We start from the raw sequence: 72,089 nt of genomic DNA, 5'->3' as shown, positions 1-72,089 counted from the left end.
CGAAAAAGAAGTGGATCGTTAGCTCAGGTTGTTAGCCAGTTGAAACAGTCATTCTCTTAGCTGAGACCCTCAATTAGGCGTAGAAGCGACAAAAAAAATCACCGAAATGTTTCTTTTTTGCCATTAGCTAAGAATCCTAATTTTGCACCAAATAATATCAGTATTTTGTCCGAAAAACCGCAACAAGTAGTCCAAACAGGAAGTGTCACGCCGCGTTGAGTTCGGAACAAAATTTCGACTCGATTGGCATTCAAAACTGGGTAATTTAGTTTTTGAAAATTTTTAGCAAAAAAAAAAAATTAATGTAACCCCTTATAAAAAATGCCCATAAATGTATGTCTCCAAAATGCACCCGAAAATGAAGTGGATCTTAGCTCAGGTTGTTAGCCAGTTGAAACAGTCATTCTTTTAGCTGAGACCCTCAATTAGGCCTAGCAGCGACAAAAAAATTACCGAAATATTTATTTTTTGCCATTAGCTAAGAATCCTAATTTTGCACCAAATAATATCAGTATTTTGTCCGAAACACCGCAACAAGTAGTCCAAACAGGAAGTGTCACGCCTAGTTGAGTTCGGAACAAAATTTCGACTCGATTGGCATTAAAAACTGGGTAATTTAGTTTTTGAAAATTTTTAGCAAAAAAAAAAAATTAATGTAACCCCTTATAAAAAATGCCCATAAATGTATGTCTCCAAAATGCACCCGAAAATGAAGTGGATCTTAGCTCAGGTTGTTAGCCAGTTGAAACAGTCATTCTTTTAGCTGAGACCCTCAATTAGGCCTAGCAGCGACAAAAAAATTACCGAAATATTTATTTTTTGCCATTAGCTAAGAATCCAAATTTTGCACCAAATAATATCAGTATTTTGTCCGAAACACCGCAACAAGTAGTCCAAACAGGAAGTGTCACGCCGCGTTGAGTTCGGAACAAAATTTCGACTCGATTGGCATTCAAAACTGAGTAATTTAGTTTTTGACAATTTTTAGCAAAAAAAAGTGATGTAACCCCTTAGAAAAAATGCCCATAAATGTATGTCTCCAAAAGGCACCCGAAAATGAAGTGAATCGTTAGCTCAGGTTGTTAGCCAGTTGAAACAGTCATTCTTTAAGTTGAGACCCTCAATTAGGCGTAGCAGCGACAAAAAAATCACCGAAATGTTTATTTTTTGCCATTAGCTAAGAATCCTAATTTTGCACCAAATAATATCAGTATTTTGTCCGAAACACCGCAACAAGTAGTCCAAACAGGAAGTGTCACGCCGCGTTGAGTTCGGAACAAAATTTCGACTCGATTGGCATTAAAAACTGGGTAATTTAGTTTTTGACAATTTTTAGAAAAAAAAATTAATGTAACCCCTCTTTAAAAAATGCAAAAAATGTTCCTAAATGTAAGTCTCAAAAATGCACCCGAAAATGACGTGTATCGCTAGCTCAGGTTGTTAGCCAGTTGAAACAGTTATTCTTTTAGCTGAGACCCTCAATTAGGTAGCAGCGACAAAAAAATTACCGAAATATTTATTTTTTGCCATTAGCTAAGAATCCAAATTTTGCACCAAATAATATCAGTATTTTGTCCGAAACACCGCAACAAGTAGTCCAAACAGGAAGTGTCACGCCGCGTTGAGTTCGGAACAAAATTTCGACTCGATTGGCATTCAAAACTGAGTAATTTAGTTTTTGACAATTTTTAGCAAAAAAAAAAAAATTAATGTAACCCCTTATAAAAAATGCCCATAAATGTATGTCTCCAAAATGCACACGAAAATGACGTGTATCGCTAGCTCAGGTTGTTAGCCAGTTGAAACAGTTATTCTTTTAGCTGAGACCCTCAATTAGGTAGCAGCGACAAAAAAATCACCGAAATATTTATTTTTTGCCATTAGCTAAGAATCCTAATTTTGCACCAAATAATATCAGTATTTTGTCCGAAACACCGCAACAAGTAGTCCAAACAAGAAAAGTCACGCCGCGTTGAGTTCGGAACAAAATTTCGACTCGATTGGCATTCAAAACTGGGTAATTAAGTTTTTGACAATTTTTAGAAAAAAAAATTAATGTAACCCCTCTTTAAAAAATGCAAAAAATGTTCCTAAATGTAAGTCTCAAAAATGCACCCGAAAATGACGTGTATCGCTAGCTCAGGTTGTTAGCCAGTTGAAACAGTTATTCTTTTAGCTGAGACCCTCAATTAGGTAGCAGCGACAAAAAAATCACCGAAATATTTATTTTTTGCCATTAGCTAAGAATCCTAATTTTGCACCAAATAATATCAGTATTTTGTCCGAAACACCGCAACAAATAGTCCAAACAAGAAGTGTCAAGCCGCGTTGAGTTCGGAACAAAATTTCGACTCGATTGGCATTTAAAACTGGGTAATTTAGTTTTTGACAATTTTTAGCAAAAATAAAATTTATGTAACTAACCCCTTATAAAAAATGGCCATAAATGTATGTCTCCAAAATGCACCCGAAAAAGAAGTGGATCGTTAGCTCAGGTTGTTAGCCAGTTGAAACAGTCATTCTTTTAGCTGAGACCCTCAGTTAGGTAGCAGCGACAAAAAAAATCACCGAAATATTTATTTTTTGCCATTAGCTAAGAATCCTAATTTTGCACCAAATAATATCAGTATTTTGTCCGAAACACCGCAACAAACAGGAAGTGTCACGCCGCGTTGAGTTCGGAACAAAATTTCGACTCGATTGTCATTCAAAACTGGGTAATTTAGTTTTTGACAATTTTTAGCAAAAAAAAAAAAAATTAATGTAACCCCTTATAAAAAATGCCCATAAATGTATGTCTCCAAAATGCACCCGAAAAAGAAGTGGATCGTTAGCTCAGGTTGTTAGCCAGTTGAAACAGTCATTCTTTTAGCTGAGACCCTCAATTAGGCCTAGCAGCGACAAAAAAATCACCGAAATATTTATTATTTGCCATTAGCTAAGAATCCAAATTTTGCACCAAATAATATCAGTATTTTGTCCGAAACACCGCAACAAGTAGTCCAAACAGGAAGTGTCACGCCGCGTTGAGTTCGGAACAAAATTTCGACTCGATTGGCATTCAAAACTGAGTAATTTAGTTTTTGACAATTTTTAGCAAAAAAAAAAAAATTAATGTAACCCCTTATAAAAAATGCCCATAAATGTATGTCTCCAAAATGCACCCGAAAATGACGTGGATCGTTAGCTCAGGTTGTTAGCCAGTTGAAAAACAGTCATTCTTTAAGTTGAGACCCTCAATTAGGCGTAGCAGCGACAAAAAAATCGCCGAAATATTTATTTTTTGCCATTAGCTAAGAATCCTAATTTTGCACCAAATAATATCAGTATTTTGTCCGAAACACCGCAACAAGTAGTCCAAACAGGAAGTGTCACGCCGCGTTGAGTTCGGAACAAAATTTCGACTCGATTGGCATTCAAAACTGGGTAATTAAATTTGACAATTTTTAGCAAAAAAAAAAAAAATTTATGTAACCCCTTTAAAAAATGCAAATAATGCCCCTAAATGTATGTCTCCAAAATGCACCCGAAAATGAAGTGGATCGTTAGCTCAGGTTGTTAGCCAGTTGAAACAGTCATTCTTTTAGCTGAGACCCTCAATTAGGCCTAGCAGCGACAAAACAAAATATCAGAAATATTTATTTTTTGCCATTAGCTAAGAATCCTAATTTTGCACCAATTAATATCAGTATTTTGTCCGAAACACCTCAACAAGTAGTCCAAACAAGAAGTGTTACGCCGCGTTGAGTTCGGAACAAAATTTCGACTCGATTGGCATCTAAAACTGGGTATTTTAGTTTTTGACAATTTTTAGCAAAAATAAAATTTATGTAACCCCTCTTTAAAAAATGCAAAAAATTCTCCTAAATGTAAGTCTCAAAAATGCACCAGAAAATGATGTGGATCGTTAGCTCAGGTTGTTAGCCAGTTGAAACAGTCATTGTTTTAGCTGAGACCCTCAATTAGGCCTAGCAGCAACAAAAAAAATCACCGAAATATTTATTTTTTGCCATTAGCTAAGAATCCTAATTTTGCACCAAATAATATCAGTATTTTGTCCGAAACACCGCAACAAGTAGTCCAAACAGGAAGTGTTACGCCGCGTTGAGTTCGGAACAACATTTCGACTCGATTGGCATTCAAAACTGGGTAATTAAGTTTTTGACAATTTTTAGCAAAAAAAAAAATTAATGTAACCCCTCTTTAAAAAATGCAAAAAATTCTCCTAAATGTAAGTCTCAAAAATGCACCCGAGAATAAAGTGGATCGTTAGCTCAGGTTGTTAGCCAGTTGAAACAGTCATTCTTTTAGCTGAGACCCTCAATTAGGCCTAGCAGCGACAAAAAAATCACCGAAATATTTATTTTTTGCCATTAGCTAAGAATCCAAATTTTGCACCAAATAATATCAGTATTTTGTCCGAAACAACGCAACAAACAGGAAGTGTCACGCCGCGTTGAGTTCGGAACAAAATTTCGACTCGATTGGCATTCAAAACTGGGTAATTAAGTTTTTGACAATTTTTAGCAAAAAAAAAATTAATGTAACCCCTCTTTAAAAAATGCAAAAAATTCTCCTAAATGTAAGTCTCAAAAATGCACCCGAGAATAAAGTGGATCGTTAGCTCAGGTTGCTAGCCAGTTGAAACAGTCATTCTTTTAGCTGAGACCCTCAATTAGGCGTAGCAGCGACAAAAAAATCGCCGAAATATTTATTTTTTGCCATTAGCTAAGAATCCTAATTTTGCACCAAATAATATCAGTATTTTGTATTTTTTGCCATTAGCTAAGAATCCTAATTTTGCACCAAATAATATCAGTATTTTGTCCGAAACACCGCAACAAGTAGTCCAAACAGGAAGTGTCACGCCGCGTTGAGTTCGGAACAAAATTTCGACTCGATTGGCATTCAAAACTGGGTAATTAAGTTTTTGACAATTTTTAGCAAAAAAAAAATTAATGTAACCCCTCTTTAAAAAATGCAAAAAATTCTCCTAGATGTAAGTCTCAAAAATGCACCCGAAAATGATGTGGATCGTTAGCTCAGGTTGTTAGCCAGTTGAAACAGTCATTCTTTTAGCTGAGACCCTCAATTAGGCCTAGCAGCGACAAAAAAATCACCGAAATATTTATTTTTTGCCATTAGCTAAGAATCCAAATTTTGCACTAAATAATATCAGTATTTTGTCCGAAACAACGCAACAAACAGGAAGTGTCACGCCGCGTTGAGTTCGGAACAAAATTTCGACTCGATTGGCATTCAAAACTGGGTAATTAAATTTGACAATTTTTAGCAAAAAAAAAAAAAATGTATGTAACCCCTTTAAAAAATGCAAAAAATGCCCCTAAATCAGTGGTCGGCACACACATACCATCACAAGTTTGCCTTGCATTAGTGTGAGTGTAAAAAACACGAAGTTGGCGCGCAGCGCTCTGATGCCTGACGTTTCTCTGTTTTGCAATGAAATTCTCTGCCGCAGCAGCAAAAAAGTGCGCCGAGGCTGAGAAAAAAAGAACCGAAGACCCATGCCGAAGTCATACGAACAACTACGTTATACGTGAGCGAGCAGAGGATGGGCAGAACACTTCCCTATGCTCACTAGATAGGCCGCTGCCGACCCCTGCCCTAAATGTATGTCTCAAAAATGCACCCGAAAATGAAGTGGATCGTTAGCTCAGGTTGTTAGCCAGTTGAAACAGTCATTCTTTTAGCTGAGACCCTCAATTAGGCCTAGCAGCGACAAAACAAAATATCAGAAATATTTATTTTTTGCCATTAGCTAAGAATCCTAATTTTGCACCAATTAATATCAGTATTTTGTCCGAAACACCTCAACAAATAGTCCAAACAAAAAGTGTCACGCCGCCTTGAGTTCGGAACAAAATTTCGACTCGATGGTCATTCAAAACTGGGTAAAACATTTTGACAATTTTTAGCAAAAAAAAAAATTAATGTAACCCCTCTTTAAAAAAGCAAAAAATTCTCCTAAATGTAAGTCTCAAAAATGCACCCGAAAATGATGTGGATCGTTAGCTCAGGTTGTTAGCCAGTTGAAACAGTCATTCTTTTAGCTGAGACCCTCAATTAGGCCTAGCAGCGACAAAAAAAATCACCGAAATGTTTATTTTTTGCCATTAGCTAAGAATCCTAATTTTGCACCAAATAATATCAGTATTTTGTCCGAAAAACCGCAACAAGTAGTCCAAACAGGAAGTGTTACGCCGCGTTGAGTTCGGAACAAAATTTCGACACGATTGGCATTCAAAACTGGGTAATTAACATTTTGACAATTTTTAGCAAAAAAAAAAAATAATGTTACCCCTTAAAAAAATGCCCATATATGTATGTCTTCAAAATGCACCCGAAAATGAAGTGGATCGTTAGCTCAGGTTGTTAGCCAGTTGAAACAGTCATTCTTTTAGCTGAGACCCTCAATTAGGCGTAGCAGCGACAAAAAAATCACCGAAATATTTATTTTTTGCCATAAGCTAAGAATCCTAATTTTGCACCAAATAATATCAGTATTTTGTCCGAAACACCGCAACAAATAGTCCAAACAGGAAGTTTCACGCCGCGTTGAGTTCGGAACAAAATTTCGACTCGATTGGCATTAAAAACTGGGTAATTAACATTTTGACAATTTTTAGCAAAAAAAAAAAATTAATGCAACCCCTTAAAAAAAATGCCCATAAAAGTAGGTCTCCAAAATGCACCCGAAAATGAAGTGGATCGTGAGCTCAGGTTGTTAGCCAGTTGAAACAGTCATTCTTTTAGCTGAGACCCTCAATTAGGCGTAGAAGCGACAAAAAAAATCACCGAAATTTTTATTTTTTGCCATTAGCTAAGAATCCTAATTTTGCACCAAATAATATCAGTATTTTGTCCGAAAAACCGCAACAAGTAGTCCAAACAGGAAGTGTTACGCCGCGTTGAGTTCGGAACAAAATTTCGACACGATTGGCATTCAAAACTGGGTAATTAACATTTTGACAATTTTTAGCAAAAAAAAAAAATAATGTTACCCCTTAAAAAAATGCCCATAAATGTATGTCTCCAAAATGCACCCGAAAATGAAGTGGATCGTTAGCTCAGGTTGTTAGCCAGTTGAAACAGTCATTCTTTTAGCTGAGACCCTCAATTAGGCGTATAAGCGACAAAAAAATCACCGAAATATTTATGTTTTGCCATTAGCTAAGAATCCTAATTTTGCACCAAAAAATATCAGTATTTTGTCCGAAGCACCGCAACAAATAGTCCAAACAAGAAGTTTCACGCCGCGTTGAGTTCGGAACAAAATTTCGACTCGATTGGCATTCAAAACTGGGTAATTAAGTTTTTGACAATTTTTAGGAAAAAAAAAATTAATGTAACCCCTCTTTAAAAAATGCAAAAAATTCTCCTAGATGTAAGTCTCAAAAATGCACCCGAAAATGATGTGGATCGTTAGCTCAGGTTGTTAGCCAGTTGAAACAGTCATTCTTTTAGCTGAGACCCTCAATTAGGCGTAGCAGCGACAAAAAAAATCACCGAAATATTTATTTTTTGCCATTAGCTAAGAATCCTAATTTTGCACCAAATAATATCAGTATTTTGTCCGAAACACCGCAACAAGTAGTCCAAACAGGAAGTGTCACGACGCGTTGAGTTCGGAACAAAATTTCGACTCGATTGGTATTCAAAACTGAGTAATTAAATTTTTGACAATTTTAAGCAAAAAAAAAAAAATTTATGTAACCCCTTTAAAAAATGCAAAAAATGCCCCTAAATGTATGTCTCAAAAATGCACCCGAAAATGAAGTGGATCGTTAGCTCAGGTTGTTAGCCAGTTGAAACAGTCATTCTTTTAGCTGAGACCCTCAATTAGGCCTAGCAGCGACAAAAAAAAATCACAGAAATATTTATTTTTTGCCATTAGCTAAGAATCCTAATTTTGCACCAATTAATATCAGTATTTTGTCCGAAACACCTCAACAAGTAGTCCAAACAAGAAGTGTTACGCCGCGTTGAGTTCGGAACAAAATTTCGACTCGATTGGCATTTAAAACTGGGTAATTTAGTTTTTGACAATTTTTAGCAAAAATAAAATTTATGTAACTAACCCCTTATAAAAAATGCCCATAAATGTATGTCTCCAAAATGCACCCGAAAAAGAAGTGGATCGTTAGCTCAGGTTGTTAGCCAGTTGAAACAGTCATTCTTTTAGCTGAGACCCTCAATTAGGCCTAGCAGCGACAAAAAAAAAAATCACAGAAATATTTATTTTTTGCCATTAGCTAAGAATCCTAATTTTGCACCAATTAATATCAGTATTTTGTCCGAAACACCTCACCAAGTAGTCCAAACAAGAAGTGTTACGCCGCGTTGAGTTCGGAACAAAATTTCGACTCGATTGGCATTTAAAACTGGGTAATTTAGTTTTTGACAATTTTTAGCAAAAATAAAATTTATGTAACTAACCCCTTATAAAAAATGCCCATATGTCTCCAAAATGCACCCGAAAAAGAAGTGGATCGTTAGCTCAGGTTGTTAGCCAGTTGAAACAGTCATTCTTTTAGCTGAGACCCTCAATTAGGCCTAGCAGCGACAAAAAAAATCACCGAAATATTTATTTTTTGCCATTAGCTAAGAATCCTAATTTTGCACCAAATAATATCAGTATTTTGTCCGAAACACCGCAACAAATAGTCCAAACAAAAAGTGTCACGCCGCCTTGAGTTCGGAACAAAATTTCGACTCGATGGTCATTCAAAACTGGGTAAAACATTTTGACAATTTTTAGCAAAAAAAAAATTAATGTAACCCCTCTTTAAAAAATGCAAAAAATTCTCCTAAATGTACATAAGTCTCAAAAATGCACCCGAAAATGATGTGGATCGTTAGCTCAGGTTGTAAGCCAGTTGAAACAGTCATTCTTTTAGCTGAGACCCTCAATTAGGCGTAGCAGCGACAAAAAAATCACCGAAATATTTATTTTTTGCCATAAGCTAAGAATCCTAATTTTGCACCAAATAATATCAGTATTTTGTCCGAAACACCGCAACAAATAGTCCAAACAGGAAGTTTCACGCCGCGTTGAGTTCGGAACAAAATTTCGACTCGATTGGCATTAAAAACTGGGTAATTTAGATTTTGACAACTTTTAGTAAAAAAAAAAATTAATGTAACCCCTTATAAAAAATGCCCATAAATGTATGTCTCCAAAATGCACCCGAAAATGAAGTGGATCGTTAGCTCAGGTTGTTAGCCAGTTGAAACAGTCATTCTTTTAGCTGAGACCCTCAATTAGGCGTAGAAGCGACAAAAAAAAATCACCGAAATGTTTATTTTTTGCCATTAGCTAAGAATCCTAATTTTGCACCAAATAATATCAGTATTTTGTCCGAAACACCGCAACAAATAGTCCAAACAGGAAGTTTCACGCCGCGTTGAGTTCGGAACAAAATTTCGACTCGATTGGCATTCAAAACTGAGTAATTTAGTTTTTGACAATTTTTAGCAAAAAAAAAAATTAATGCAACCCCTTATAAAAAATGCCCATAAATGTAGGTCTCCAAAATGCACCCGAAAATGAAGTGGATCGTGAGCTCAGGTTGTTAGCCAGTTGAAACAGTCATTCTTTTAGCTGAGACCCTCAATTAGGCGTAGAAGCGACAAAAAAAAATCACCGAAATGTTTATTTTTTGCCATTAGCTAAGAATCCTAATTTTGCACCAAATAATATCAGTATTTTGTCCGAAAAACCGCAACAAGTAGTCCAAACAGGAAGTGTTACGCCGCGTTGAGTTCGGAACAAAATTTCGACACGATTGGCATTCAAAACTGGGTAATTAACATTTTGACAATTTTTAGCAAAAAAAAAAAATAATGTTACCCCTTAAAAAAATGCCCATAAATGTATGTCTTCAAAATGCACCCGAAAATGAAGTGGATCGTTAGCTCAGGTTGTTAGCCAGTTGAAACAGTCATTCTTTTAGCTGAGACCCTCAATTAGGCGTAGAAGCGACAAAAAAATCACCGAAATATTTATGTTTTGCCATTAGCTAAGAATACTAATTTTGCACCAAAAAATATCAGTATTTTGTCCGAAGCACCGCAACAAATAGTCCAAACAAGAAGTTTCACGCCGCGTTGAGTTCGGAACAAAATTTCGACTCGATTGGCGTTCAAAACTGGGTAATAAAGTTTTTGACAATTTTTAGCAAAAAAAAAAATTAATGTAACCCCTCTTTAAAAAATGCAAAAAATTCTCCTAAATGTAAGTCTCAAAAATGCACCCGAAAATGATGTGGATCGTTAGCTCAGGTTGTTAGCCAGTTGAAACAGTCATTCTTTTAGCTGAGACCCTCAATTAGGCGTATAAGCGACAAAAAAATCACCGAAATATTTATGTTTTGCCATTAGCTAAGAATCCTAATTTTGCACCAAATAATATCAGTATTTTGTCCGAAACACCGCAACAAGTAGTCCAAATATTGTATTGTGCATGAAAATTTATTAATTATTAGTTTGGAATAAAAAAAAAGATTATTAGTAAGTGCATGGTATTTAAACAGTATTTGTTATTTTCTTTAAACTAAACATTCCCTTTTTTCGCCAAGAGAGCGTCGAGAGAGAGAGAGGGGGAGGGAGAGTGAGTGTAAGAGAGGAGGGGGAGGGGGAGGGAGTGAGAGAGTATGGTGATGATGGTTTGGGAGGGTGATGGAGAGAGAGGGGAGGGAGAGAGAGAGAAGGGTGAGTGTGAGAGGAGGGTGGGAGGGAGAGAGAGAGGAGGGTGAGTGAGAGAGGAGGGTGGGAGAGAGAGAGGAGGGTGGGAGAGAGAGAGGAGGGTGGGAGAGAGAGAGGAGGGTGGGAGAGAGAGAGGAGGGTGGGAGAGAGAGAGGAGGGTGGGAGAGAGAGAGGAGGGAGAGAGAGAAGGGTGAGAGAGAGGAGGAAGAGAGAGAGGAGGGAGAGAGAGAGGAGGGAGAGAGAGAGGAGGGAGAGAGAGAGGAGGGAGAGAGAGAAGAGGGAGAGAGAGAGAGGAGGGTGAGAGAGAGGATGGTGGGAGAGAGAGAGAGGAGTGAGCGATTTCAAGTCAGAGCGTGGTGTGAGCACAGACAGAGGGGAAAAATACGTTACACTTTCGTTGAATACTTTGCACTAATATGTATGTATGTACAATGTACATTGTATATATGTAAAGCAGCTTAACAACGCCCCGCAAAAAAATGATAGAAGAGAGAATAGGCGGAAATTACGTTACATTTTCGTTGAATACAGCGTACATATAAAAGGCAGCTGAATAACGGACCGCAAAAAGAATGGAGGCGAAAGAAAGAAAAGTAATGGTACAGATGCGCGAAAGAGCACGGGTAACTTGTCGGGATGGCGCCAAAAATGGTTGCGGGTAATTTGTCTACTGCCCTGCTTTGAATGTGTACATATACATATGTTCACATGCATGCATGGGTCAATTTGACTCTCTGGCCATGCCTTCGTGGTGTGTGTGTGTGTGTGTGTGTGTGTGTGTGTTTGCACGCTAGGTCTAATTTGGTGGTTGTTTTTTGGTCTTTGTTTACGTTTTGTTGCTGGTGTTGTTTGTCAGAGTATAAAATGCCGAAAGCCTATCCAAACGACCCTTTATTGATGTTGTATGTAAAATGTACATTGTACATATGTACAAATGTACATTGTACATTTTTTTTGGAGAAGAGCCTAATGTAAAGCAGAGGGACAGAGAAGGAAATATTTGTTTACATTTATTACTACTCGAAAAACAGAGAGAGAGAGGTGGGGAAATATTAGTTAACAATTAGTACCACTCGAGAAAAAGACAATATTTAAATACATTATTTAAACTTACAAATTTTACCAAATTATCTAGGCCTCCTAAATGAACCGGAAAATTATGTCGGTCGTATGCTAATGTTGTTAACTAGTCAAAACAGACACTCTTTTAACTGAGTATCTCAATTAAGACCAATAAACCCCAAAAAAAAAAACCGAAAAATTCCAGTTTTTGCCTTTAGTTATGAATTCTAGTTTTGCACCAAATATCAGTATTTTTCCGAAGCAACGCAAGAAATGATCCAAATAAAGAGTGTCATACTGCGTTGAGTTTGACATAAAATTTCCAATCAATTGGCATTCAAAACTGAAAACTTTAGTTTTTAGCTGAGACCCTCAATTAGGCGTAGCACCGACAAAAAAATCGCCGAAATATTTATTTTTGGCCATTAGATAGGAATCCTAATTTTGTACCAAATAATATCAGTATATTCTCAGAAACAACTCAACAAATAGTCCAAACAAGGAGTGTCACGCCGCGTTGAGTTCGGAACAAAATTTCGACTCGATTGGCATTCAAAACTAGGTAATTTAGTTTTCGACAAATTTTAGAAAAAAAAAAAATCATGATGTAACCCCTCATAAAAAATGCCCATAAATGTAAGTCTCCTAAATGTGCCCGAAAATGAAGTAGATCGTTAGCTCAGGTTATTAGCCAGTTGAAACAGTCATTCTTTTAGCTGAGACCCTCAATTAGGTAGCAGCGACCAAAAAAATCAACGAAATATTTATTTTTTGCTATTAGCTAAGAATCCTAATTTTGCACCAAATAATATCAGTAATACCGCAACAAATAGTCCAAGCAAGAAGTGTCACGCCGCGTTGAGTTCGGAACAAAATTTCGACTCGATTGGCATTCAAAACTGGGTAATTTAGTTTTTGACAATTTTTAGCAAAAAAACAAAAAAAGGGGATATAACCCCTTTAAAAAATGCCCATAAATGTAAGTCTCCAAAATGCACCCGAAAATGAAGTGGATCGTTAGCCAGTTGAGGCAGTCATTATTTTAGCTAAGATCCTCAATTAGGCGTAGCAGCGACAAATAAATCACCGAAATATTTATGTTTTTGGCATTAGCTAAGAATTCTAATTTTGCGCCAAATAATCAGTATTTTGTCAAAAAAAAAACTGCAACAAGTAGTCCAAACGAATACTGACACGCCGCGTTCAGTTTGAAACCAAAATTTCAAATAGATTGGCATTCAAAACAAAAAATTTTAGTTTTTGACAATTTTTGGCAAAAAAAAAAATATGATTTAACCCCTTATAGAAATGCAAAAAATGCCCATAAATTTATGTGTACTAAATGTACCCGAAAATGAAGTGGATCGGTAGCTCAGGTTGTTAGCCTGTTAAAACGGTCATTCTTTAGCTGAGTCCCTCAATTGTTTTACCCTATTGTTTTATATTTTTGTTGTAAACCCGATGCGAAAAACCCAGCATGAGAATTGTTTGTAATTATAAATTGGATCAGCAATATCTGTAGCTTAACTTGATAGTTGGTTATTTTAGGCCATATGGTGGCAGGCAGCTAGACAGCTGAATACGAATTTGGTTAGAAATTATTTATTTGTACATGAAGCCATGTTGGTTTGGTGGGGGGCTAGGATATATGTATATAAGTATATTGCGACATCCTTTTATATTGTCAGCACTTAAAAAAAAAAAATTCATTTGGAAAAAATTGCTGTATTTTTTTTCCTGTCGCTTTTGTTTTTGGGTTTCGTAAATAGGTATGTAATTAAAGCCGGTGTGACCGGCCAAATGTATATGGATGTTTGTCTATTTATAAAAAACGAATTGTCTTTTGACAAAATTGCCTGTTTCTTTGAATTATACAGGTACACTTATCTTTTTTTTAGGTCACTTAGTTTTTTAATTGTTTTTAATTGCAAACTTTTGGCTAGTGTGCCTGTGAGGCCGGTGCGTATGTATGTATTTATTTATTAAAACAATTATTGTTTGTCCGTTTGTTTCATTTGTTTGTGTGTTGATTTGTAGTTTTAAACTGTTTTTGTTTTTTTCACTTAAATATTAATGAATTTTTAATTTGCTGTGCACTCACCGGAGTTAATTTTAATCCTTGTGTGTTTGTGTTGTAATCCTTTTGTGTTTCGTTAAGCTGGAAATAAATACATATACATATATAAGAAGTTAGATATAATTACAATAAGTTGTACATGTTACGTGTTGTATGTAAAAAAAAAATTGGCCAACTTACCTTATAGTATAAATTATTCGTCCGCTAACGTTCGTCTCCATCAAGCAGTCCGCTTCTAATGAGCTCTGCTCAAGCAGAGTTTGCTCAATAAGAGAATTTGAGAGCGAAAAAATGATGGCCGCGACGCCCTTACGGAATGCTTCTAAATGCACTGCGCCAAAAATAACTAGAATGAGTTTTGTGCATGTATGTATTTTTGCATATATATGTTTGAACATTTAGTAAAAAAGCGAATACAAATTTATTAATTTGTTAATAATGAATTACGAATAGTACTAAATAATATATATATAAGTAATTAGAAATAAATAAGTTAAAAGTAATGAGATGTAAATAAATAATATTGTATTGTACATGAAAATTTATTAATTATTAGTTGGGAATAAAAAGATTATTAGTAAATGCATGGTTCTTAAACAGAATTTCTTCGATTTAGTTTATTACGATATTTTCTTTAAATTAAACATTCCCTTTTTTCGCCAAGTGAGCGAGCCGTTCGCTTTGGCTGATACAGAGAGGGGAGAGAGAGAGAGAGAGAGTGAGCGAGAGAGAGAGTGAGAGAGAGAGAGAGAGAGGAGTGAGCAATTTCAAGTCAGAGGAAAAATGCGTTACACTTTCGTTGAATATGTATGTACGTACAATGTGCATTTTACATATGTAAATATGTGCAGCTTAACAACGCCCCGCAAAAGGATGAGAGAGAAAGAAGAGAGAATATAGGGAAAAAACGTTACATTTTCGTTGAATACTGCGTACATACATACATACATATGAATGGCAGCTGAATAACGGACCGCAAAAAGAATGGAGGCGAAAGAAAGAAAAGTAATGGTACAGATGCGCGAAAGAGCACGGGTAACTTGTCGGGATGGCGCCAAAAATGGTTGCGGGTAATTTGTCTACTGCCCTGCTTTGAATGTGTACATATACATATGTTCACATGCATGCATGGGTCAATTTGACTCTCTGGCCATGCCTTCGTGGTGTGTGTGTGTGTGTGTGTGTGTGTGTGTGTTTGCACGCTAGGTCTAATTTGGTGGTTGTTTTTTGGTCTTTGTTTACGTTTTGTTGCTGGTGTTGTTTGTCAGAGTATAAAATGCCGAAAGCCTATCCAAACGACCCTTTATTGATGTTGTATGTAAAATGTACATTGTACATATGTACAAATGTACATTGTACATTTTTTTTGGAGAAGAGCCTAATGTAAAGCAGAGGGACAGAGAAGGAAATATTTGTTTACATTTATTACTACTCGAAAAACAGAGAGAGAGAGGTGGGGAAATATTAGTTAACAATTAGTACCACTCGAGAAAAAGACAATATTTAAATACATTATTTAAACTTACAAATTTTACCAAATTATCTAGGCCTCCTAAATGAACCGGAAAATTATGTCGGTCGTATGCTAATGTTGTTAACTAGTCAAAACAGACACTCTTTTAACTGAGTATCTCAATTAAGACCAATAAACCCCAAAAAAAAAACCGAAAAATTCCAGTTTTTGCCTTTAGTTATGAATTCTAGTTTTGCACCAAATATCAGTATTTTTCCGAAGCAACGCAAGAAATGATCCAAATAAAGAGTGTCATACTGCGTTGAGTTTGACATAAAATTTCCAATCAATTGGCATTCAAAACTGAAAACTTTAGTTTTTAGCTGAGACCCTCAATTAGGCGTAGCACCGACAAAAAAATCGCCGAAATATTTATTTTTGGCCATTAGATAGGAATCCTAATTTTGTACCAAATAATATCAGTATATTCTCAGAAACAACTCAACAAATAGTCCAAACAAGGAGTGTCACGCCGCGTTGAGTTCGGAACAAAATTTCGACTCGATTGGCATTCAAAACTAGGTAATTTAGTTTTCGACAATTTTTAGAAAAAAAAAAAATCATGATGTAACCCCTCATAAAAAATGCCCATAAATGTAAGTCTCCTAAATGTGCCCGAAAATGAAGTAGATCGTTAGCTCAGGTTATTAGCCAGTTGAAACAGTCATTCTTTTAGCTGAGACCCTCAATTAGGTAGCAGCGACCAAAAAAATCAACGAAATATTTATTTTTTGCTATTAGCTAAGAATCCTAATTTTGCACCAAATAATATCAGTAATACCGCAACAAATAGTCCAAGCAAGAAGTGTCACGCCGCGTTGAGTTCGGAACAAAATTTCGACTCGATTGGCATTCAAAACTGGGTAATTTAGTTTTTGACAATTTTTAGCAAAAAAACAAAAAAAGGGGATATAACCCCTTTAAAAAATGCCCATAAATGTAAGTCTCCAAAATGCACCCGAAAATGAAGTGGATCGTTAGCCAGTTGAGGCAGTCATTATTTTAGCTAAGATCCTCAATTAGGCGTAGCAGCGACAAATAAATCACCGAAATATTTATGTTTTTGGCATTAGCTAAGAATTCTAATTTTGCGCCAAATAATCAGTATTTTGTCAAAAAAAAAACTGCAACAAGTAGTCCAAACGAATACTGACACGCCGCGTTCAGTTTGAAACCAAAATTTCAAATAGATTGGCATTCAAAACAAAAAATTTTAGTTTTTGACAATTTTTGGCAAAAAAAAAAATATGATTTAACCCCTTATAGAAATGCAAAAAATGCCCATAAATTTATGTGTACTAAATGTACCCGAAAATGAAGTGGATCGGTAGCTCAGGTTGTTAGCCTGTTAAAACGGTCATTCTTTAGCTGAGTCCCTCAATTGTTTTACCCTATTGTTTTATATTTTTGTTGTAAACCCGATGCGAAAAACCCAGCATGAGAATTGTTTGTAATTATAAATTGGATCAGCAATATCTGTAGCTTAACTTGATAGTTGGTTATTTTAGGCCATATGGTGGCAGGCAGCTAGACAGCTGAATACGAATTTGGTTAGAAATTATTTATTTGTACATGAAGCCATGTTGGTTTGGTGGGGGGCTAGGATATATGTATATAAGTATATTGCGACATCCTTTTATATTGTCAGCACTTAAAAAAAAAAAATTCATTTGGAAAAAATTGCTGTATTTTTTTTCCTGTCGCTTTTGTTTTTGGGTTTCGTAAATAGGTATGTAATTAAAGCCGGTGTGACCGGCCAAATGTATATGGATGTTTGTCTATTTATAAAAAACGAATTGTCTTTTGACAAAATTGCCTGTTTCTTTGAATTATACAGGTACACTTATCTTTTTTTTAGGTCACTTAGTTTTTTAATTGTTTTTAATTGCAAACTTTTGGCTAGTGTGCCTGTGAGGCCGGTGCGTATGTATGTATTTATTTATTAAAACAATTATTGTTTGTCCGTTTGTTTCATTTGTTTGTGTGTTGATTTGTAGTTTTAAACTGTTTTTGTTTTTTTCACTTAAATATTAATGAATTTTTAATTTGCTGTGCACTCACCGGAGTTAATTTTAATCCTTGTGTGTTTGTGTTGTAATCCTTTTGTGTTTCGTTAAGCTGGAAATAAATACATATACATATATAAGAAGTTAGATATAATTACAATAAGTTGTACATGTTACGTGTTGTATGTAAAAAAAAAATTGGCCAACTTACCTTATAGTATAAATTATTCGTCCGCTAACGTTCGTCTCCATCAAGCAGTCCGCTTCTAATGAGCTCTGCTCAAGCAGAGTTTGCTCAATAAGAGAATTTGAGAGCGAAAAAATGATGGCCGCGACGCCCTTACGGAATGCTTCTAAATGCACTGCGCCAAAAATAACTAGAATGAGTTTTGTGCATGTATGTATTTTTGCATATATATGTTTGAACATTTAGTAAAAAAGCGAATACAAATTTATTAATTTGTTAATAATGAATTACGAATAGTACTAAATAATATATATATAAGTAATTAGAAATAAATAAGTTAAAAGTAATGAGATGTAAATAAATAATATTGTATTGTACATGAAAATTTATTAATTATTAGTTGGGAATAAAAAGATTATTAGTAAATGCATGGTTCTTAAACAGAATTTCTTCGATTTAGTTTATTACGATATTTTCTTTAAATTAAACATTCCCTTTTTTCGCCAAGTGAGCGAGCCGTTCGCTTTGGCTGATACAGAGAGGGGAGAGAGAGAGAGAGAGAGTGAGCGAGAGAGAGAGTGAGAGAGAGAGAGAGAGAGGAGTGAGCAATTTCAAGTCAGAGGAAAAATGCGTTACACTTTCGTTGAATATGTATGTACGTACAATGTGCATTTTACATATGTAAATATGTGCAGCTTAACAACGCCCCGCAAAAAGATGAGAGAGAAAGAAGAGAGAATATAGGGAAAAAACGTTACATTTTCGTTGAATACTGCGTACATACATACATACATATGAATGGCAGCTGAATAACGGACCGCAAAAAGAATGGAGGCGAAAGAAAGAAAAGTAATGGTACAGATGCGCGAAAGAGCACGGGTAACTTGTCGGGATGGCGCCAAAAATGGTTGCGGGTAATTTGTCTACTGCCCTGCTTTGAATGTGTACATATACATATGTTCACATGCATGCATGGGTCAATTTGACTCTCTGGCCATGCCTTCGTGGTGTGTGTGTGTGTGTGTGTGTGTGTGTGTTTGCACGCTAGGTCTAATTTGGTGGTTGTTTTTTGGTCTTTGTTTACGTTTTGTTGCTGGTGTTGTTTGTCAGAGTATAAAATGCCGAAAGCCTATCCAAACGACCCTTTATTGATGTTGTATGTAAAATGTACATTGTACATATGTACAAATGTACATTGTACATTTTTTTTGGAGAAGAGCCTAATGTAAAGCAGAGGGACAGAGAAGGAAATATTTGTTTACATTTATTACTACTCGAAAAACAGAGAGAGAGAGGTGGGGAAATATTAGTTAACAATTAGTACCACTCGAGAAAAAGACAATATTTAAATACATTATTTAAACTTACAAATTTTACCAAATTATCTAGGCCTCCTAAATGAACCGGAAAATTATGTCGGTCGTATGCTAATGTTGTTAACTAGTCAAAACAGACACTCTTTTAACTGAGTATCTCAATTAAGACCAATAAACCCCAAAAAAAAAACCGAAAAATTCCAGTTTTTGCCTTTAGTTATGAATTCTAGTTTTGCACCAAATATCAGTATTTTTCCGAAGCAACGCAAGAAATGATCCAAATAAAGAGTGTCATACTGCGTTGAGTTTGACATAAAATTTCCAATCAATTGGCATTCAAAACTGAAAACTTTAGTTTTTAGCTGAGACCCTCAATTAGGCGTAGCACCGACAAAAAAATCGCCGAAATATTTATTTTTGGCCATTAGATAGGAATCCTAATTTTGTACCAAATAATATCAGTATATTCTCAGAAACAACTCAACAAATAGTCCAAACAAGGAGTGTCACGCCGCGTTGAGTTCGGAACAAAATTTCGACTCGATTGGCATTCAAAACTAGGTAATTTAGTTTTCGACAATTTTTAGAAAAAAAAAAAATCATGATGTAACCCCTCATAAAAAATGCCCATAAATGTAAGTCTCCTAAATGTGCCCGAAAATGAAGTAGATCGTTAGCTCAGGTTATTAGCCAGTTGAAACAGTCATTCTTTTAGCTGAGACCCTCAATTAGGTAGCAGCGACCAAAAAAATCAACGAAATATTTATTTTTTGCTATTAGCTAAGAATCCTAATTTTGCACCAAATAATATCAGTAATACCGCAACAAATAGTCCAAGCAAGAAGTGTCACGCCGCGTTGAGTTCGGAACAAAATTTCGACTCGATTGGCATTCAAAACTGGGTAATTTAGTTTTTGACAATTTTTAGCAAAAAAACAAAAAAAGGGGATATAACCCCTTTAAAAAATGCCCATAAATGTAAGTCTCCAAAATGCACCCGAAAATGAAGTGGATCGTTAGCCAGTTGAGGCAGTCATTATTTTAGCTAAGATCCTCAATTAGGCGTAGCAGCGACAAATAAATCACCGAAATATTTATGTTTTTGGCATTAGCTAAGAATTCTAATTTTGCGCCAAATAATCAGTATTTTGTCAAAAAAAAAACTGCAACAAGTAGTCCAAACGAATACTGACACGCCGCGTTCAGTTTGAAACCAAAATTTCAAATAGATTGGCATTCAAAACAAAAAATTTTAGTTTTTGACAATTTTTGGCAAAAAAAAAAATATGATTTAACCCCTTATAGAAATGCAAAAAATGCCCATAAATTTATGTGTACTAAATGTACCCGAAAATGAAGTGGATCGGTAGCTCAGGTTGTTAGCCTGTTAAAACGGTCATTCTTTAGCTGAGTCCCTCAATTGTTTTACCCTATTGTTTTATATTTTTGTTGTAAACCCGATGCGAAAAACCCAGCATGAGAATTGTTTGTAATTATAAATTGGATCAGCAATATCTGTAGCTTAACTTGATAGTTGGTTATTTTAGGCCATATGGTGGCAGGCAGCTAGACAGCTGAATACGAATTTGGTTAGAAATTATTTATTTGTACATGAAGCCATGTTGGTTTGGTGGGGGGCTAGGATATATGTATATAAGTATATTGCGACATCCTTTTATATTGTCAGCACTTAAAAAAAAAAAATTCATTTGGAAAAAATTGCTGTATTTTTTTTCCTGTCGCTTTTGTTTTTGGGTTTCGTAAATAGGTATGTAATTAAAGCCGGTGTGACCGGCCAAATGTATATGGATGTTTGTCTATTTATAAAAAACGAATTGTCTTTTGACAAAATTGCCTGTTTCTTTGAATTATACAGGTACACTTATCTTTTTTTTAGGTCACTTAGTTTTTTAATTGTTTTTAATTGCAAACTTTTGGCTAGTGTGCCTGTGAGGCCGGTGCGTATGTATGTATTTATTTATTAAAACAATTATTGTTTGTCCGTTTGTTTCATTTGTTTGTGTGTTGATTTGTAGTTTTAAACTGTTTTTGTTTTTTTCACTTAAATATTAATGAATTTTTAATTTGCTGTGCACTCACCGGAGTTAATTTTAATCCTTGTGTGTTTGTGTTGTAATCCTTTTGTGTTTCGTTAAGCTGGAAATAAATACATATACATATATAAGAAGTTAGATATAATTACAATAAGTTGTACATGTTACGTGTTGTATGTAAAAAAAAAATTGGCCAACTTACCTTATAGTATAAATTATTCGTCCGCTAACGTTCGTCTCCATCAAGCAGTCCGCTTCTAATGAGCTCTGCTCAAGCAGAGTTTGCTCAATAAGAGAATTTGAGAGCGAAAAAATGATGGCCGCGACGCCCTTACGGAATGCTTCTAAATGCACTGCGCCAAAAATAACTAGAATGAGTTTTGTGCATGTATGTATTTTTGCATATATATGTTTGAACATTTAGTAAAAAAGCGAATACAAATTTATTAATTTATTAATAATGAAATACGAATAGTACTAAATAATATATATATAAGTAATTAGAAATAAATAAGTTAAAAGTAATGAGAAGTAAATAAATAATATTGTATTGTACATGCAATGTATTAATTATTAGTTTGGAATAAAAAGAAGATTATTAGTAAATACTTAAACAGTATTTCTTAGATTTAGATTATTACGATATTTTCTTTAAATTAAACATTTCCTTTTTTTCGCCGAGTGAGCGAGCCGTTCGCTTCGGCTGATACAGAGAGGGAAGAGAGAGAGAGAGAGGAGTGAGCAATTTCAAGTCAGAGAGTGGAGTGAACACAGAAAGAGGAAAAATGGGTTACACTTTCGTTGAATATGTATGTATGTACAATGTACATTTTACATATGTAAATATGTACAGCTTAACAACGCCCCGCAAAAAGATGAGAGAGAAAGAAGAGAATATGGGGGAAAAACGTTACATTTTCGTTGAATACTGCGTACATACATACATACATATGAATGGCAGCTGAATAACGGACCGCAAAAAGAATAGACAAGAAAAAAAAAAAGAAAAGTAATGGTACTGATGCGCGACAAAGCACAGGTAACTTGTCGGAATGGCGCCAATTAATTAATTGTTAACTATTCTGCCAATTATTTTAGTCTCCTAAATCTACCCGCAAATGATTTGGATCGTAAGCTGAGGTTCAAGCAGTCATTATTTTAGCTGAGACCCAATTTAGCCAAGTTACGACCAAAAAATCAACGGAAAAATTTCTCTTGCCATAAGTTATGAACCAAAATATTGCACTATTTTATGGATTGTGTTTAATTTTAATTTAAACCATCCGTTTATTTGGTTTAAATATGTATGCACTTTTACATATTTGTCCACTCACCTGATTTTAATGTAAATCCTTGTGTTTTGGTCTCAATTCGTGTTTACTTCGGTCAGCTGTAAAGAAATAGATTTAGTAAATTAAATATAAGTACATATAATACAATAAATAAGATATACATGCTGAATGCTATATGTAAAAATATTGTCCAACTTACATTTTTGAATAAATCAGTCGTCCACGCATCCGTTCTCTTTGAGTAGTCCGCTTCGATTGAGCACTACTCACACAGTGGTCAATAAGAGAATAAGAGAGAAAGAGAGAGAGCACATTGAATGCTTACAAGTGCACTGCAACCAAAAATACCTTGTATGAATGTTGTATTATAATTTGATGATTATTGCTTTTGGGTAGATATATATATATATAAACATATATTTAGTAAATAGGCAATATATAATGATTAATTCATTAATGAAAAATAAATAGAACAAACTAATACCAAGTTAGTAATAAATAGTTTTGTATTGTACATTAACAAAAATTAATATTTAGTATTAAAAAAGAGGAAACATTTGGAAAACGCATGACATTTAAACATAATGTATTTCTTAGATTTAGATTATTTTATTTTCTTTAAATTAAACATTCCCTATTTTTCTCCAAGTGACCGAGCCGTCCGCATCGACCGCGAGAGTGGAGTGAGGAGTTTAAAGTCAGAGAGTGAAGTGGGCACACAGAGAGAAAGGAAAGAACACGTTACATTTCCGTTGAATACTGCGCATTATTAATAATTAAAATTAATTGTTCAAAGTATCAAATAAATCATTTTATATTGTAAATAAATAATAATTAATACTTAATTAAAAATATAATAAAATGATTAGCATTGCACGGTATTTCAAAAAGTTTTTCTTCGAGTTGCATTATTACTTTTTAATTTTATTTAATTTAATAATCACATTTTTTCTTCAAGTGAGCTTCCACAGACACAGAGGGAGAGAGAGTGGAATTTAAAGTCAAAGAGTGAAATAAACACAAAGTGAAGAAAAAATACGTTATATTGAATACGGCGCATGAATATGTGTACATATATAAAGCATCTGAATAACGGCCCGCAAAAAGAATGGATAAGTACGCATATATGTACATACGTGCCGATTTGATTTTCTGGCCGTGCCTTCGTGGTTGTGTGTGTTTGTGCGCTGTCTAATTTGGTGGTGGTTTATGGGTTTTTTTACGTTTTGTTGCTAGTGGGGGTTCAGATTTTAAAATGCCGCCAATCAAAGGCCAGATAACCAATCCAAACGACCCGTTATGGTTGTTGTATGTATGTATTGTATGGAATATAAATGTGATGAAATAATGATAGGAACGTACATACATACATATGTAACTAAATGGGCGAAATTGCGTTTGCATTTGCTGGGGAATATTTGTATTTGTGATTTGTCTTTGTCTGCATTTTAATTTCATTTGAAGACATGTACCTACATGTCAATGTACATATACATATGTTTTCAACGCCGTAGCTCAAGTTTATTGTATGTAAGAACCTGGCCGTTTGTCTATACTCCTGGTGCGCTTCGTCACTACGTGGATTGCCGTCCACAGTAATTACTGAATTTCTTAAATCTACCTGAATCGACCGACATCATGTTAGCTTAGGTCGTAAGCTGATCAATGCATTTAATGTTTGTGCTGAGACACTATTTAAACTAATTACGACCAAAAAACAGTCATCAATTTTAGTATTTGACGATTTTTGACCAAAATAACGTGATATGAAATATGTTAAAATTGGCCAATTATTAAAGTCCCCTAAATCTACCAGAAGTTGATTTGAAGCGTCAGCTGAGGATGCAAGCTGATAAAAATTATTTTCATTATTTTAGCTGAGACCTAATTTAACCAACTTTCGACAAAAAAAATCAACGGAAAAATTCTTGTTCTTGCAATTAGTTATGAATCCAAAAATACACTAAATAATATCAGTATTTTGTCCGAGGCAACTCAACAAATGGTCCAAATGAGGAGTGTCATACCGCGATGAGTTCGTAATAAAATTTCCAATCGATTGGCATTTAAACCTGACAACGTTAATTTTTGTCAATTTTTGGCAAAAAAAAAAAAAAAACACGACTTAACCCTTATGAAATATGTAAAAATCGGACAAATATTCAAGTCTTCTAAATTTACCCGAAAATGATTCGGATCGTTAACAGAGGTTGTTTGCTGGTAAAAGCACTCATAATTTCAGCTAGGGCCCAATTTAGCCAACTTTCGACATAAAATAGCAACGGAAAAATTCTTGTTCTTGCAATTAGTTATGAACCCAAATTTGGTCTAAATAGTATAAGTATTTTGTTTGAGGCAACTCAAAAAATGGTCCGAATGAGGAACGTCATACCGCGATGAGTTCGTAATAAAATTTCCAATCGGTTGGCATTCAAACTTGAAAACGTTAATTTTTGTCAATTTTTGGAAAAAAAAACACGACTTAACCTTATGAAATATGTAAAAATCGGACATATATTTATGTCTTCTAAATTTACCCGAAAATGATTCGGATCGTTAGCTGAGGTTATTTGCTGGTAAAAACACTCCTACTTTCAACTAAGACCCAATTTAGCCAACTTTCGACATAAAATATCAACGGAAAAATTCCCGTTCTTGCCGTTAGTTATGAATCCAAAAATGCACCAAATAATATCAGTATTTTGTCCAAGGCAACTCAACAAATGGTCCAAATGAGGAGTGTCATACCGCGATGAGTTCGTAATAAAATTTCCAATCGATTGGCATTCAAACCTGAAAACGTTAATTTTTGTCAATTTTTCGGAAAAAAAACACGACTTAACCCTTATGAAATATGTAAATATCGGACAAATATTTAAGTCTTCTAAATTTACTTGAAAATGATTCGGATCGTTAGCTGAGGTTATTTGCTGGTAAAAACACTCCTACTTTCAGCTAAGACCCAATTTAGCCAACTTTCGACATAAAATATCAACGGGAAAATTCCCGTTCTTGCCATTAGTTATGAATCCAAAAATGCACTAAATAATATCAGTATTTTGTCCGAGGCAACTCAACAAATGGTCCAAATGAGGAGTGTCATACCGCGATGAGTTCGTAATAAAATTTCCAAGCGATTGGCATTCAAACCTAAAAACGTTAATTTTTGTACATTTTTCGAAAAAAAACACGATTTAACCCTTATGAAATATGTAAAAATCGGACAAATATTTAAGTCTTCTAAATTTACCCGAAAATGATTCGGGTCGTTAGCTCAGGTTGTTAGCCAGTCATTCTTTAAGTTGAGACCCTCAATTAGGCCTAGCAGCGACAAAAAAATCACCGAAATATTTATGATTTGCCATTAGCTAAGAATCCTAATTTTGCACCAAATAATATCAGTATTTTGTCCGAAACACCGCAACAAATAGTCCAAAAAAGAAGTGTCACGCCGCGTTGAGTTCGAAAACAAAATTTCAAATAGGTTGGCATTCAAAACAAAAAAATTTAGTATTTGACAATTTTTGGCAAAAAAAAAAATTTATGATTTAACCCCTTATAGAAATGCAAAAAATGCCCATAAATTGATGTGTCCTAAATGTACCCGAAGATGAAGTGGATCGGTAGCTGAGTCATTCTTTAGCTGAGTCCCTCAATTGTTTTACACTTGTTATATGCCAAATAAAATATATTTTTGTTTTACACTTGTTATATGCCAAATAAAATATATTTTTGTTTTAAACCCGATGCGAAAAACCCAGCATAAGAATTGTTTGTAATTATAAATTGGATCAGCAATATCTGTAGCTTAACTTTATAGTTGGTTATTTTAGGCCATATGGTGGCAGCTAGACAGCTGAAAACGAATTTGGTTAAGAAAAAAAAAAAAAATTTGGAAAAAATTGATGTATTTTTTTTTTCTGTCGCTTTTGTTTTTGGGTTTTGTAAATAGGTATGTAATTTAAGCCGGTGTGACCGGCCAAATGTATATGGATGTTTGTTTATTTATAAAAAACGAATTGTCTTTTGACAAGATTGCCTGTTTCTTAGAATTATACAGGTACACTTCTCTTTTTTTTAGTTCACTTAGTTTTTTAATTGTTTTTAATTGCAAAAATTTGGCTAGTATGCCTGTGAGGCCGGTGCGTATGTATGTATTTATTTATTAAAGCAATTATTGTTTGTCCGTTTGTTTCGTTTGTGTGTCGACTTGTAGTTTTAAACTGTTTTTGTTTTTTTCACTTAAATATGAATGAATTTTTAATTTGCTGTGCACTCACCGGAGTTAATTTTAATCCTTGCGTGTTTGTGTTGGAATCCTTTTGTGTTTCGTTAAGCTGGAAATAAATACATATACATATATAAGAAGTTAGATATAATTACAATAAGTTGTACATGTTACGTGTTGTATGTAAAAAAAAAATTGGCCAACTTACCTTATAGTATAAATTATTCGTCCGCTAACGTTCGTCTCCATCAAGCAGTCCGCTTCTAATGAGCTCTGCTCAAGCAGAGTTTGCTCAATAAGAGAATTAGAGAGCGAAAAAAATGACGGCCGCGACGCCCTTACGGAATGCTTCTAATTGCACTGCGCCAAAAATAACTAGAATGAGTTTTGTGCAAATGTATTTTTGCATGTATATGTTTGAACATTTAGTAAAAAAAGCGAATACAAATTTATTAATTTATTAATAATGAAATACGAATAGTACTAAATAATATATATATAAGTAATTAGAAATAAATAAGTTAAAAGTAATGAGAAGTAAATAAATAATATTGTATTGTACATGCAATGTATTAATTATTAGTTTGGAATAAAAAGAAGATTATTAGTAAATACTTAAACAGTATTTCTTAGATTTAGATTATTACGATATTTTCTTTAAATTAAACATTTCCTTTTTTTCGCCGAGTGAGCGAGCCGTTCGCTTCGGCTGATACAGAGAGGGAAGAGAGAGAGAGAGAGGAGTGAGCAATTTCAAGTCAGAGAGTGGAGTGAACACAGAAAGAGGAAAAATGGGTTACACTTTCGTTGAATATGTATGTATGTACAATGTACATTTTACATATGTAAATATGTACAGCTTAACAACGCCCCGCAAAAAGATGAGAGAGAAAGAAGAGAATATGGGGGAAAAACGTTACATTTTCGTTGAATACTGCGTACATACATACATACATATGAATGGCAGCTGAATAACGGACCGCAAAAAGAATAGACAAGAAAAAAAAAAAGAAAAGTAATGGTACTGATGCGCGACAAAGCACAGGTAACTTGTCGGAATGGCGCCAATTAATTAATTGTTAACTATTCTGCCAATTATTTTAGTCTCCTAAATCTACCCGCAAATGATTTGGATCGTAAGCTGAGGTTCAAGCAGTCATTATTTTAGCTGAGACCCAATTTAGCCAAGTTACGACCAAAAAATCAACGGAAAAATTTCTCTTGCCATAAGTTATGAACCAAAATATTGCACTATTTTATGGATTGTGTTTAATTTTAATTTAAACCATCCGTTTATTTGGTTTAAATATGTATGCACTTTTACATATTTGTCCACTCACCTGATTTTAATGTAAATCCTTGTGTTTTGGTCTCAATTCGTGTTTACTTCGGTCAGCTGTAAAGAAATAGATTTAGTAAATTAAATATAAGTACATATAATACAATAAATAAGATATACATGCTGAATGCTATATGTAAAAATATTGTCCAACTTACATTTTTGAATAAATCAGTCGTCCACGCATCCGTTCTCTTTGAGTAGTCCGCTTCGATTGAGCACTACTCACACAGTGGTCAATAAGAGAATAAGAGAGAAAGAGAGAGAGCACATTGAATGCTTACAAGTGCACTGCAACCAAAAATACCTTGTATGAATGTTGTATTATAATTTGATGATTATTGCTTTTGGGTAGATATATATATATATAAACATATATTTAGTAAATAGGCAATATATAATGATTAATTCATTAATGAAAAATAAATAGAACAAACTAATACCAAGTTAGTAATAAATAGTTTTGTATTGTACATGAACAAAAATTAATATTTAATATTAAAAAAGAGGAAACATTTTGGAAAACGCATGACATTTAAACATAATGTATTTCTTAGATTTATGTTATTTTATTTTCTTTAAATTAAACATTCCCTATTTTTCTCCAAGTGACCGAGCCGTCCGCATCGACCGCGAGAGTGGAGTGAGGAGTTTAAAGTCAGAGAGTGAAGTGGGCACACAGAGAGAAAGGAAAGAACACGTTACATTTCCGTTGAATACTGCGCATTATTAATAATTAAAATTAATTGTTCAAAGTATCAAATAAATCATTTTATATTGTAAATAAATAATAATTAATACTTAATTAAAAATATAATAAAATGATTAGCATTGCACGGTATTTCAAAATGTTTTTCTTCGAGTTGCATTATTACTTTTTAATTTTATTTAATTTAATAATCACATTTTTTCTTCAAGTGAGCTTCCACAGACACAGAGGGAGAGAGAGTGGAATTTAAAGTCAAAGAGTGACATAAACACAAAGTGAAGAAAAAATACGTTATATTGAATACGGCGCATGAATATGTGTACATATATAAAGCATCTGAATAACGGCCCGCAAAAAGAATGGATAAGTACGCATATATGTACATACGTGCCGATTTGATTTTCTGGCCGTGCCTTCGTGGTTGTGTGTGTTTGTGCGCTGTCTAATTTGGTGGTGGTTTATGGGTTTTTTTACGTTTTGTTGCTAGTGGGGGTTCAGATTTTAAAATGCCGCCAATCAAAGGCCAGATAACCAATCCAAACGACCCGTTATGGTTGTTGTATGTATGTATTGTATGGAATATAAATGTGATGAAATAATGATAGGAACGTACATACATACATACAGTGGCGAAAAAAATAATAGCACCACTTCAATACATTTTCTTCTGGGTAACATAAAATTGTTTTCAGTGTTTGTTTTTTTCAACACAACATTTTTTTGTACTCTTTAGTATTCTTTCTAACCAAAAAGTATGTTACCCTGTTTTTAAATCCTTCCTATAAATTTATTTTTAAGTGTTTTATTAAAAAAGCCCAAAAAATGGAGAAAAATAAAATAGCACCACTTCCACATTTATTAACAAAAACCCCATATTTTGCCGAATAGCCTTTAAACAAAGCACGGGTCAATTCGATTTATCTATAACTTAAATATTTTGAACGTAAAAATTTTGATAATACCATTGAAATGGGGCGTGGAAGGCAATGCCGTGAGAAAAAGCGTGATATCATCCAAAAGTTAATAAAGGATGGAAAATCTTACAGAGAAGTTGGTCGATTGGTCGGATATTTAAATAAAATGATTAAGAACGCTCTAAACTTTAAAGAAAAACCTGAAACACGAGGACGAAAACAATCTATGACCCCCCTTCACGTCAATCGATTGATTCGTCAGAACAAGAAGGATCCTTTTAAACCTGCTACTGAGCTTAAAAATGAGCTTAAAATAAATGAGACGGTGAAAACTGTGCGTACATATCTCAGGGAATATAACCTAAAAGCCTACAGCCCGAGAAAGGTACCACTTTTAAATGCCAGACATATTTCTAGGCGAATGAAGTTTGCTAAGGATCATGCAAATTGGTCACCAAAACAGTGGAGGAATATTTTATGGTCAGGTTAGAGCAAGGTGATTATGTTTGGTGGAAAAGGATCCAGATCGTATGTCAGACGTCCAAAGAACTCGGAATTTAAGACCCAGTAGACCACAAAGACCATAAAGCGTATAGGGCGTAGTGTGATGGTATGGGCCTGCTTTTCCTATTACGGAGTAGGCCCGATACAGTGGATCAAGGCCATCATGGATCAGCACGTATACGTGGATATCATGGATACCATTATGCTACCTTTCGCAGAGTATGAAATGCCGCTCGTGTGGGTCTTCCAACAAGGTAATCACCAAAAACATAGCAGCAAGAAGGCAAAGAAATGGTTTGGGGACAACTCTGTAAACGCTATGGAGTGGCCTCCGCAGTCTCCAGACCTTATTCCAATAGAGAATCAGTGGTCGGACGTCAAGAAGGCAGTCGCTGCATCAAAACCAACATCCATGGGATCCCTTTGGGGAGTAATTAAGGAGTCCTGGACTCAAATTTCCATAAAGCGATGCCAGGACCTAGTTGACTCCATCCCAAAACGCTGCGCAGCTGTTATTTCCAATAAAGGATACACCACAAAGTATTAAATGAAGAATATAAACATCGATTTAATAGTTCCATATTGTTATCTCATGAATATTGGTAGTTCCTATAATTTAAAACCCATTTTTGAAAAGTGGTGCTATTATTTTTTTCGTTAAGTTTTCGAGTTTTTATAAAGTTTCTTAAATAATTTAAAAACTAAAAAAAAAATCTACATTATTTTTTTATTTTCTGATTCTATGTTGCAATTCGATTCCAAAATGGTATTGCATGTTTTGACAGAGCTAAAAATATAGGTAGGGTGGCTATCCAAACATTGCTCGAGTAGGTGGTGCTATTTTTTTTTTCGCAGCTGTATGTAACTAAATGGGCGAAATTGCGTTTGCATTTGCTGGGGAATATTTGTATTTGTGATTTGTCTTTGTCTGAATTTTAATTTCATTTGAAGACATGTACCTACATATCTATGTACATATATGTTTTCAACGCCGTAGCGCAAGTTTATTGTATGTAAGAACCTGGCCGTTTGTCTATACTCCTGGTGCGCTTCGTCACTACGTGGATTGCCGTCCACAGTAATTACTGAATTTCTTAAATCTACCTGAATCGACCGACATCATGTTAGCTTAGGTCGTAAGCTGATCAATGCATTTAATGTTTGTGCTAAGACACTATTTAAACTAATTACGACCAAAAAACAGTCATCAATTTTAGTATTTGACGATTTTTGACCAAAAAAACGTGATATGAAATATGTTAAAATTGGCCAATTATTAAAGTCCCCTAAATCTACCAGAAGTTGATTTGAAGCGTCAGCTGAGGATGTAAGCTGATAAAAATTATTTTCATTATTTTAGCTGAGACCTAATTTAGCCAACTTTCGACAAAAAAAATCAAAAAAATCCATTCTTGTTCTTGCAATTAGATATGAATCCAAAAATGCACAAAATAAAAAACACGACTTAACCCTTATGAAATATGTAAAAATCGGACAAATATTTAAGTCTTCTAAATTTATCCGAAAATGATTCGGGTCGTTAGCTGAGATTGTTTGCTGGTAAAAACACTCATACTTTCAGCTAAGACCCAATTTAGACAACTTTCGACATTAAATATCAACGGAAAAATTCCCGTTCTTGCCATTAGTTATGAAACCAAAAATGCATTAAATAATATCAGTATTTTGTCCGAGGCAACTCAACAAATGGTCCAAATGAGGAGTGTCATACCACGTTCAGTTCGTCATAAAATTTCCAATTAATCGGCTTTCAACCCTGGAAACGTTAATTTTTGTATATATTTTGCAAAAAAAAACGTGATTCAACCCCTTATGAAATATGCAAGAATCGGCCAATTATTTAAGTCTCCTAAGTCTACCCTAAAACGATTTGGATCGTTAGCTGAGATTATTAGCTGGTAAAAACAGTCATATTTTCAGCTGAAACCCAATTAATCCAAGTTACGACTGAAAAAATCTACGACAAAATTCCTGTTCGTGCCATTAGTTGGGAATCCAAATTTAACACTAAATAATATCAGTATTTGTTCTGAGGCAACTCAGCATTAGGGTCGTGCCCTAAGATATATTATTTTAATTTCCTACACAACAACAAACAATGAATAGCTATGGACACGGCTAAAAATGAATAGAAGCTAAAACAACAAAAATTCGTAGGAATTAAGTCGTTTAATTAAAAATATAGCAGTGCACATTATTATATGAGCTCGGGGTATGGAAATCCAATGTTTTAAAAATTTAATGGATAAATTTATTGTTTTGAATTAAAAACTAAATTCATATTCCCCTACAATACTAAAAATATTACCGCTCACACAACTTATTCATTTTGTTATGTTTCATTTGTCTTAATAAAAAAGGCAATTTGGAGCCACCCTAAAACTATTCCTTAGAAGAGGACAGCGACACACATGCCGCCATTTTAACAGAACTCGGACGCTGCGATTGGCGTGTTGCTGTCCAATTCGTTAGAAGAGGACAACAGTACCTACGCCGCCATTTTATTAAGGCTTGTACGTCGAAAGCCGGCGTATTGCTGACACAATGCGTTAGAAGAAGACAGCTGTACGCTCGCCGCCATTTTTACATAAATAGCGTCTTATATTAGGGTGGACCCAAAACATTTAATTTTAATTTTTCCGACATATGAACTAACGTCAAACAATAGCTATAAAAAACGCTTAAAACTGATCGCAGCTAAAATAAAAATATCTTTTAATGAAAAATGTAGAACTGAACATTATTTTATATGACATACAACGCGTAAATTATATGCGAATGCAGCTTGATATTTTTGGGGGCTCTATAATAAACAAATTATTTTAAATTGTTGCGACGCAGTAGACTTCAAAAATAAATTTGTTTATTAAATATTCAAGATATATATATTTGTACTAAAAATATTACAAATTACATTTTTTGGAAACGTTTCATGCGTTTTGATAAAACTGCAAGGTGGACAAGGCTAAAACTAATCGCAATTGAATAATAAAAACCTATGAACTAAAAATCTTTTATAATGAAAGTTATAGGAATACACATCATCATATACGAGTTCGGGGTATAGAAAACAAATATTTTTATATTTAATGACAAAATTTGTTTTGCTTTGAATTGACAATTTAATTTTTATTCTCCAACGCAACATTGCACGAATTAAGAACTAGTAGCTTTGAGCACAGCTAAAATAATATCGCCAGTGTCAATATAACAATACTCACGCCGCCAGTATTTTGCTCGAGGAACTCAACAATTTTTTGAAATAAAAAAAGAAGCAAAAATCGGGACGTTTTTGAAGTCTCCCAAATTTATCCGAAAATGATTTGGATTGTTAGCTGAGGTTGTTTGCTGGTAAAAACAGCCATTCTTTTAGCTCAGCCCCAATTAAACCAACTAGGACAAAAAATATGAACAGAAAAATTCCTGCCATAAGTTCTGAATCCAAAATTCATACTAAATAATCAGTATTTTGTCCCAGGAAACTTAACACACAGTCCATATGAGGAGTGTCATACCGCGTTGAGTTCGTAAAAAAATTTCCAATCAATTGACATTCAAACGTGTAATCGTTAATTTTTGTCCATTTTTGGCAAAAATAAAACGAAACGTTAACCCCTTACGATAAATTCAAAAATCGACCAATTATTTAAGTCTTATGTCTACCCGAAAACAATTTAAATCGTTAGCTGAGGTTATTTGCTGGTAAAAACAGTCATTTTCTTAGTTAATAGTTGTAGTTGTAGTTGTATAGTAGTAGTAGTATTGTTTTAAATTGGAATCAGCAGTAGCTCACCTGATTTTAAAGTTAGTCCTTGTGTGTTTTTGTGTTAATCCGTTTGCTTTTGTGTTAGTCCGCTCAGCTGTAAATAAATATAATTAATAAATAAGATATAAGTACATATACAACAACAATAAATAAGAAAAGAAAAAAAGGCATGTATACTTTTGCTATATTAAACAAAAAAAATGGTCAACTTACCTTTTTAAATAAATTGCTCGCCCATGCGTCCGCTCTCTTTGAGTAATCCGCTTCGATTGAGCAGTGCTCACGCAGTTTGGTTAATAAGAAAATAAGAGGAGAGCGAAAGAAATGATGGCCGCCGGACGCACACTTAATGCTTCCAAATACACTGTGCACAAAAATACCTGGTATCAATGATGTATTACATTTTATTGATTATTGCTTTTGCGTATAAAAATATTTAATTAGTAAATAGCTAATAAATAAATATTAATTTATTAACGACAAATAAACAGAACGAAATAATAAAAAGTTTGTAATAAATAACTTTGTATTGTTCATGAACAAAGGTCAATAATTATTATTAATAAAGATGAAAAATTATGGAAAACGTGGCATTTAAACAACATGTATACTTAAATTTAGATTATTTCATTTTCATTTTCTTTAAATTCAACATTCACTATTTTTCTCCAAGTGCCTGAGCCGTCGGCTTCGACCGAGAGAGAGAGAGTGGAGTGAGGAATTTAAGGGCAGAGAGTGAAGTGGGCACACAGAGAGAACGGAAATTAATGGTACAAAAATAATAAATACATAATATTGTATTATATTGAATACTGAATAATAATTAAGTTAATTACAAATAAAAAGAAAATAATAAGTAATGCATGGTATTTAAACAAGTATATCTTCGAGTTAGATTATTAAATTTTAATTTTTCTTAAATTTAACATCCCTTTTTTCTCCAAGTGAACAACCCGTTCTCTTCCACAGACACAGCGAAGAGAGGGAGAGAGTGCAATTTAAAGTCAAAGAGAGAAGTGAACACAAAGAGAGGGTAAAAATACTTTAAATTTTCGTTGAATTCTGCCCATTAAATATGTTTGTAGATATGTACAACATCTGAATAGCGGCCCGCAAAAGAATAATAGGACAAAGAAAGAAAATGTTACAGATCCGCAAAAAAGCCCGGTAACTCGACTGGTTGGCGCCAAAAATGGTTGCGGTTAATTTTGGTTGTGCTTGTGTTTGTCTGCTGCTCTGCTTTGTTTGTGTATGCACGCATGTGTCGAGTTAATTTTCTGGCCTTGCCGTCGTGGTGTGTGTCTTTGTGCGCTGTATAATTGGGTGGTGGCTTTATGTTTTGTTGCTGGTTGTCAGAATTTAAAATGCCGGCAATCAACGGGCAAAAAGCCTACATATTCAAAAAAACCCGTTATAGGTGTTGTTTGCATGTATTGTGTGGAATATTATTATGATGAAAAAACAATAGACACGTACATACATATGTAAGTAAATGGACAAAATTTCAACATTTTTGTTATTGATACTTAAAAAAAAAGTCAATCATATAATCTCTAAGGCAGCAGAGCGATATGTAAGGAAGAGAGGACGAGGAGGGAAATATTTGTATATTATTATTATTATTATTTTAACTTACAACAGGTACCAAAGGTTTTAAGTTATCATATTACTCGCAGTCGGGTTCATTTCCTTTTCTTCCATTGTCGAATTGAAAACAGTTGAAAAAATGAACAACAAATTATATGAACATACTTGCATACATATGTATATACGCAATTGCACTTTTATACCGGCATCTTATCACACAAACACATATGCCGCTTATTCATGATTTTACACGCACGCCTAACTCTAACAGCTTAAACTCCGCCACTCTTTAATTATAGACACTATACTCTAGATAATGAGTCCACAGCAAGTCGATTGTCTAACTATCTAACTATGAACTATTTAGCCACTAAGCGTACATTCTTTTGGCGCGAGCACCTTTTTGAATAACTGGCTCGTCCGCGATGTCCGTTCGCTTTGAATAGTCCCGTTTTGACTGAGAGCACTGCTCGCTCACGCAGTTTGGTCTTAAGAGAAGACAGAGGGGGAGAGCGAGAAAATGGCGCACACTGAATGCTTTCAAATGCACAGTGCGAAAAAAACCTAGTATGAATGTTGAATTATATTCCATTTATTATTGCTTTTGCGTAAAATAATATAATGAGAAAAAAGCTAAAAAAAATTGTAACTCATTAGTACTGAAAAATAAATGGAACGAAAAATTAAAATAAGTATACCAAATAAATTTAAAAAAATAACAATTATGAATGTACGCAACTGAACGAGCGGAATTATGTTTATACACATGCATATATATATATATATGTACATACATTCTTACGTATGCATTTACATATTTAAGGTGCAATCTCAAATCAAAAACCAATATGTGTAAAATACAAAAACACATTTATTATATATGCGTCTATGTGCATCCAACAAATATCTTCTGAATGGGAAGGTTCATCAGCCAACGTTTTGGTGACCATTTCTCTTAACGAAAGGAGTTTCGGAATGCGGTCATTTCCGACTGGGCGATGATTATGAAGATTTTTTTGTTTCGGTGGCGGATGATTTATTTCATATTTCCATATTTCAGTTGCCTGGAAGGGGAGGTGGGGTTGATGTTTACAAGCACAAACAACAAACACAACGTAATTGTCCCGTAAGCTAGTAAAAAAGGGATAGCCTCAGCGTAAGTGTTAGTAAAAAAGGGAGAAAGGGAGATGCAAGATCTGCTCTCTGCTCTCCGAGAGCGCAAGCTCAAACCGAATGACCGTGCTGCCTGTTCTTAGAAATCCTACCTGCGAACCAGGGGTGGCAAACAATACGGTCCCAAAAAATGTTGGCAGCATAGCCGAGACACCCTCCTAACACTCTCGATTGTAATTTTAGTGGCGGTTTTCTCAAAAATATTTATTTTTATGCCATAATATCGATGTATTGATACTGTTATACATTTTTCTCCCTCATTTACTGACTTACGGTGCTATCTCCTTCTTTTACTGACACTTACGTCTTACGTGGCTCTTACGTTTGCTCACACTTACGTTACCGACACTACGCTCACGCCATCGTATCGATGTTTCTCCTTTAAGCTGATTCTGGTTTTCCAATCAGACTGATTCTCGTTTTTCGTCTTACGTCGCATCTTGCATCTCTTTTTTACTGACACTTACGTGGCTCTTACGTTTGGCGATACCGACTACGCTCACGCCAAAAAACATCGATTATCGATTTTTGTATCGATGTTTCTCCTTTAAAACGATTCTCGTATTCCAATCAGACTGATTCTCTTTTTTCGTCTTACGTTTTGTTGACATTCGCATCTTGCATCTCCCTTTTTTACTGACACTTACGCTGAGGCTATCTCCCTTTTTCACTGACACTTACGTGGCTCTTACGTTTCTTACGTGGCTCTTACGTTTGACGTTACCGACACTACGCTCACGCCAAAAACATCGATGCTTGTATCGATGTTTCTCCTTTGAACCGATTCTCGACTCCAATCAGACTGATTCTCTTTTTTCAACTGGGTGGTTGTTGTTTTTCAAGGCGGTCGGCCAACTATTCAAAAGTTCAAAAGTAACTGCAATCTGCGTCGAAACTAAGCAAAAGACTCGGAAAGTTCTGTGCGTGGGAGACTGAAAAGTAAAAAGGCTGACCGAGCGAGCTGTGTTCGTTGCGAATAAAAAAACCATAAAAAGTTGGAATTCGGAGTGCTGGGCGAAGGAAGTGGAAGGAAGGACAAGCAACAAATTCGTGCTCTCGGCTGTTCCTGCCTGCGTCTCTCTTTCGCTGCGAGAGCGGGTGTGTGTGTGAGTGCGAGGAGAGAATCTGCAAGAAAAAGAAAAGCAACGCCGAAAAGCGGGGAATCGAGAAATAAAACGCATTGGCGTGTGAATCACGAGAAGCTGAATCATCTGAATCATCTCACCCGAATACACTCTTCTGTTGGGCGAATCGATAATTCCTAAATCGTAAGGATGGAGCACCACGAGGACAACGCTCAGTTCGACAATTACTTGCAGAACCGTCTTAGCGAGGGCTTGCAGATTACCGGTGGCGCCGAGCATCATCTTCATCTGGCGGACGCCGTCGTGGACGAACTCTCCGCCCCTGGGATCGCGTCCTCCAAATCGGATCCGGATCAAGAGAATAACGACGGGGAGGAGGACGAGGAGTGGAAGTACATACACGAGGTGCAGCAAAGCGAGAAGCTCCAACAGCAGCAGCAGCAGCTTCCTTTGGCATCGGAAACTGGCAACGGATTTGGCCCCGTCGGGCACTCTGAGGATTTAGTGCTAGGAAACGGCGGTGCCCCTGGTCTGAGTCTGGTCTACGAGGAGCAGGACGTGGAAGTGATCAAGAACGATGGTGACTTGTCCACGAATTCCAACACGACCACTTCCACAGACGAGGTGGTGGCCCAGGATCAGCAGCAAACCCAGGAGGCTGAACTGTTGGCGGAGCAGCATCAACAGCAGCAGTTGCAATCCTCGGATCTCCAGCAGGAGGACGAGGACGAGCCTAGCTCCGTGGCCACTACCTATGGAACCAGCAGTCTCAGCGAGAATAATCCCACGCCCTTAGATCAAGAGGAGCTGGCGGCCAAGCCAGTTGTCCAAGAATTGCTAGCGGGCTTCGACAATAAGGAGAACTGTGATTATGTCGATGATCTGGATGAAAACCACTCCCAGCTCAACCCCAATGCTGTTGCCTTTGTGCCTAGCTATGGCTCCCAGCCATCCTCTCCCCTTCCCGCTGTGGAGGAGCCACTACTCGGCCTGAATCCGCGCCAGCTGCTGCCGGGCGGTCCTTTGGACGATTTGGTGGCCGAGAGTCCGCGCAAGGGATCCGCCAGGGAGAACATGGATGCGATTGCAGTACCCGATGAACGGGAGTTTGACATTGAGGCGGATAAGCGACCCCACGAACTGGAGCAGGAAACGGACCTTTTCGGCGAAGGAAATCTGGAAATGCAGTTGCTGAACGGTGTAGGAGCCGCTGAGCCAGCTGCTATAACGGATGTGCTGGGTCACGGCCCGGAGACCAGTGTCGATATGGAAATTGATCAGCTGCCAGCAGACGCCGATATCATGAAACAATCGATTTATGCCGATCACAATGCCTCCATTGAAGACATCTTAAACTCCGTGCAACCTCTGCCCACCCAGACGGGCGACGAAAAGGAACTGCTCCATGTCGAGGAAAAAGAGCATGTCTCGCAGTCGCCGTCAACTGAGGAGCTCCAGTTCCAGCAGGAGTTTCAACACGATCAGCATCAGCCACCTTTGTTTAACAACGCTAAGCAGGATCTAATGCAGGCTTCCTTTTACTTGGAGCATTCTTCCCAAGATGCGCAGAAGGACGAGTCCCAAGAGCAGGAGGAGCTTCCCGCAAAGAGCTCCGATATTTTTGCCGACCAGAGTTTGCTGCTGGACACCAGTGCACCGCAGTTTAGCCCAGAATCTGACTCACCTGTGGCGAAATTAGAGCTGGAGTCCCAGCAGGCTGACATTGTGGACATCACACCTTCGCCTCATTCTTCTACTGAAGAGAAGCATTTGGTTGAGGACACCAAGGAGCTGATTGAGGACACCACAGAGCTGGTTGAGGACACCACGGAGCTGGTTGCGGAGAGCAAAATTGATCAAGAATCCCATCTCTTTGAGCCTTTTTCAGTCGGAGCTCCTCCCCAGGTAAGATTAATTTGAAGGGAGGGGAATTAAAAAAGTGCCGAAAGTGATCATTAGGCACTATTCATCTCTAACTTCGAGTGCTGCGCCCGTTTTATTTGCTTTGCCTTGCTTCCGTTGCTTTAACTTGCATTACCCTCTGCCAGCTTCAGGCTGCCCTGCCTTTCACCTGGATACCGGCGTAAAAATAATCATTAAATTTGTTGGTATACTCCTTTGTCTCTGCCCCTGGCCTGTGCATGTGCTGCTACCCCGACCCAACCTCCCATTTCCCTCTATGATGGTTTTCTCCTTTCGTATCGCATCAGTGCTCCTGTGGGTTTAGTTGAGGGTTAGCCGACATTTTATAGGAATTCAAAATTGTGTCCTTTTTGGGTTTCAATAGAAACTTAAAATTGATAATCGTGGATCCAAAAATTGTGCTTCATTTTACAGAAACAACAAAAGCTTTCTTAATGTGCAGTTCAGCGTCTATAAGTCGAAAGGGCTGATTGCCAACAATGAACAAATTAAAAAAAACGATAAACACTTTTTGGTTGTAAGTCAGGAGAATATTCATATGGTTTCTCAAAACTATTTATATTTATTATTTTGTACTCTTCTGAGTGTACTCCCTATATTGCACTTTTATCCTGGGGTGTGTTCCTTGGCTCGCTCACGCGTCGCCGTCGAAATTTGTGCTCTCCTATGCTCTCCCTTTGTTCGATGTATTTGGGTGGGGTTGAGTTTGCTGCGAGTCGACTACCACTCAACTTTTACACCCAGCAGGACACGCGAGTGCTTTCCTTGCCAAGACCCGGCTTTGGGTGGGGGCTCTTTCTTTGGCGACTTTATTTAAAATATTAAAGGTCACTCCCAAAGGGGTAGTTAAACAAGTGCCAATATTTGTTCAGCCATTCACTGTGGGAATGTTTCCGATCCTATATAAATTTAAATTAATCAAAAGTAATTTTTGAAAGTACACAAATGTTGGTTTGTGATTTGTTTTGCGAATTGGTGAGCTGCGGTCAATGCATTCTAATGGAACTTGGCTCTCTACAGCTCTCTCTCTCTTCTTCTTTTCGTCTGCAATCTGCACGACCAGCAACAACAACAACCCAAGTAAATGGCGTTGCCAACTGCTGCAAGAGTTGGCAATCTTCTCGCTCCGTTGCAAGTTCCAACTCCAATGCACACACTCGCACTCATACAGACACGCTTTCATAATTAGAACAAAAATAACAGCTGCACATACGAGCAGAGATACATACATACGTAGTTAGTTAGGAAAAGAAGGGGGTGCAAAAAAATAGAGATGACTTTGGTATCTTTAATTGGGTCATAGATTTCCGTTTGCATGTCTCTGCAACTTAAAAGATTTTTTTCGTCGCTAACTGCTTTGAAGAAAGTATGTAAGGGCGGAAAGTATGTAACAGGTAGGAGGAAGCGTTTCCGACCTCATAATTTATACACAGTGCTTGTTAATATATTTTGTTTTTAAAGAAAGTTAACAAATACAAAGTTATCATTACTAACACCATAACAATTTATAAGAATTTCACAAATGCAGCTATAAAAGCATCTTATTCAATCTCATTCTAACACCTATTGCACTTTGTCTTCTGTTTCATCAATCACTCGACGCTAATTTTAAAATCAGACCTTATCAAAGGCACCTTGCCTCTAATCAAGCGACTCAAAACATTAAGGAAAAACATGACAAATGCGCAAATTTGTTAACGCGTAAAAATAATAAGTCAGCTTTTGTCTTCGTGTTGTGATTCCCAAAGAAAAACTGGATGAGAAATCTGAAATAAAAAAGTGAATAGAATTACAATTACAAGTTCGGTTCATACTGTTGGAAAAACTTTCGCCAGAGCAGCAATTCACACAATTCGCATGACATTTGCTGAAACCTTTTTGGCTTAATTACAAATTATACAATTTACATACATACATGAATTTCCATTATTATTGTGTTAGATGGGATGGAATGCTAAACTGGTCAGGCCATAGACAAATGTACATTGTACATACATACGAACATACAGGGGCGGATGTAGAGCAACTTTTTATGGGGTATTTTTTCGAATTTGAGAAGGAAGTTGTTTTACATTTTAAATTAATTACATACATATTTTTGTTATGGAAATCACATTTATTTAAGGGTTATGTAAGGATTTAAGGGTGGTGTAGATCCGCCTCTGTGTACACATACTTTTGTTTTTGGTTTTTTTTTTGTTTCTCTTAATGCCTGTAATTGAGCTAAATTTTAATTTAAAACCGCGATTCGGGTGTGTGACTAAGCGACCTCCTGAAATTATACACGCATACACGCATGCATACATGTGTATGTATGTACATTAGGTTGGACATTTTAGGGTTAAATGAGCTCACCATCTGAAATTGTAGTTTTTGTACGAATGAATTAATGCGAAGACAAAAAACTGGTAATTGATAAATATGGTACTAAAGAAGGTGACCATCGATTTATGTTCTGCATTACAAAATGCATCCGAAACATATCATTTCGAACAGAGAACAGTGGCTCCAGTATTTTCAACTTTTAGTCCCGCTTACGCCATTATTAGATTTGAAAACCGATTAAGATTATTAACTCAGTTAAACTCTACTCATTTCCTTACACTAGCTAAATCTTTATATGTGCGTTGTGTTATTTAGAAATTTAGATCACCCATACATGTGGATTTTAGAAGTAATTTAGTTTTGTTAGTAGTGTTTTTTAATTTTTCTTTAAAGGAATAAATATTTTAATCTTTTTTTGAAATTTAATAAATCGGTATAGTAATTAAGATGCGTTTTAAATTCCAGAAATATTATCATTTTGGACGCTTTTGTGAACGTTTTACGTTTGTGTAATTCAGTTTGTGTATGTGTAAAAAACTTGTTCAACTTTACGGTTTTTCTGAAAAGCCGATGGAGGTTCAAAAAAGCGGAACAATTGCAGGCCGATGCAAAAATTGTGCTGCAATATGACTGTTGCTGTGGCGCTGCTGCAGATTTTGCTTTGTGTGGGTTGACTTGGAGTGGAGTTGATTTGCAAAAAACGCTGGCTGGGGAGCACTTGAAACCCGCTTGTCCATGCAACCTGGCCAGAATGAGGCCCAAACGGAGAAAAAGCAGCACAATACAGGGTAGGCCAACTCAGGCAGACAGAGAAGACTTTACGATTAATTGTAGCGTTTCACATTTCGAGTTCAAAAGAAAAGGCTTCCAGCATCATCATGAGTAGGGGTTCTTGCAGATATATTATCTCATGTGGACTTGCTATGAGTGCCCTATCTAAATTTAAATTTCTTCTCAAATTCATGAGCTATAGACAATCGCGGTAAAAAATATAGAAATAGCGACGTAACTTTCATTGAATCGAAATCTGGAAAATTTATTTAAAGTCTATATTAAAAATTCCCCATATACATCTATTAAAAATGCCAACAATGTTTCAGATATTTTCAAGTGCTGTTATATGTTAAAATTTAGTGGTAGTATTTTATTGATTGCTGCTGTACGAATGCACTTACATCGCTCGGTTGAATTTCCCATCCTCTTGCCGCTTGGTCAGCGTGTATTTATAAAATGCAAAAATCCTCCGCCAAGTGCCAAGTTCAATAGCTTTTCGTACACCACACTCAGAAATTCACGTACACAAAATAATTATTCAAAAAAAGCGGGAGACAAGATGTCGCTACATGTTCTGTGGATGCAGTTTGGCCCCTGCAGCGCTTGGATAGCTGAGTTCTGAATTGGATGCTGGAAGTCGGGAGGGCCGTATTGCGGGGTACGACAGTTGATGGCATATGTCGTCTCATCTCCTGGCATATAAATAGAGTTTTATCGTTGCTGGAGGAAGTAGAAGTAGTGGGTTTTTTGGCACGAACTCATGGCTCCGGAGTATTCACCGACAGCCTACTAAAAAGCGCAGAAAAAGTGCTGTTAATTGAAGGACAAGCCAGAAACAGGTCAATGAAACAGCTTAGCCACCATTCTCCCTTGGATGCTTTCTGCAAGATTGATGTAATGCTACAGTTTCTTAAGCTTTTTGTTATTGTGCTGAGTAAATAAATGATACTAAAACATCTGACATGTGAACTGTCTTGTCCAGGTCAGGACGCCAATTGGTAAGCTTGGGAATATTGTCCAAAGATAATAGCATTTTTCCTCCAATTGCAACCTCTGAGTCTTTCGAAGGCAAGAAACAGTGGTTATTAGCCACAAGGCTTTATGCCTCGCCTTGAATTTTGTCTAGAGCTCGGGGCCAATGTAACAAACTCATAAAATAAGAACTGGCAAGAGAGCGTTGCTCTTGTCCGTTTTGCTACGGGCTATTTGCCGCTTCTTTTTCCAACTGCCAAACCAATGTTCGTGTACTGGCCAACAAACTTAGCCAGGTGTTTTACTACCATTTGCACCATTAACAATTTTTTGGCCTGTGCAAAATGTAGCTGCCTGCTTGCTGTTCGTTCTTCTTGTGTTTCACGTTTTGCTTTATTATGAATTTGCTAGTTTGACTCCTATTTTCTCTTTCCCTCTTTTTCATTCATCTTCCAGCTTACCGTTTTTATTGTTAATAGGGGCCTTTGCTTTAGAGTGTTTCGGTTTATGATCGGACTTTAGGTCCGAGTTGACCAAGAAAGCCAGTCAATTTCATGGCTGCGGCTCCGTTCTAATGTGTTTATCCGACTGCAGTGCGGTTGCCTTCTATATATATGTATCTCTCTTTGCCTTCATATTATTGTAATTGTATCTTTTGGTTCATTTTTGCAGTCGTATACTTTCACAAAAAAAATGTTAAGAAAAGAAGAAATAGAAAATCAAAGAAAACCGATGGAAATTGTGATGTTAAATCGGTTTCTTGTCTGCGCGTTTACCACATTGCTTTTTATACCCGTTACTCGTAGAGTAAAAGGGTATACTATATTCTCCAGAATGCCTGTAACAGGTAGAAGGAAGTTCATACATTTATTATCAGGATCACTAGCCGTGTCGTTCTAGCCATGTCTATCTGTCCGAACGAACGCTGTGATCTCGAAAACTATAAAAGCTACAAAGTTGGGATTAAGCATGCATATTCTAGAGATTCCTGGCTTCCATATTTTTAAGGATTAATATTTGAAATATTTTGTTTCGCTTGTCAATAGCTACCGGCAAACCGAAAATTGTTCAAATCGGACCATTAGTTAATAAGTAGTTACCTTACGATGCCATCGACTATCATGTACCCGTTGAATGGCCCGAATTGAACAATTTTTGGCTATATGAGAAATCTTTTTGTATAAAACTTTTCACACTATCATAAAAATCGGGAATCAGCATATAGAAAATATATTTGTAAAGCAGTTAAAAATGTAATGAGGCAATTATTGATTATCAACCGTCAATTGAACTGCTTCGTTTTTCCAGCAGCAAGTATTAGGCTGGCAGAAAAGGCTTTTGCTAAAGTATCCACTTATTTATTTCGATTGGGTGCCACATAACTTGCTTAGCGCTGAATTTGGTTCGAAATTATATTGTGGTATGTACAAAACCAGCGTTATGGTATTAAAATTGGTAAAACATACTAGAGTTCTGTCGTTTCACTAGGTTTCAAGCCATTGTTGTTCGTTCAAAATTTTTCACACCGCTTTCAGCTAAACTTCATCTCTCTCATGAAGGCGTATACTCATTATTATGTGCAGCGTGGTTTCGCAACATTTTTTGGGTACTGCTGTCTTTCGTCTGTCCCCTTTTACCAGACCCCTTCTTTACTTTGCTTCTGTCCTGATTTGTTTTTTTTTGTCTGGCTTGCGAAAAAGTTGCCACGGCTCTTGCCGGTTTTCCTACACAGTTTGCGCTGTGTCTAGTATTTTTTCCGTTTTCATTAAACTTTTTCTTTGTTCAGCTGTTTTTATATTTTTTTTTTGCAACCGCTTTACTATAATTTATTGACTCTCACTGTGCGCTGTCCAGAGCTGAGTTGGTGTTCCAACAAGTATCTCTAATTGTCAAAATTATATTTATGAGGCCAATGGACGGACGGGAGCCACGCTTATACATACATAAAAATATGCAACCAAAAACGTTCACAAACGTTCCATCCAGATTTGTCGCTACGCTATTACGGTGTCACCCCAAGGTTTGGAAAAAGACGGCATCCAGACAATTTTAATTTAAAACGATAGTCACATCCAATTCATTCCAGTGCATCTAAGTTTGTACTCCGACATCATATTGCGTGTTCCGTTGCGGTTGCATGTGCTACACCTTACCTCTCTTTCTGCTTGCCAAACAATTTTAAATTCGTTCGTTCATTATAGTTGCCGCTGCAATAACACAGCAAAACTTGAGAAAGGGGATTTAATAAAATAATGTTGAATTCAAATTGTGTTTTTTTCCTAAATTTACTTTGTTTTAGAATTTATTTTACCGTTTTTGTCATACAAACTTTAGTTAAATATTACTGGACCTCATACTATAAACCTTCTTGTCCCAAAGATAATAGTTTTTAAAGAGTGGAACAAATTCTCTAGATATATCCTATATACATATTTGTATCCTTGATCCTTAACTATACCCACTCTCCTCTAAACTTAAATATCTAATTTTTTCCCCTTGCATTAAATATGATATCACTTTAAGTAAAGACGGCTCGATTGACTGACTCACAATATGTGTGTACTGTTCCTCTTCATTTTCTTTCCGATTTGACAAATATTTTCGCTATTTTAAAAATAGAAATTACAAAGCCACAAGAAACGCTCGTCACCACATCCGCATGTCTAATAAAAATGCGAGCCGTCTTTCTCGCTATATGGGCAATGTAATTAAATTTTTCTGCCCTGCACTGTACTTTTACTCCTGAATAAATATTCTTCCCAGTTTAAAAGGAAAAGTTTTAAGGAAAAGGACGAAATAAATTACAGCACGACGATAAAGTCAATAAGCGCCAACAAAAATTTATAAATTTAAAAAAATAAAAAAACAATAACATATTCAAGTTAAAACATTCGTTAACGTCCGAAAAAATTCTCTGTACTATGCACTGCATTTGAAATGGTTTAGTTTGAAACATCAAAAGACTAAAAAATTCTTACATTTTTTCAAAATGCATTAAAATAACAAAACATTGCTTATCTCCTACAATCATAATTAGATTTTTGGTTCCCAGGAATAATAAATGACCCTAGACTGTTTCCCATGTTTGCGATATGGATTGTAATTTATTATGTTGTGTGCGTATTTGTGAGCGGGTCTTTCGCCAAAAACAATTAGAGGTTGTCAATTGCATTCCGTTTTTGGGCACTGGGGCTATCTGCTTTTCCTAACCCGACTTACTCAATCCCCTTTTGGATCTTTTAGCGAGCCATGTCGAATATGAAATGCTAATAATGAGTGGCGACAGAAAGATAAAATACGGAACCTTTTGGGCAGTAACTTCTACAAGAACCATATATTTTTTAATTTAGTTTTATTAATCATTATTATAAAGTGTTAATACTTCAAGGGGGAATTTTTGCGTAAATATATATCGAAGTTTACAGCTTAAGTTATTGACTTGAATACTACATCTGTTCTTTGCTGCTCTGTGCGTTTTCTTCCATGTTTGGGAGAAATTGTGATTTCATTTAAACCTCGTCATTCAAATATACGCCATCTGTTGAACTTGATATTTTTGTTTATGTATAAAAATCATGTGTGATTGTTGCTCTCTTTCCGCTTTGCCTACCGCACTGTACTATTTGCACTCTCTCAAGTTTACGTCAACTTTCGTGCCATTTCTTTATTTGCTGTGTATTTACCGCCACTATCAAAGCTAAAACTGGCATGTGTTTTTGTTTCCAATTTCAAATTGTTGATGTCATCGCTGCGTTCTCTTTGCGGCTTTTTGGCAAACACACACCCCTCTTCTCAAACACTAATGCAAGCACCTACGAGTGACTCACTGTAACTCTTTTTTCACCGGGCTTTCGGCCATAATAAATACATTTTTGCGAATGTGGAATCGCTAGTCTTTGTTAAATATATTATTTGCGAAAACATCAGGAACAGCATAAAAGCCAATCAATAAATTCAATTTACCATAAGCTGCCAACTTAAGTTTTGGAGCTGATAAAATTCTGAACAATAATCGCTGCTATTAAAATTCGACCAACATTGATAGGACTCGGGGGAGGCTTACTGGTCGCCTATGCGATATTTTAAAAAGTATGTTACCTCACTTTTAGTAATTAGTAATCTTGAAATTTGGTTATGAGTCATGGTCAGTAACTAAAGCTTGAACTAAGCCAAGAGAGCTCTTATCTGCCTAAGCCCAGTTTTTGTTTTATGCTTTTTGGTCTTATTCGCTTCAGCTCACTTTTAACCCCATTACGCTTGAGCAACAGTCCAAGCCGAGAGTACCGAGTGGGGACTACACTAGGGGAAAACACAGCTAAGACTTCTAACAATTGTTTCATGTTTTGTACAAAGTTTTTGGAGCATTTTTTCAGTTTAAAATATATTGATAAAATATCTACTTTGACTAGTGAAATGGTTATACTTGATTACGAAAAAATGCGCTGTTTATTGATACAAATCTATTATAGCAACCTTAAACTGTGGAAGTTTAAGTTGTTTGCGCCATCAGTAGGTTTTTAATATAAAAGTTATTCCGAGTTAAAATTTTTTTTTCCTAAGTGTAGTAAAAGAAAGTCAGCCGGCCAGCAATTGAGCGAGTGGGCTAAAAGTGAGCAACTAGCAACAAGGAATTGGGAAGTCGTAAGGGAAACTCGGAGAGTGGAGCTGGGGACGGGCACCGACCGATGGCAAATGGCCCCTGCTGGTGGCATTTACTGGTCAATGACATTTAAGATTTCCTGAGCGCACTGCTTTCGGTGCTGAGAGATAGTCTTTGCGTGATAGAGAAAAGTGCCGGAAAAAATTTTAATGCTACACTCACCATACCGTCCCGTCTTTTCCTTCTTTGGTGGTAGAGTCCAAAACTATCGCCATGTCACTACACTAAGGCACTGAAACCTTTTCCATCCGCTTCATTTTCCTTTCCTTAAATTCGTCTTTGTTTTTGTGACTGTTCGTAGGTTTTTTTGCTATGCTTGAAAATCCATATCTCATGAAAACTATTGAAGCCATTCCATGCATGCCGAGACTTATAAAAATATAGGTTACATTTTGTTATGTCGTTCAAACTTTCTTATTTTGACCCAGGTAAGAAAGGATCATCCCCCTGGTCAAAAACAGCGAAAATTCTTATTTAAACACAGCCTCCTTTAAGCCTCTTCTTCCATATATCTTACACAGGTATATGTTCCATGCGTCACCAGATATTATTGTTTATTGATTTAAATAATCAAGTACTTTACTTTGTTTCGCTGCCTACCGCTTTCTCACTTTCAAAAGTTAAGCTTTCGCTTGGTTTGTTGATGTCATTATAATAATTTATTAATATTGGTAAGGCATGTCAACCCTCAAGAACGGCATCTTACACTCAGAAAAAAAATAAAGTATTTCGTGCTTGAACCTAGTATTTTCGGTGTCAAAACTTCGCCAAGCATGGAAAATACAGAACGCGAGAACAAAATTCTACTTTTGAGCACGAATTTTCAAGACCGAAAATACTAGATTTAAGAACCTTTCGGTCTTAAATCAAGTATGAATAATTCTTAAATCAAGTCATATTTGGACTAAAAACAAGAACGATTTAATAATAAAGTAAGAAATTTGCAGGCATGATTTAAGGACGAATAATTCTTATATCAATATATAAATATTATGAAACTAAAATGAGTTTTTATTTTATGCTAGTAAGAGAATTAAGTATTGGAAACTGAAACGAAATAAACGAGATATATATAAATAACATTAATATTTTAAGTTTACTTACGACTTGCCGCTCACGGGCATTAACACTACCTAATTTATGCGCCTTATATACTGAGTACTTTCAGAATAAACAGTTGGGAATTATTAGAGTTGGCAGACATAAAAACTCCAAAATGTGCTCAATATGAGAATTTTTTGAGCACGAACGTTCTTAAATGTTAAGCATGCAATTTTTCTTAAATCAAGGCTGTTTGTACTTGTTTTTAGCACGGTGTTTTTTCCTGAGTGTACTTATAAAGAAGACATGACTGGGAGAATGTGTTTTACTAGGGGAAGCTTGGGTATCACAACTAGTCATTCGTACGCAAAGTTACGTAGTTCAAATAGAATTTGTCATTTATAATTCATTTTGATATTAATAATATTATTATGATTATTATTAGTATTATATTAATATTATTATGTAATTAATGTTAAACCCGTTATACTTCTGTAGGCAAAAAGTAAGGTGAATTTGTTTGTAAAATGAAAACACGTTCCCCCGTGTGGTCTCTTAATTTTTGGGGGCAGCCAGAAGTTTGTGCAGTGCTGAGTGTGATTTATTGTTGTTGCCCGTTATCCAAAGCCCGAAAATTTTTGGTAGCTGGAACTGCCAGAAATTTTTATAAAATAAAGCATTAGGTAACATATTTCAAAACACAAACCGTTTGCTGCATCTTGGATTTTATTTGTTCAAAGACAAACGAAGATATGTTTAATGCGAAGCTTATTGCATTTATCGATTTAACAACACCGAGAAGTTGTTGGGGAAGTACTGCGGAAGTACTATTATTGGTGGGGACAAAGATGTGTACCCCACATCTTGTTTTGGGTGTTCCCAGAATGAGAGACTTTTTGCAAAACCTCTTTGTTGTTTCACACAAAAGTTTAATACAAATGCTAGCAGTGTCTTCTAAGCCTAGCATTACTAACCATGGCTCATGACATTATTTATTCTCCTTTAACTTGTTTTTTACTCCACATAAATACTGTATCTTTCAGATGGAGGAGTATGCTGCCTTTAATTCAGCTCCTGGCTCTGAAGCTCAATTCGATGACGAAATATCGCCAGCAAAACAAGGTATTAATCCGTTTGCCCAGCCTTTTACGCCCGCACACCTGGTGGTGGAGCAGACGGAGGAAGAGCTTTCTGTTCATCAACCAGAGACACTGGCCGCCAACTTTCAAGAACTTCAGCTGCAAGAGGATCTAGTGGAGGAGCAATACGTGGGCATACCTAGTGTTCCTTCCAAGTACTTCGATTTATGTGATAAGGTTGCTAATAACACTACAGAGGAAGTGGAGGACCCAAAAGAGGATCAACCAGCTATTGGAAACTTTGTTTCCGAAGAAAAACATCTTTTTGCTCCAGAGGAGGAGCCGCTGCACGCTGTGGGAGACATCGTTGCCGAGAAAGAAGAACTTGCCTCTGAAGAAAAGACCATGGAAGACTTTGTCTCTATCAAGGAACAGCATGCTGCTTCCGAGGAGCAACTGCTACCTGCTTCTATAAAGGAACCCTTGTCTGCAGCTGGTGACGAGTTGTTGTCTGAAGCTCCAAAAGAACTGATTATTTCTGAGATTGAAGAAGCTGTGCTCCCGAGTAGTGAGCCGTTAATGGAAACTGTTCCAGAAACCAAAAACGAAGATGATGTTGCGGTAGCCTTGGCTGAAGTAGCTTCTGTTGCTACTGTTGCTGCAGCTGTTGCTGCCGCTGCAACTAAATCTAATTCAGCGACCAAAACAGGAGCCACTGTGGCCACTGCTAAACCTAAGTTAGCAGCCTCTGCAGTCAAGACTTCCACAGCGAGCTCCACATCTGTTGTTGGAGCAAATAAGTCGGTCGCTGGTCGTCCACGCACCGCCCCCGTTGCAACCAAAACTACAAGTACAGCTACCAAACTTTTGACTACAGCTCCACCAACAGCAACCAACCGGAAACCACTTAGCAGCAATGCATCATCCTCTGCAAAACCTGTGCCCAAGTCAAGCACCACACGACCGGCCACAGCTCCTGTGAGCAAGGTGACATTGGGGGCCAAAACCGCAGCTAATAAGCCGGCTGCAAGTGGAACTGCATTGGGAACTGGATCTGGAAGCGGAACCAGGACTACAGCTCGCCCTTTGACCAGTACCACAGCTCGCAAACCAGCCACAAGTGGAACCGGATCAGGAATTGGAGTCAGCTCCACTGCTCGCAGACCAGCTGCAAATGCATCAGGAACTGGATCGGCTCCTAACAGCGGTGCTTCAACCAAACCACGCCTGGCCGTCACTTCGACAGCCGCAGCCAAGCCGAAAACTTTGTCGCCGCGCAGCACCACTTCCGGCGCCACCACTGTGCGCAAGGTGCCCAGCACAAATGTCACTTCTCTCTCAGCTCGCAGTCCAACCAAGCCTGCAGTCAATGGGCAGTTGGGCAAGACAACCAGTTCCAGCTCCACCACAACCACTACAACCACAACGATCACTAAAACTTTTACCGCTCGCCCAGCTCCAAAGTTTAACCACTCGGCAAGCTCAACCATTAGCAACGCAAGCACTACTCGACGACTGCTGGTTCCTAGCAGCTCCGCTGGGACAACCGCGGCGACCCTGAGGAAGACATCGCCTTCGAAGACATCGCCAGTCAAGGCGGCCTCCAAGCCGCTGACACCAAAACCCAAAGAAAGCGTTACGAATAAACCATCGCCAGCTGTACTAAAAGCGCGAAAGTCTACACCCCTAAAGGGAGCCACGCCAATCAGGGCACCAGGTGTACCTCCACCTGATACCACTCCAACAACCAATGGTCGGACTAATGCGGAGGAAGCCATCAATCAAAATGGAAACGGCCTACACGATTTGGAGGAGGCTCAATCTGTTCAAGAGCAACCTGCCCAAAATGCAGAAGTGTCCCTTTTGGACTTTTAAATCACAACCCAGATTCCGGATCACAGAGCTAAAACTACTTTACTAATATTATAAAACATATTAAGCAAAGTATTTAGCACGAACAGAAAATAACGAGTCACGATCAAATGAATGAAAAAGCGAGGAATGGCATCAGCATACTGATAACCAAATTATAAATTTCTACTAATTGGATTAAGTTATATTCGATTACATCTTCGATTTCTTGCTAAATATTTCTATCTATTAATATATTTAATTGAAATGGACCCAGAGCGAAATAATTTGTGTGCTACTTTGTGAAGAAAATGAAACAAATATCACCAAGTGCTCCGTTTTGTTTAAGATGTAAGGTGTTTTATTTATTAATTGTTCCTCACGCTCTGTTATTTTTTGCTCATGTGCTAAAAGAAAATTGTATCGAATTGTGTCAACGCTTCGTAATAATCAGCGAAGTGGCGTCGATAAAATCAACAGATAACAATTGTCATTTTAAAGAAAAACGAAAAAAAAACAAATAAGCAGAAAGTAAAGATATTTACTAAAAAAAATATCCAAATTTAAAAATTGTCGTGTATCAAAAACCAGAAAAAGAATTATAATCCAAGTTTAACTGTAGCTATTAGTCGGCGTCCTAACACGTGAATAACGAAAAACGAATCAAAACTAATCCAACAAAGAACAACGTAATTTGCGCAGCTGAAACCGTAGACTGCTAATCACTAAAATAATGAATAAGAATTTAAAAAACTTCCTAGCACCACGATCTTACAGACTCAAAACACACGAAATAACTTGGGTTTTACTTTCTGTATTCGTTCCTCCCATTTTTTTAAGAATCCACTCAATATTATAATTGGATTAAAAAAGAAAATAACGTGGTAATTAAGCAGCACTAAAAACATGTTCATTATTGGTTATTAACGAGAAAAAAACTCTTACCCAGTGTTAAATTTTAAATTGAAGAAACAAATGTGAAGGTTATTTATTTAAAAACATTTTTAAATCCGTTTTGCTTTTACTTTTTGTGACCTAGGTCGAAGTGTATTATTATTTTATAATTTGTTGATTATGCCACACGAAACAGAAAGCAACAGAATCAATAAGCATAACATTGAATGTAACTCCAACACCCCTATACACACTCTCTATACATGTATGTTTAAAACGATATTATAAATTAAAACAAAATGAACAAAAAAATACTTAAAACAGAAATATTATTTTTAGTTGTTTTATTTTTGTTATGAACTCTTCATTTTTATTTAAAAACTTTTTATTTATATGGAGGAAGCGTCAACGACTCGAATTTATTGTACGAGAAACCAATTTTGCCTGCTTTCGTGAAAGTAATCCCCGAATGGATAATTTTAGAGACTAAGTTGCTAATGTTGAAAATTTGCCTTTATATAAATCAAATATACATCAAATATACCCGACCGCTAAAGGGTACCTATTGATCTAGTTGTCTAGTTTAGAGAGTTAGTTGATTTGCATTATGGTTTTGCGGATCTCCCTCCCCAGTGCCCTTCCTTTTAATTTGCCTTATTATTAGTGATTTTCTACCTAAGCTTAATGATATTTATATTACATGTATTGAAAAATGAAGTCGAAGACAACATGAGACAGAGAGACTTGGGACATAGCCAACACAACTCAGCAGCAACCCCCTGAAAACCGACCCAGGCAGAAAAAAGCTTCACGGGCACAATTTGTTTCGCTTGAATGGACTAATATACAACTCGATCGAAATCATTTCCAACAACTTTATAAACAGACTGATTAGGTGATTCATGACCTACACTGCCGGCCGATTGGGATTTTGACAAACCAGGGTGGCTTGCTTTTGGTTGGCCAAGACATAATTTCCGTTGCATTTAGTCAAAGGAACTTTCTTTTATATATATTTACATATACATACACATACGAACGTGCATAAACAATTCATGAAATGCTAACAATTATGGAAATGAAAGCACTAACCGAAATTAAATTTACAACAAATATACATAAACAAAAAATACTTATTTAAAACGATAAATATCTATCCAAGATCTTATTTGTGACCATGTAGTAACAACAAAAATAACAAAATACTACAAAAAATATATTACAAATAAAAGTTAAAAATATAAATGAATTTCATATTGAACTGTAAATACTTGTAAGTTGCTTGCTTATATTAGGGGGTCGTTTTGATAAGTAGCAATGCACAATATGAGCAATTTATAGAGTTTCTGCACATGAAGTCGAAATCAAGAAAATTTTTAATTTTTATTGCAGAGATAAATATAACTTCATTTAGAAGTTTGCGAGGCAGAGGAGACATTTTTGGCCGTATAATGTGATAAGCATAGTCGATGTAGCCATGTCAGAGTGCCTTTCCGTCCGCCTATAAAATGCAAGCAGTGCTTAAAAAGTGTTTAATTCATTTCAGCGATTTTGGTGACCAAAATTTAGTATAAAAAGAGAGTTTAGATATTTTTTATTTTTGTAATTTATTGTAACTAGGCATATAATTATTATGGAAATTAGCACTTGCCAAGCCCTTGATTTACTAATGCATTCTCCCAATCCGCCGCTTCTATTCATTTGCATTATGGCCAAGATGGCGTGAACAAAGGCGTAACTCTCTGGTGGCCAGCCAACTGGAGGAAGTAAGGGGCCTTGTGAGGATGAGATGCAATGGGAGTGCCGTACTGGATAAATGAAATTATTGCGTGTGGAGTTGTCGTCTTTGCTGAATGACTCACTATTGTGCTGAGACTAATGAATCATTTGACGAATGGAGCGGGAACAGCACAAGCACCACCCACAAACACTTGTAGCCTCATTCATTTATATAAAAGCCGGTACGTGCCGGTTACTTACATGATATGTAATATGGATATGATGAAAAATTCAGGTTTTCTTTAAAAGATTATAAAGAGATAGTGCTATAATAAAAAAATAAGATTCAAATCATCAAGAGCACGTCGGTCGCATGTAACTTGATTTGCATGGCAAAATATTACTAAACTGAAACATAAAGATAGAGAACCATTTGGTTACGTAGATCCCTTATTCAGCCATTTAAGATATCGAATTTATAAATACATTTTGACTCTTTTATTTAGTTTTAGGTTTGATGCTTATAAAAGTCAACATACGTTTAAAATACGGCTAGTATTTTGCAGTTCAAGTTAAAGGGGTATCTCTTATCGACTATATCCATTACATCAGTGATATGGATTTAAAGGGATTGTGGCCAAATTTGTGGTACTGCAGAACTTAAAACTAAATATTTGTAGATTTCCAAGCTCTAAAACTTTCCCCTCTTCGCGAAAGGATTGCCACCATTTTCCTGTGCCGGACGCTTGTTAAAGGGTTTCTTGCCGAACTTATTGTTCCCATTCTTCTGGAACTGGGGGGGTGCTTGGGAGTGCGCAATAGCGGAACGTTTCCTTAACAATCTGTGCTTTAGCAGCGAGTTGGGCTCGATAAAAATGGGAAGTTTGTTTACAATTTTTTCGTTGGCCAAGAAAGATTTGCAGAAAGCGTCCTCATTCGTGAACTTCACTACGGCCTTGTTTTTTAACATCTGGATGCTCTCAATTTCGCCGCTCTCGTTAAACACTTTCCGCAGGTCGGCTTCAGTGGTATCTACAAGAACAATTATACATTAGTTAATAACAAAAATATAACAAGTAATTAAAAATTATTACAATGATACACAAAATACATATTAGGGCAACCCACCTATCGACAAGTTCGTCACAAGAATCGCCTTCCCCGAGGAGCTGCGTTCAAAGCGCAACAGTTTCAGCTCCAAATTGTTAACAGTCTTCCCCTGGAGTTGGTCCAGAGCCTTAGTGGCGGCTTCCGGCTGCTTAAACGTGACAAAGGCTAAGACTGTCTTGCTGCACACAACATCTAGATTGTCCACTTCCCCGAACTTTTTAAAAATCTTCTCCAGGGCGTCAGCGTTGTATGACTCATGTTTGCCCAAATTTTCTACAACCAGGGTAAGTTCACCGGTTCTTAACGCACTCTTGGCAGACATTGGTTGCACTGTGATGAAGCGAGAATAGAATTCGGTGCTGTGCAGTTTAAGGACCTTGGGGATGTCGTCGACTGACACCAAACGTACAAAGGCTTTGGGGTTTAAGCGGTTAGCGGATAAGGTCACCGACTCCACGGGAGCTACTTTCTCGAAAAAGGCCTTCAACTCATCCGTGGTGACTTTGGGTCCAATCAGGCTAACCACCACCGTGCGTTCGTTTAAAGCGTCCCTGTCCTTCGGCTGGGATATGGTCAGAGCCTTGTTTCCAAGGGTCAGCGCCTTGGGTTTGGCCTGCAGAGCAGCTTCTGCTGCGGCTGGTGTATCAAAGGCGATAAGGACTGAACTGATGCCATTCTTAGGAGGAAAACGAGTCACTGTGGAAATCGGTCCAAATTTGGAAAACAAGGCAACCAGGTCCGGGTGTTTGTATTCTGTGAAACAAAAATAAATTAAATGAAACTATTTTGTTACAGCTTCCACATTCAAATAACAGCAATTTTATGGTACCTTTTGGTAGGTTTGTGGCAAATATGATTGTATTTTTTGGCGTTCCTGGGGGAATCTTGCCAACGCGTACTTTGGGAATTCCACTCTTTTTATCCGACTCGTCAGTGTTGGATTTTCCTGGTTTTTTAGTTTCCTTGCCCTTGGACACTGGTTCCTCTGCAGGTGCCTCATCATCGTCGGAGTCGTCTTCCTCATCCGCGACTGCGCTGTTAGAAACCTCACCAGGCTCCACCTCGTCATCATCTTCCTCATCCTCACTTTCGTCCTCTTCATCTTCCTCGGCCTCGTCGTCGAGTAAATCTTCGGCCTGGAATAAGAAAATACCACTTATTGACATGCTCTTCTAATTTCTAATTTAACTTTAAAGACGTGGTAAATGAGAGGCTAAGTAGGTACAGAATTGATTCGATGTGCAATACACCCCCAGGGCAGCTAAATCTGCAATGAAATCTTCGAGCAGAAGAGACCACGTTTTTTGGTGCTTACCTCGGAGTCGCTGTCGTCCTCAGCTTGGTCGTCATTCTGGACCTCGGCCTCGGACTCCTCCTCGCTGGACTGCGGCACTTCCTTCACAGGCTGCTTCCTGGTCTTCTTGGAGGGCGACTGGGCGACCACGTTTTCCTCCTCTTCCTGCACCTTCTTCACCACCCTGTTCGCGGCCTTCTTGCCCTTGGCGGCTACGGCTTTCTTTTGGGCCATTTGAGCGATTTCTCGAGTTTTGGTTGGACAAGCGAGTCAAGTCAAGTACGGATTCGATGGACAACGCGTGGTTTGCCGGAATCAGTTGCACGTGGAAAGTTGGAATTTTTGGAATGGCGGAAAAAGTGTGGGTCGATGGAAAAGTCACAATCAGTTTCGATACAAAAATCGATGTTTTTGGCGTGAGCGTAGTGTCGTAACGTAAAACGTAAGCCACCGTAAGTGTCAGTGAAAAAGGGAGATAGCCTCAGCGTAAGTGTCAGTGAAAAAGGGAGATGCAAGATCTCACGTGGAAAGGTGGAATGGCGGAACAAGTGTGGGTCGATAGTCACAATCAGTTTAAGAAACATCGATACAAACATCGATACAAAAATCGATGTTTTTGGCGTGAGCGTAGTGTCGTAACGTAAGTGTCAGCAAAAACGTAAGCCACCGTAAGTGTCAGTGAAAAAGGGAGATGCAAGATCTCACGTGGAAAGGTGGAATGGCGGAAAAAGTGTGGAAAGAGGGCAAAAACATCGATGGGTCGGTAGAAAAGTCATCGATGTTTGCTTGTACATAGCCATCGTTACGCGGACGGTCGCACCAAAAACTGCCCAGAGTGTCCTCGCTAACCTAGCGGGGTCACAAATTTGGCTGGCAGACAGTGTTGGCAAACGGTGGAGCACCAAACGTAAGTGGGATCAAACGCAAACCAAAAATTATGAAAAATCTGCTGTGTCCTCGCTAACCTAGCCGCGACACACTCCAATATTTTGGTGAGACCTGCGATAGTATCGGTATAATTGGCTGACGGACAGTGCTGGCAAACGGGCGGAACAAGTATACACATAAAAAACTAAAAAAAATTAAAAAAATTGCAGCACCCAACGACCCAACGCACATATATTATTATACGGAGTGCCGAAAAACAAGGAGCGGTGTGTGCGGAGAACCATTTAGCAGAAACACCAGCGAATCAGCAGAAGCGACGCAGCCGCCAATGAACACGATGAATGGCGGAGGTGGTGGAAACGGAGGAGCCCTGGGGAGCAATGGATCTAGCACAAATGTGACAGCTGCCGGAAGCAGCGGCGGAGGGAGCGGGGCGGCCAACGACGAGGCCGGAGGCGATGCCAGCTCCCGACGCCAGGCGACGAGGGTCTTCAAGAAGAGCTCCTCCAACGGCAAGATCACGGTGTACCTCGGCAAACGGGACTTTGTGGACCATGTCACGCATGTGGACCCCATTGACGGCGTCGTCTTCATCGATCCCGAGTACGTCAAGGACCGCAAGGTGTTTGGCCAGGTACTGGCCGCCTTTCGCTACGGGCGCGAGGACCTGGATGTCCTGGGACTGACGTTCCGCAAGGACCTGTATCTGGCGCATGAGCAGATCTACCCGCCCATGCAGCTGGACCGTCCGATGACCCGTCTGCAGGAGCGGCTGATCAAAAAGCTGGGACCCAACGCCCATCCGTTTTACTTTGAGGTTCCACCTTACTGTCCCGCCTCCGTGTCCTTGCAGCCCGCCCCTGGGGACGTGGGCAAGTCCTGCGGAGTGGACTACGAGCTGAAAGCCTTTGTGGGTGAGTCCGGGTCTGGTCTTGTGGGAGTGTCTGTGCACGGCGGTCAGACAAAGTCAAAATCATTGATGGGCGATTGCAGCAGTCGATACAGACATTTAGTTTACGTATTTTTACATTTCACTCCCATATCTATGCACAGTCGAGCCTTGATTGCGTGGATTGTAATCCAAAAATGGCACAAACTCTGGTTGAGTATTCCAACCAGAAGCAATTTCAGATAGAAGCCACTTTTTAGATCAATACAAAACCTGATTTCATTCAAAGTTGTAAACTTTACTGACATTATTTTACTAGAATCTTGTCTTAAATCTCGAGACTAGAGGCTAACAGTAAACTTAACTATTTGTGTTCTATGGAGGTTCGACTGTAAATTGTTGTATATGTATGTAGTTTTGTGTAATTTAGCGCATGTGTCACGCGGTCGGGAACACGGGGTTAATTAATCCAGCTACGTCGGGCTGCGCAAAAATGTCATTGGGCTTGGTGACGCAGCGTCCCACCTAATTGAAATTCGACGCTTCTAATTGGAATCTGACTCTGCCGTAGTTGTATCAAAGCCATTGTTGTTGTTGGCTTTAATTAGGCTCCGCCGTTGTCTTTAATGACGTTTTGTTCACCAATATCCGATTGCTGGATATAATTCTTGAAAACCTTTTTGAGTATAAGCTGTTATTTTCTGCTGACTTCCCATTAACTCCGTTTTTCTTGTTAAGCCCTGTGTTGCAATTAATATTGTCCGAAATTAGCGAGAAAAGCCTGTTCAGCGAAATAGTACGTTGCGTTTTTGGAAGTTGCCTGCGCACATTTGCGACTCGCACACGCAGCTCCCATCGCACAGTACCTGATTTTGTTCCTTCCCCTGATACACCCACTGCTTTCTGTTGGGTAAATAATTATATCTACATATTTTTTCGTTTGCCTTGCTTTGTTCATAAATTTTTGTTGGTTTTATGGCTCTTGTTGGAATTTCGCTCTTATCTAGCAGCCAATTTGCGTACGGCCATAAAAAAATTAATGAAGTAGCAGCGACGCCAATTGCCGTCTGGGTGGGCCCTAAATATCTAAAGGATTTGGCTGTGGATGCACTACTTTATTTTCGTGTAGTAAGCAGCAGTAAATCAAACAACTTTTAAATTTTCGTTAATAAATATCAATTAACGTTTATTATCTTGCCAGATTATAAAAACTAAAATAAATGTTGTTATTAATCAGTACCTACTGTAAACCAAAACACAATTCGTAGAACTTATAAGCAATGTTGATGTTTCTATAGTTCGCAGAAACGATTTCTCAGCTCCTCTTTTTTCCCCTATGACGATTTTGCCAGAGCTTTTATTTCCTTGGCGTCTGCTGATTTGTATATTTAATGTGCCTCGCTTCGATGTTTTTGGTATAAACAATTAGCAGACGGAGCTGATTTTGATGCAGAACGATTTATGACCTTCTGAATGGAAAGTGTTTTGTTTTAATGACAGCGCCCAGATAGAGCAGTCTATCCTTGGGTACCAAAAATCTCTTGTCGCTAGGGTCGTTTTAGAAGGTTTCTGGAACTCGTACCGATATGTGATATACGCAATATCAATGACGCATATTTCTAACAAATGAACAAGTGACACACCCCCGGTCTGATTATGCACACGTCATGGGATTTCTACAGCAGCTGTGTAGCGATTACTCATAATGTTTATCCTTGATAGGTGAGAACGTAGAGGACAAGCCCCACAAGCGGAACTCTGTGCGTCTGACTATTCGCAAGGTCATGTACGCCCCCTCCAAAGTCGGTGAGCAGCCATCGATCGAAGTCAGCAAGGAGTTTATGATGAAGCCGAACAAGATCCATCTGGAAGCAAGTTTGGATAAGGAGCTGTACCACCACGGCGAGAAAATATCGGTCAACGTTCACGTGGCCAATAACTCGAATCGGACGGTGAAAAAGATTAAGGTATGTGTCCGTCAGTTTGCGGATATTTGCCTCTTTTCCACGGCCCAATACAAGTCAGTGGTGGCCGAGATCGAGTCGGAGGATGGATGCCAAGTTGCGCCCGGGTTCACCCTGTCGAAGGTTTTCGAGTTGTGCCCCCTTTTGGCGAATAATAAGGATAAATGGGGCCTGGCTTTAGACGGCCAGCTGAAGCATGAGGATACTAATTTAGCGTCTAGCACGCTCATTACCAATCCTGCCCAGCGAGAGAGTCTCGGCATTATGGTGCACTATAAGGTTAAGGTGAAGTTGCTGATAAGTTCGCCGCTGCTGAATGGTGATCTCGTGGCTGAGCTCCCGTTTACACTAATGCACCCCAAGCCCGAGGAGGAAGAGCACCCGCTGTTGGGTGAGCGATCGCCGCGGGCTAGTTTGGCAGGGGGCGGTCAGCCGCTAGTGAGCTTGAGCGACGGTGGAGAGACAGGATCAGCGGCTGGGGGTCAGGACGTACCCACCACCACCAATCTTATCCAGCTGGATGACGACGAGGCACAGGATGATGACATAATTTTCGAGGACTTTGCCCGCCTGCGTCTAAAAGGCGCCGAAACGGAGGCCTAAATGAAACGGGACTTATAATGTTTACGGATCGAACTAATTATTATCCATTTACAGAAAATGTTAACATCATTTTCGGCATTTGTATATGAATGTGAAAAGCTAGAAAAAATTTGCAGAGCCGCTAAATGTAAAGTTTTGTACCAATAGCCACGGTAAATAGTTTGAAGTAAGCTATTTGATATGTGTAGGCCATACGTTCTAGTATCTATAGGGTTTAAGCTGAAAGTGTACGAATTTTAAAATGTGAAATTGTTTAACAAATCAACAAACCAAATCTACACAAAATACACATGCACAAGGAAACAACACACGCCATGTATTTCGGCCACGCCTGCAACAGTTGATAGAATGCACAAAATGAAATTTGTTTTATTTGAAATGTATACTTTTATTTTATTCTTTTTTACAAATTAAATGCTCAATTCAATGTTACACAACACGCAAAATAAGAGATTCTTATGATGATGTTTTTTGCCTTGTCGTAATTGTGACAGTTGCTGCCTTGCAATATATTAGAAGCTTTATTTGCAACTATTTGAAATTTGTGTCTTTTTATGCTAAATAACAATTTTAGTTTATTGCAACGGAAAGTTTTACACATACTGACAACTCTATAAAACATTCACGCCAAAGTGTTAAAAGTAATTTAATTAATTTAAAAAATATAAGAAGAAAGCAAACTATTCTCTTATAAACTGCAAGCAGTCCTGTATAATTTAAAGAAAAGCATTGAATATATTTTTATAAATGTACTACAGCACGGAATTATAATTGAGAGTTAAATAATGGTGTCACAGACACATTATCAGATAGAACCACTTTATTCTTTAATTTTTTTTACAAAATTATTCAATTACTCATAAAAGATTAGATGGCCATTAACAAAACACCAACCAAACAATAAAATTGTTATTCACCGAAGGGAGATTCCCGTTAAAGGGGCTTTGAAAATGCCCACCTTTGTTTATCGAACGGGCTTGGCGCCTTTTATTCATGGACATGTGAAATACCATTTAAAATTAGATCAAAGAAATGTTATAATTGGTCCAGCTCTCCGGCAACGCAGCCCATAGGTGAAGGTGTTGTTTGCTTTGTACAAGGTAGCCAATAAAAATAACACGGAAATCAACATTTGAGTTTAACATATATGTACAATGTCGCACACATCTAATTATAATTGGCAATGTCTGAATCGAAATTTTTCAACGAAAAATCGAACACGAGTATGGACGTACGTGCGATTATTTTAGAGATCAAAATTGGGAATTTGATCACAATTCAAATCGAAGAGGAAACCAACAGATAAATTAAGGGAATAAATAAAAAAATTGTACACTAAGGCTTTTAAATGTCAACATAAGCTGTAATTCCATTTTAGAGCCCCAAACCGCCCATGCAACAGAAACGTAAGGATGGAGACATTGAAACAATGTTGACGTTTTCGCAAATTAACATATTTTAAAATGCATTTTTTAACTCATATATATTTATACCCCAACATCGACGTATATGTTTGTTGCAATGTTTTTATCAATAGAGAGAAGCAAGAAAATGAAATAAATGAGATAATTCATATAAACGTGCATTAAATACTGGTTAAATGGATACAACATGCTAAAAGAATTAAAATATATTAGAGCAATTCATATTTATAAATGTATATTCAAGTGCGAACAGCTAGTTGCATTATTTAGATAAAATTATGTGAATATGATTATTATATAAGAACGTGTGTACTACTGAGAAAAGTGAAGCATTTAAAACGTAATTATTCTCTGTATGCATGTCTCTTAAAAAACAGCAATATAACTAGATTCTTGAAATTTTCATGATATGTCGAGATTTTCTCTGCAGTTGAACCAAGTGAACACAAAAATTATACCTTTTATTATTGAAGAGAAAAAATTTGTCAAGTTTGTGATGTAAAATAAGTTGTTAGTGGTTGTCATCAACATTTTAAGAAAATTACAATTTTGCGGAAATAGTTGAATACACCATCAATGTATGTGTTTTAAGCTGCCTAAAAGTGTGCTCTACAATATACATACATTTGAGCAAAGACAACTGTGTCCATGCTTGCACTCTTTACTTCTAGAGTAAAACGGTTTTTTTTAATAAATAAAAATTCAAAACGGACTTTTCATTAAAAGTTAAAAGAAAATTCTCGATTCGGTGCTAGGTGGAGTTCGTGTGCAATCTCATAAACAGTTGCTGCTTTCATATGAAATCCAAAGAAATAAATTGGGCTCATAAATAATTACACGCACTAATTCTATAATTAATTATTGTGTTCAATGGGTCCAACTGCAATTTAAGCAACAGTACTTTTTGTGCTTATTGTACCATTTTCTTTATCAAACTACGTTTAAAAATAATTTGTAATGTTTTTTATAAATATTTTGTAAAATAGCATATATATTTGTATACTTATATAGCGAGTTGAGTGGAAATAAACGTTTGTAGCCAGCACGATAAAGATTGAGATGAATTCATTTTTATTTTTTAAGTACATATTTGTCCGGTACCGAGATGCATTCAATTTTATAAATATTTAATTATAATGTATGTATACAACTTAGGCGATACAAATTTAGCCACCGTAGCCCACATGCTGAGCCAGCGAACCAAACGGAATATGGAATCTATAACTACCTACCTATGACTAATCAAACAAAAAAATAAACGTGAAAGATTGAATGTTGTTTGTTTGATGTTATTAAATACAGATAAAGGCAAGAACAATTAGTAGATAAAACGAAATTGTTGACTGGCACGTTGGAGCTGTTTGTATTGAAGACGGAAAGGAACGGCGGACGTCTGCAAAAGACTATGTTTGAAAAGCTTTAATCTAATAGATACATTGTACATACCACACTGAAAATAGGTGGGCAAAAAATTTTCATTACCATCATATTATAATATTTATTTTAGTTTGTTGTATATCATGGTGTATCCCATGATATGTCAAATCCCACTTTGCCTCCAACGTGTCCATCAAGTAATTAATATTCTACGTATGTGTATGAGAATTATGCAAACAAAACCAGAAATTAATAATGAATTCGCAACGCAATTGCAAATATATTTATAAATACCAATACTTTTTTATTTTACTGTCAATATTGTTGCACCATTTAGAAAATAATTAATTAATTAATTATTAAATAATTTTGTGTCCAGGTATGAGAACGAGAAATAATTGCAAGTTTCCACAAAAAATGCGACTAAATGACATTGTCTCTGTATTTGCATGAACAGTTTAATGTTAATGTAAACTACTGAATAATTACGCAATAATAAAAACCAACAATTCCAATTGATGTTTTATAAATAGTTAGGGGCGAGAGTTGCCCTGTTTGATATATTTAATGGTATACATATTTGGGTACTTGGGAAAAAATGAGAATGCCACCCAAGAAAATACCACCCGAAAATGGGGGTCATAACACATGCATATTTAAATAATTTATTAGTACACAACGGACTTTTGATCACCGCTGCGGCTCATAGGCCTGGAGCGGAAGTCGGGTCGAGTTGGGCGGCGACCGTAAAACCGCAATGGGGAAAGCCATTTGTTGTTTGGTTTCATTTTCACTTTCCCATCCTCACTTACAGCAGATATTATGAGCACTTAAAACGGGTAAAAGCGTACAAATTTTTTTGGGAGAATTCGCTGCGGTGGTGTCTGTCAGTTAACCTGTGAGGAAACTGTCGCTGAACCTCGCAGCAACTCTTCATTTCCGGTGCGGCTTAAGAGCCGTGATTCCTTCCCGACTCATTTCTTTCATGCCAAATGCGAGTCACAGCACTTAACAAAATTCGCGTTTCCGGTATGTTTTCTAATATACATTTTTATTCCATGATGCCTTCGAGCTATTTTGTCGAGTCTTATTTATATAAACTATTTTCAAATATAATTATAACCTTTCATTTTTATGAATACATTACAAAAACATTGCTCAAATGTATTGTTTATTCTTGATCTTAATTTGTCTAAACCTGAACACTGTATTTCATATTAGCAAATTTGTGTTTCGGTTGTGATAGTGTGGATCGACACTTCTTTGTTTTAAGTGGAAGAGTTTCAAAGAGGGCACAAGCAACGGAAGCTGGCCGCCTGACCCCAACCAATACAAAGCAATTCTGTCCATCTCCGTTCCACAGTCGCCTTCAGTCTTTTGAGGCGGCCTCACCTTTCTCCCACTCTTGCTTTGTATACTGTATGGTTTTCATTTCCGGCTTCCGTTCCTGTTGAGTTACTTAAGCGGATTACAAGAGCAGAAGCAACTACAGGGCGAAGCTCAGTCAGAGGAACCTGGAGAAGAGACGGAGTTGATGTCGAAGAAGTCGAGGACCGATTTGTGGCCTCTGCCCCTTTCTCGACTAACAAAGTGTGCTGCACTTTAATTGAGATTTATGGACACTGCACCCAAAACCCCGCAGACATATTGCCATATGAGCTGTTCAGCGCCTCATTAGCTTAATTAATGCAGGCATAGGCATTGAATTTCGCTTTCCGGCAGATAACCCTACGTACATATGTATGGGTAAGTTTAACTGCCAAATTACTTTGCCTGATTTCCACTATTTAATAATTTAATGTTAAAAAGTCAAAGACTTCAAGACATGGAAGTCGCCATGCTCTCAGAGCTGAGTCTTAGTCTGGAATAAGTTTACCTACTTGGACATGCTAACGTTGGCTAAAATTCAATTACCTTCGGAAAGAAGATATTTTGATTGAGGAATGTGGATTTGTTGCATTGCATCTCTTCGAGGGCGAGTAACAGTGGGATCTTTATACAATAATGGGAAGCTTTGCATAATGTTCGTACGATACCTCCAAGTAAGTCAAATGTAATTTTTATAGACTAAGCTAAATTAAGGGCTTACCAAATTCTAAAAATGTATTTTAACGTCGACCGAATTGCTAAAATAATTATTTTATTGATGCAGTTTTGGATGATGGCGGGATTAAAATATGACAGCTTTGTATAATTAACGAGATATATTCTGGCTTACGGTCAGAATGAACTAAAATTTCTAATGGCAGCAAATATTCTCAGAACACCGAGTCGCTCCAAGAACTTAAGGATTTGAATCAAATTAACTGCTTACCATATTTAATTTAAAGTTAAAATATTCTGCAATACTTTTAAAAGAAAAAAACAGTTTGTGTTCGTTTCAAACCCTATAAAAGAAGTAGAAGATGATTCACCCTCTGTTATTAAATTGGAAACCACCATTTCTGTCAAAATAGCCTTTTAAAATCTTTTGAAAGTTGTTGTAAAAAGGCTCGGTCCACTACATTTTTAAATCCATTCGTTCTTTTCATACTCTTTAAATTCTTTTGTTTCAACTTTTTAATTTCGTTTGGGCGCAGAAATGAAGTGTGGAAGATGTCTGGACTATTGAAGCTGTTTTCGGACATTTCACTTCAAATGCAAAGGTGTACTGCAGGCTCCAGTTTGCTTTCGTTTCTCGTATTGCATAGCCTGGCGAGCCGGAAACGTGCTGCGCTCTCTCCACTGCCGCCCACTTTCAGCCTCTTCCACCAGCTTCCGTTCCTACGCAGGTAACAAACATGTGTACCTAGCATGAAACAGAGCAAATGTGAACGGAGCAGCTTCTGAATTGGACAGTTGTTACCGCTGGGCGTCTTTGCCCAGTCTCAATTCCAGGTCCAGATCCTGCGTTGGTTCAGTTTCTGTTTCTGGCTCTGGTTCTAGGCTTCAAGCTTCTTTTGACTCTCCGTCGTCTATGATTGAATAGGATGTGAATTTACACTAACAGATATGTTAGCGTTTTAAATTAGGAAATGCCATCGGTATGATTAATTTTAATAATGTTTCTTATGGGAGGGTATCAGATAGGAAGATGCATTTTTAAAATCAGACCTTCAATGTCTAAGAAGAGTTTCTAACGATTCGGTATCAGTAAGGATAGGAAGAAAGGTAAGGTAATGTTTGGTAAAGGAATTAGAAATGTGGACCAAAGTACCAAAGTTTTTGATCAGATTTTTTGTCAGTGCTAGCGTGATTGAATGGACTTTGAGTGTAGTACAACACTCCGAGCTCACAATGACCACCACACCATGTTGCCGTTTTACCATGCAAATGCCGGGAAAAAACATTTTTCGGACACAACTCCAGAGGCGTGGGTGGGGGAGAGATGGGCACTCGAACAGCTGCCGTCTGCCATCCGCCAGTTTAGCCGGCGGCCAGTCGATGATGAGCGCAATGTTCATAACCTGACCCGCCCCACTCTCTGAGGGTATGTGTGTTCTGGTGGGGTTCGGCTTTGCATGCTAATTCCCTGCAGGTGAACACGGGCTGGAGACTGTGCCGTGTGCCCAGCGGCTTAACAAGATCCGTATTCCATTTCTCTTCAATACACGCAGAAAGAAAACCACATGTATTTTAGGCAAATAGATATTACCAAATCACCCTAAAATTCAGAAGTTAGGAAAAACTTGTTATTATCCTTCACGAGAACACAATGCCTTAAATTAAGGCTGAACGCAACTGATTAAATTAATTCAGTTTTCTTATTCATATAGAATTTGAGTTGGCACAGGAATTTATTTTTTCAATATTTATTGTTTTGAGTGTAGATTGCTTTTTAGCTTTGCCCAAATTCTTTTTGGGTTTGGACAGATTAAAGTGAAAACTGACCGCACTGTTCACTGTATTCAGAAGTTTCGCAACGACTGATTACAAGGCCCTATAATATTTCGCCACAACAAAACCAGGCCCACAGCCAACTTGGTTGGACACACGGCTAATTGGGCAAAGTGCGTGTGCTTCGCTGAGTGGTTGTCCCCGGTGGTGGAATGCTAAGACTGGGGAGCGGCAAAAGGATGGGAGGAGAGTGTTCTTGATTATACTTCCGCTTGCCTAATAGAAAGTGCGCCACAAAAACCACATTATGCCGGCACCTTGTCGCCCTCGAGTTGAGGATGAACATCCTATATAGCATACCATACCTGGTACGCCCCACTGGATCTCTCCTCTTTTCGGCTTGGTTTCGGGCTGTGCAGCCACAAAACTTTTACCGTTTGTTTTGCTTTCCCCTCCGCTCCTTCGCCCACGTGTATTGGCTAAATTAATATTCTCAATTGAAAACTTTTCAACAATAGTTGTTGGTAGGAAAGTTTTTCAAAGCCATTACACTGCTAGATGAGGTCCTTACAGTTGATTTGATAATCTTAAAACTGGTTACGCGTTTGTTTATATTATAGTCTCTTTCAGACAAACTGTAGTTAAGTAGTAAACAAAATAAATTAATTTATAAATTGTCTTTTTTGTTAAAATACAGGTATCAAATAAACGGATTTTAATTTTATTTTTTTTCAAATTTTATTGAGCACTGCAATAATAATTAAAGAGTAAAGAATAAATTAATATTTTGACGGGCATAACATAGGGCGTGATTATTTTCGAACAGTGCTTACTAGGGGAGCCACAGCACAACTTTTGTGTGTGGCTTTGCGTATTCCGATCTAATAAGTCGCCAGCTATCTAACAATTCAAATCTAAGAAAATTTCAAAATTCAATTCGCACTGAAGAAACGGGCCAAGGAGGACAACAAAAGCTCATGTTCGTTGGAGTCGGAGTCCCTTGTCCCCGTGCCAGCCCACCACAAACCCACCCATTGAAACCACACAGACCGACAGTGAAGTGAACAAACATTTTTGAAAACTTGCTTGAATAGATTATTAGGAATTATCAAAACTTAATTTAGCTTAAGAGTCCTCAACACAAAGCGGGCCAACGAGAAGATGCGGGCGACTAATGAATCACCTAAGGGGCTGGGGCTGTGAGCCACGGCCAGGTGTCAAGCAAGCAGTGCTGCACCACTTAAAAGGCGGCTTTTGAAGTGGTTGCCGACAAAACTTTTGAGCGAAAGCCTTGGCAAGCCCATTGATCTTGTAGTAGCTTTGTTGGGGAGTCCGATAAATCCGGGACTTTTAAAGTTTGGCACATGCGACTTAAACGCTGATTTAGTTCTTATAAGCAGTGGGAATACACTCAGAAAAATGTACCTGTTGAAGAGCAGCAATAAATCCCTGCTGTGATGACCGGTAGTGTAGGTGAGACGTAAACGCGGACTTGGAACGATCTAATGAGGCATCCCAGCTGGCGTCCTGGCCTAAAGTCTCCAGCTGGGTAATCGGCTTCAATTAAAGAAAGCCAAACGACACCGGCAATTCAGTTTCTTTGTGTCCCAACGGACATGGAGCTACCGTCGAAATAGACCGACTCACCGTCAACTGGAGTCAAGGCGACCTTTAGCCCTGGTTCCCTTTCTACGGCTCCCTTCCTTCAACTCAATCTGGTGTTAATAATGTGGAATACTTACTGCGGAGCAGTGGGATAAAACGTGGCAGCAGAAAAGAATACTTGAGTTACCTTTACCTTGCCCTGGCCTTGCTTCAAAGTCGATAATCGTCGGGGCCAACGGATGTCCAATTAGTTGTGTGCCAGCTTCCGGCTCTGGCTCTCTTCCTGCTCCTCGTTCCATCCACCATCACCACCCGCTGGCTATCTTCGTCAGGTTCCACCCCTGTCAATTGCAGCCGCTTCGATTGCGATTTGGATTGCCAGTCGGAGCCCTGTTCACCACTCATTGTTGTCCGTGGAGCGCCCATGGCATAATTTTCGGATTTGCTTGCCAGTCAATTGCAAGCAATTTGCATAGATTGATGCTCATACTCATATGCCAGGTTTATGGACTGTACGGATACATCCATATCCGGTTGCCTAATCAATACCGATGTGTGACCTAAAATCCTTTTTTGGACTTTAAAACTGCGCTTATCGCGTCAATAAATTGAATATAGGACTTGCGGGCTTTCATTTACGCATAACTTAAGCCTTGTCAAATTATTGCTGGTAAGATCACACTTAAAAATGGACCAATTTTGTTAAAATTAGAGTCTCATAGTTTAAAAACTTAAAATTTATAATTAGCTTTACAACATTTAATAAGATCTACGACTATATAAAAATTCAATTTTTTGCAAGTTCATGTATGTACATATGCGCGGTATTCCTTCCTATCATCTTCGTGTGACAGGAAGCCAAACAAAAGCAACATGTGTTACTTGTACGGCCTGCCAAGCGTCAAAAGGCGAGAAGCTGGAAAAATCTATTAGAACGTGTCTCGCCTGCCAACCCGCTACTTGTCTCACGCTGCGCCACTCGCTCCTCTGCACCCTGGCTATATTTTACCCTGGGGCATAATAAGCTTCGCTTTCTCTCCGCCTATTTATTATACCCGTTACTCGTAGAGTAAAAGGGTATACTAGATTCGTCAGAAAGTATGTAACAGGCAGAAAGAAGCGTTTCCGACCCCATAAAGTATATATATTCTTGATCAGGATCACTAGCCGAAAACTGTGGGTCCTACAGTTTTGATGCTAGAGTAAAAATTTAAAATGAAATGAATTGTTCTTATCAATACCTATCGATTGACATAAAGAAAAGTTTGCCACGCCCACAAACCGCCCACAAACTTCAAAAAATCGTAAGTATGAACGCGGATATCTCGGAAACTATTAAAGATAGAGAATTGGGATTTCAGATTTAGATTCCGTAGCCTTGTGCTCAGCGCAAGTTTGTTACGCGAATATGCCACGCCCACTCTAACGCCCACAAACCACCCAAGCCTGTGGCGCCCACAATTTTCATGCTAGATACAAAATTTTAACTGAACTGTATGGGTCTATTCAATACCTATCGATTGACTCTAAAAAAATTTGCCACGCCCACTCTAACGCTTATAACGCTTAAATCTGTCTACCGCCGATAGGTGGCGCATTTCAATCTCGCTTTGCTGCTTGCTATCTCCATTTCCCTTTGGTCCCTTTAGCTGAGTAACGGGTATCTGATAGTCGAGGTACTCGACTATAGCGTTCTTCCTTGTTTTTTATTTATTTTCACGTGCGTGTGTGCGAGGCAGATATTTACTTATGATTGAGTTGCGTGGCAAAGCCAATGCAGAGTAAAAAAAGGCAATGGCAACCCTCGAAACAATTTGGTAAGAGATTGCGGTTGCTTTACTGATTTTCTCACCCATTTTGTGTGCGCCTTTCTCCCCTTTTTCCCGGGATTTCCTTATCCGCTGCGTCGTGTGTGAGATGAAAATTTAAATTGATTTGCATTGTTTGACTGTCATTGTTGTTGCCCCCAGCACTGGCTGTTGTTTCCCCCGTTTTACTCATTTTCAATGCTCTATCTCTGCCCTCCATAAACACTGAGCTTTGCCCAGCCGTCAAGTTGAAGTATTAAAGATTTCAATTTGTGACCTGTGTACCCATTACATTACATTTTTGGTACACATCTAAAATAAATAGATCATTTGACCGAACCCATTTATAAATGTCTTCTTTCTAAAGCAAAACCTAGTATTTATCCAAGTACTGACCATTTTAAAGAACTTTTCCTACATTTTAGCAAGGAATCAAATATTTTGTGCTGTTCCAGTAATCGACCTTTAGCTGATTGCGGCAGCATGGTAAGTTTTTTAACGGGCCAATGAGTGCT

General features: G+C 37.3%; 3 protein-coding genes and 3 long non-coding RNA genes across 6 annotated transcripts; 2 read left to right on the top strand and 4 right to left on the bottom strand.

The window, feature by feature from the left end:
* Positions 1 to 17,868: 17,868 nt before the first annotated feature.
* Positions 17,869 to 21,333, bottom strand: LOC119561468. Its single transcript, XR_005221286.1, has 4 exons — positions 21,143 to 21,333; positions 20,987 to 21,043; positions 18,234 to 18,265; positions 17,869 to 18,099 (listed from the first exon to the last, which is right to left on the bottom strand). It is a non-coding gene; the product is annotated as an uncharacterized LOC119561468 (long non-coding RNA).
* A 185-nt stretch (positions 21,334 to 21,518) lies between these two features.
* On the bottom strand, positions 21,519 to 22,545 carry LOC119561484. Its single transcript, XR_005221288.1, has 3 exons — positions 22,432 to 22,545; positions 22,275 to 22,330; positions 21,519 to 21,643 (listed from the first exon to the last, which is right to left on the bottom strand). It is a non-coding gene; the product is annotated as an uncharacterized LOC119561484 (long non-coding RNA).
* Positions 22,546 to 27,044: 4,499 nt separating this feature from the next.
* On the bottom strand, positions 27,045 to 34,051 carry LOC119561476. The gene is made up of 5 exons (XR_005221287.1): positions 33,927 to 34,051; positions 33,741 to 33,807; positions 27,958 to 28,020; positions 27,801 to 27,856; positions 27,045 to 27,169 (listed from the first exon to the last, which is right to left on the bottom strand). It is a non-coding gene; the product is annotated as an uncharacterized LOC119561476 (long non-coding RNA).
* Positions 34,052 to 37,272: 3,221 nt separating this feature from the next.
* LOC119545830 (205 kDa microtubule-associated protein) lies at positions 37,273 to 53,409 on the top strand. Its single transcript, XM_037851743.1, has 2 exons — positions 37,273 to 39,463; positions 50,297 to 53,409. Exons 1-2 carry the CDS (start codon positions 37,748 to 37,750, stop codon positions 52,205 to 52,207), a joined length of 3,627 nt encoding a protein of 1,208 aa, XP_037707671.1. The 5' UTR covers positions 37,273 to 37,747; the 3' UTR covers positions 52,208 to 53,409.
* Positions 53,410 to 55,279: 1,870 nt separating this feature from the next.
* Positions 55,280 to 57,585, bottom strand: LOC119546263 (DNA-binding protein modulo). The gene is made up of 4 exons (XM_037852436.1): positions 57,222 to 57,585; positions 56,736 to 57,042; positions 55,925 to 56,659; positions 55,280 to 55,828 (listed from the first exon to the last, which is right to left on the bottom strand). Exons 1-4 carry the CDS (start codon positions 57,432 to 57,434, stop codon positions 55,488 to 55,490), a joined length of 1,596 nt encoding a protein of 531 aa, XP_037708364.1. The 5' UTR covers positions 57,435 to 57,585; the 3' UTR covers positions 55,280 to 55,487.
* Positions 57,586 to 58,231: 646 nt separating this feature from the next.
* On the top strand, positions 58,232 to 62,673 carry LOC119546271 (beta-arrestin-1). Its single transcript, XM_037852447.1, has 2 exons — positions 58,232 to 59,002; positions 60,700 to 62,673. The coding sequence occupies exons 1-2, from the start codon at positions 58,417 to 58,419 to the stop codon at positions 61,542 to 61,544; spliced, it is 1,431 nt and encodes a 476-aa protein (XP_037708375.1). The 5' UTR covers positions 58,232 to 58,416; the 3' UTR covers positions 61,545 to 62,673.
* The last annotated feature ends 9,416 nt before the right edge of the window (positions 62,674 to 72,089 follow it).

The sequence above is a fragment of the Drosophila subpulchrella genome, chromosome 3R (assembly GCF_014743375.2).
Source record: "Drosophila subpulchrella strain 33 F10 #4 breed RU33 chromosome 3R, RU_Dsub_v1.1 Primary Assembly, whole genome shotgun sequence".
In the NCBI taxonomy this organism is placed as follows: Eukaryota; Metazoa; Arthropoda; class Insecta; order Diptera; family Drosophilidae; genus Drosophila; species Drosophila subpulchrella.
This window is presented reverse-complemented; position numbering and strand designations above follow the sequence as displayed.

Bases quoted from the DNA above. Each gene is read 5' to 3' on its own strand.
- LOC119545830 (XM_037851743.1), top strand. From the start codon at position 37,748: ATGGAGCACCACGAGGACAACGCTCAGTTCGACAATTACTTGCAGAAC. The intron at 39,464-50,296 runs GTAAGATTAATT...TGTATCTTTCAG, and splicing joins CAGTCGGAGCTCCTCCCCAG to ATGGAGGAGTATGCTGCCTT.
- LOC119546263 (XM_037852436.1), bottom strand. From the start codon at position 57,434: ATGGCCCAAAAGAAAGCCGTAGCCGCCAAGGGCAAGAAGGCCGCGAAC. The intron at 56,660-56,735 runs GTACCATAAAAT...TTTGTTTCACAG, and splicing joins TGCCACAAACCTACCAAAAG to AATACAAACACCCGGACCTG. The intron at 55,829-55,924 runs GTGGGTTGCCCT...TTGTTCTTGTAG, and splicing joins TGTGACGAACTTGTCGATAG to ATACCACTGAAGCCGACCTG.
- LOC119546271 (XM_037852447.1), top strand. From the start codon at position 58,417: ATGAACACGATGAATGGCGGAGGTGGTGGAAACGGAGGAGCCCTGGGG. The intron at 59,003-60,699 runs GTGAGTCCGGGT...TATCCTTGATAG, and splicing joins CGAGCTGAAAGCCTTTGTGG to GTGAGAACGTAGAGGACAAG.